Here is a 72,089-nt window from a genome sequence, read left to right on the forward strand (position 1 = left end):
TTCCTGTGTTTTATTTAATTACTGTTTTGTGATATTTGAATGCTTTACACTTTGTCTCCTAAGTTAAGCCTTGACGCTCGATGCCAAGCTACCAAGGGTAGAGCTGGGATTAATTTACTGAGACCTAACTGTACTTTTGTGGAGGTTTGTGGCTTGTTGCTAGGTGTAGGTACCTACCTGCCCTACCAATAACCCATTTTCCAACACAAAGCAAACTACTGAGGAAAGAGAGAGGCTGAAAGTATTGTGAAGAAATAATATCAGTGGATTCCCTTCTGGCATCAGCTTCTCCTCCAAATTTAGGAGATTTTAAGTTGCTGCCTGATAGAAATGGGGTCTTTGGTTGGCAATCAGGTTACCCCCAGTCCAAGTAAGGACCCTCACTCTAGTCAGGGTAAAAGAGAATCACCCTCAGCTAACCCCTGCTTACCCCCTTGGTAGCTTGGCACGAGCAGTAGGCTTAACTTCAGAGTGCTATATGTAAAGTATTTGTACCAACACACACAGTAACTTAATGAAAACACTACAAAATGACACAACACAGGTTTAGAAAAATAGAGAATATTTATCTAAACAAAACAAGACCAAAACGACAATAATCCACAATACACAAGTCAACTTATCAATTAAAAAGCAAAAAGAGTCTTCATAGTTTTAAACACATACTAACACTGTTAGCGTGAAAATGTACCTTGGGTGTGTCAAAAATAACCCTGCACGGGCAAGAGTGCATCAAAGAGGGCTTGCGATGCGTCGATCCCACTCACAAGTGAGACCTTGCGTCATTTCTCCTTTCGTCGTGTTGGGGCGTGTCATTTCTTCTCTCCGCAGGAGAGCGATGCGTCGATCCAGTCAGCACTCTTGGGTCCAGGAAGGCCTTGCATTGTTTTTACACACCCAGCGGTACTTGCGTCAGAAATCCAGCCGCACAATGATCTGAAAACCACGCAGCGTGGGTTGCGATCTCACCAGCCTCCGTCAGCGATGCTGCATGTCGTTTCTCCATCTCCGTGCAGCGATTCTTCGGTCGAGTTGCAGGCGACGTCGATTTTCAGCTGTGAAGCCGGCGGAGCGTCGATTTCCCAGCCGCAGATCGGAGTTGTGTCAATCTTTTCCCTGCATGGCGTTCTGTGCGTGGATTTCTTCCTCTTAGGCTGCCAGCTTCTCCTTTCAGGGTCCCAGGAACTGGATGGACATCACAAGACAGAGTAGTAGTCTCTCCAGAGACTCCAGGTGCTGGCAGAGAGCAGTATTTGCTGTCCCTGAGACTTCAAACAACAGGAGCTCTAAATCAAGCCCTTGGTGATCTTCACAAGATGTAAGGCACAAAAAGTCCAGTCTTTGCCCTCTAACTCTGGCAGAAGCAGCAACTGCAGGGTAGCTCCACAAAGCACAGTCACAGGCAGGGCAGCTCTTCTTCCTCAGATCTTCAGTTCTTCTCCAGGCAGAGGATCCTCTTGGTTTCCAGAAGTGCTCTAAAGTCTGTGGTTTTGGGGGCCCTTCTCATACCAAATTTCTCCTTTGAAGTAAGCCTACTTCAAAGCAAAGCTTCTCTTGAATGTGAAATTCTGCCTTGTCAGGCCTGGCCCCAGACACTCACCAGGGAGTTGGAGACTGCATTGTGTGAGGGCAGGGACAGCCCTTTCAGGTGTGAGTGACCACTTCTCCCCTCCCTCCTAGCACAGATGGCTCATCAGGATATGCAGGCTACACCCCAGCTCCCTTTGTGTCACTGTCTAGTGTGAGGTGCAACCAGCCCAACTGTCAAAACTGACCCAGACAGGGAATCCACAGACAGGCACAGTAACACAAATGGTATAAGCAAGAAAATGCTCGCCTTCTAAAAGTGGCATTTTCAAACACAATTTATTAAAATATGTATTTTTAAACTGTGAGCTCAGAGACCCCAAACTCCACATACCATCCGCTCCCAAAGAGAATCTACGCTTTAATCAGATTTAAAGGTAGCTCCCATGTTAACCTTTGAGAGGGACACACCTTGCAACAGTGAATTTTGTTTTAGCAATGTTTCACTGTCAGGACATATAAAACACATTACTATATGTCCTACCTTAACCATACACTCCACCCTGCCCTTGGGTCTATCTAGGGCCTACCTTAGGGGTGTCTTAGATGTAAGGGAAGGGTTAGGCCTGGCAAGTGGGTACACTTGCCAAGTCAAATTTACAGTTAAAAACTGCACACACAGACACTGCAGTGGCAGGTTTGAGACATGATTACAGAGCAACTTATGTGGGTGGCACAACCAGTGCTGCAGGTCCACTAGTAGCATTTGATTTACAGGCCCTGGGCACCACTAGTGCACTGTACTAGGGACTTACTAATAAATGAAATGTGCCAATCATGGATAAGCCAGTTACATACACATTTTGTAAAGGAGATTTGCACTTTAGCACTGGTTAGCAGTGGTAAAGTGCCCAGAGTAAAAAGAACAGGTAAATCAGAGTCCAGCACACATCAGCAACCTGGGAAACAGAGGCAAAAAGTTAAGGGAGACCACGCCAAGGATGAAAAATCTATCACTGCCCAACTGTGAATCAGCCCAACGCCTGCTCTCTGGCATACACAAAATAAGTCCATCCACACTTCCTTGGTCTTTCTGGAAGTGTGCGTTAGATTTGAAAGGAGTTCCAACACATGGACAATGAGCCACTGATAATCTGCGAGGTATCATTCACATGTACAGTTACTGGCGTCCACTGCAGCATGCAGTCACAGTCTGATGGGGGTCAATTTATTTAGGACAGCTCTTATCATACATAGTCCATCCTTCCTATCTCTAAATCTTCCAAAAGCACAGTGCCAAAAAGTATTCATAAGACCCATACCATGTATGGAGTTTGGTTAGTGATCTTTCATTAGAATTTCCAGAGAGTTGCATTGATTTTAAGATATCACGTAGAACAGTGGTTCTTAGCCTGTGGTGCAAGGATCCCTGGGGGTCCACAAGGCCTACTCAGATAATCCGTGACTGTTATAATATTAATTATTATTAAAGTTAATACTTTAAAATGAATAAAGTATGTAAAATACAAAGGAAATTTGAAAATGTGAAAACTTTTTCTATATTTGATTGGGAACTACAAAAAATAATTCAATACTTGAGAAGTAGTTTTGTGTATTCTTGTTTTTGTATTTTTGTGAATTGTTTTGAAATTCAAATCATATATATTAATTGGGCTGTAGTCCCCAGCTTGCAATAATGACTAAGTGGGGGTCCCCGGATTCCAGTAAAGATTCAATGGGGGTCCAAAGATGTAAAATGTTTAGTAACACTACTATCAATTAAAGTTGTCCTATCTGATAACTCATTACAGCAACATAATTGCTTAGTATTGCTCACTATAAAGTGCTACAATAAGCCATTGACATGTCACCCTTAAGCCTACTGACAACATAGAAATGCCGCACATAAGAAAAAACAAACTGTGTCACTGTGCACCCATCATCACCACTGATGAAGCAGAAAAAGAAAGACTAACAAATATTCATATATCATGTAACAAAATCGTATAAGGTAGTGTGATTTTAGTAAAGAAAAATAATGTATGTGGGAAAATGTGCCCACGAGGTAGTTCGAAATTATTATAAACAAGCTTAATTAATCATGAAGAATCAATAAATGTAGTAATACGTCATAATTGCGAATGTATTCTATGATTTTCTTGTTGAAACTGTTTTATGCTTAGCTTAAATTTAGCAGAGGCTTTGGCCTAGTTGCCTGGTCTCAAATCTAAATGCGTGGTTTTCACTTGTATTAACAAACTTTAAGGTTGTATTTTTCCAGTAGAAATGACTAATACACTTATCTCAAGGTTTCGTGCTAGGCTAGTTTCATCCCCTTTGAAGCAAGGTCAGTTTCTGCAGGTGCAGACAATAAAGACTCTGATATAGAATAATTGGCAAACTTTGTTGCAACTTGTGTTCCAAGGCTCCAAGGACACCTTATGCATAAATGAGTACTAAGAGAAAGACACTATTCATTGGTCAAAAGGAAGCCACCCTATGAACCCTCCAATGGAAGACCCTGAAGAATTTGGAACGTTTCTTAAACACACCGGACAAAGAGAAGTCAGCCATTTTTTTTCTTGATGCCATTTTGAAGCCTGATTCAAGACGCCACTTTAAATGACATTTTGATGCCTTTTCTCTGTCGCAGAGAAAGAGACTTTTAGAATTCTCACCCTAGAGACTTTAATTTTAATTTTGCCCCATCTTGTCCATGCAATAACTTTTGCCCCATTCTCCGTGCTGCCGCAAGGAAACTTGCTTTAACTTTGCCCCTTTGAAATCTGCCCCATGCTGATCGAACCGGTACCTGAAGGACGAAGACTTTTCCTTGAATGCTGATTGAATTTGGTAATTATAAAAGGATAATTGTATTATGAATTGTGTTTTCCTTCTTAGGTACCAACTGTTTATTTTCATAGGGCCCAAGCTAGAAGTTTTCTAAATTCATGTTGACTAAACTAGTTTTGCATGAAGCCCCACATGCCAATGCTAATTAGAGGTTAGTTGAGGTATTCATTTGATGCACCATGCTAAATTGAAATCTTGTTTTGCTGACCTATGTATGCAATTAGTCAAATTCAGTTACTTATATTAGTGATTTGCATTACTATAACCGAGTGCATTATAATCCAGATTTTGCGTAGATTGCGTTTCTTCCGTCGCTATGGACAGCTAGTAATGTTCGTATACGTATATCATTTAATTTTGAGACTCACCTATATTGCGCTAGCTTTGTTAATATAGGGAAATAAATTCATTAACTTTTAATAAACTGGTGTGGTTATTCATGACTGAAAGGTCATGGTGTGTCAAAATACTGATTGTTATTGATTCCTAATGTGTTGTTTGATTACTAATTGAGTATTGGTTATTGATTATAAATGGTTATTGATTATTGATTCAAGTGATCCGACTATTCTTGGATGAGGAGAACCCAACTCGGTTAAAAGGTTCACCGACCTCCGGCGTGTCCAAGTATAAGTAATTTATAAAGACTGGACGCGCTATCAGTAGATGGTAGCAAAGATTGATGGTTTCGCCCTTTGCGACCCCATCCGAACAATAGACGGATTCAGGTTAGAATTTTCTTTGATAAAACAAGTTGGAGAGATGAAGATGCCCTAAATCCCCAATGACTTTCCCGGAATCTCGAAGCTTGCGAATGGAGGAAATGGAGGTGTGAGAATGTTTTCGGCGTTTCTAGTGACGGTATGAGTGAAGTTAGGGTTTTGCGCTTGCACAGCTTATGCCGCAGATGAATTGTGAAGTTTGTGAGGATTTTAGGGGGTTACGAACCCCAATCAAAAATTTTAGAGGAGTGATACTCCAAAGTGTGAGATTAGGGAAGTCGTCGAACTTCATATGTGTGTGGCGCTTTGTGCAGGAAAAATTGTCCACGTGGTTGTTGATGTTGAGACGGGCCCTGCGAGGTCAAGAGACTCCGGAGTATGTTGAAAAGTGTACGAGACACTTGATTGATGTTGTACTCTGTTCGGTTTAATAGGTTGATCGGGCGTGGTCAACGAGTCAGTATGAATATTGAGGAATGAAAGAAAATTTTCGACTTTGAGATTTGACGAATTCTAAGGCGCGCTAGAATAATTCATTGATCAGTTGAGAGTAAAGTTTGCGGGTCAAATTTTGCTTGCCAAAGTGGGAAACCGAGAAAGATGGAATAACTGCAGAGGCTAGTGAAAATTCCCTAAGGTTTCTGAAGCGACTGTATTACCCTTCCTGTAGTAAACCAACAGATTTGTTTTCTTCCTTTTGTTAGTGCTCGCGATATTGCAGAAATTAGTTTTGGGTGAAGTCGAATGAAGGAGGACAAGCCGCAAGACTTTGTCAGCCGCAGTGTGTGAGTGTGACGTCACTAGGAGCCGCGCTGGGATAGGTTGGTTGGTGAGAAGGGTCGCACACGGATTGGGCACAGTCCGTGAAGCACAATTGGAGGGGAAAGGCAAGCGAAGAGTATTCCGGGAGATAAAGTCACTTATTGATTACATTTTAAGAAAATAAAAGACGGAAAGATGAAATTTTTCAAAGCACTTAAGAGTGCCTTGAGGGGAGATGTATATATTAAAGCTAATGTAGGAGAAGAAACACCGCCTGAGGGTACACCAGCTTATATTGTAATTGAAGAAAAGGGTGTCACACCATGTTTTTGGTTAAAGCAATGGAGTAAATTAATAGAAAAGCATGGAAGTGTAGCGTTCCCTATCCATGGGTCGTTTAATCTATGAGTTTTGGAGAATCTAAGATTCGCGCTATACGACATGAAAGTACCTCCAAGACTAGCACAGTTTGAAGCATTAGCAATTTGGGAGCAAATGGCTAGGAGACAGCTACAAAAGAAATTTGAGACAAGAGTGAGAAAAGTAGAAAAGACACTAGCGGATGCTAGATGGGATAGTACTCAAAAGGTTTGGAGATATTGCAGGGAATTAAATTGCTTCCAGCAATTACTGACGAAGCAGAGACGGAAGGAAGGAAAGCTACCTATAAAACAAACAGTAGTCAGTCCAGAGAAAGAGAAAACAATAGAAATTCAAAAAGGTCAGACGAATCAGATGATGAGGAGTTCATTCTGCATTTGCTAAATGACCGTCCGCCACCATATGTGGAAAGCGAATAGGGCCCAAGCACCAGTACTGCCCCTCCAGAACCAATACAGGGTACTGTAACACCGAATTTGAGAATATCGCAGAGGCAAAGTAGTCCCGACATGCCTTTTACACCAGAAATACCACAAGTTCAGAGAATATATCCTGACGTGCCTAAATTGAAACCTGTCAATGATTATCAGCCACAGGTTCAAAGGCGCTATTATGACGAGCATAATTTGGAAAAGACTTCTAGTTTAATGGCACAGGGAGGACAGAATTACCAAAGACCGACATTGATTCAAGCCGAATCAACACAAATTTTGATTCCTCAAAAGCAGATGCAAGAAGTGCAGAAATACATTCAAACAGCAGAAAACCAGTTAGATATGCCAGCAATGATGAACCATAATGTGGGAATTAACATGCCACAGAATTCGGGGAACAGACAGAATCCGGATGCAATATCTTTGCCTATCACTGTAGGTCCGCCAGTACCATTGTATGTACAGGCAAAGCAGAATGTATGCGATCAAGGGGTAAGGACACAAAATGAGACAGGAAGGAGATGCATAGAAAATACTCAAGAAATTACTCCGGTAGGTACACTGCTAAATAGAGCTGGGTCTTTGTTGGAATTTAGTCCAATTCCAGCTTGTGCTCCGTCAACTGTGGTAAGGTCAGGTCCACCACTAATAGTACCGCTAACCTCAAAAACAGAAGTGCTACAGAAACCATCAGTAGCAGTAGACGTAAGTGCCACATTAATGGGACTGAATGCACAACAGTTGACACAATGGTTGAACAGCCTGAACTCTCCACAGAGTACACCCAGCGGGAAAGGAGAAGAATATTTGAATAGAATAAGACTGGGCATGGAAGCAGATGAACTAGTAGAGGAAACAATGGGTTTGAACAGGTTAGAATCATACACAGAAGAAGAGCTGAGATACATGTGCCCTAGAATTACAAGAGGAGTAAGCAGCATACATAAGAAGTTACAAGAAATTGCAGACAGAAACTAAGTCGACATAGGTAAAACCAAACACTTGAGCTGAAGTTACAGGTTAGACTTTGATACAAAAGATTTTGAACACATGAGATCTGCTGGAATGAAAACACACCTTAAAGAGATACTGCAAAGCGCGTAGGTTTGGAGATGTTTAGACAAATGGGAGAGCAGGTGGGTTAAGAAAAAGGACAAGAAGAAAGAAAGTACCCCAGACCGGAATGAGAAAGTACAACAGAATGATGATCTGATAACCATGTTACCAATGAGAGAAACGGCAGGGGGAAATCTTGTCCATGTACCATGGCACAGGTGCGATATTCAATCCTTTACAGATGATTAACCTAAGTTAAGAGAGAAGCCGATCGAGTGGTTTCAACAAACAGATAGATTTGTGAAACTCGCAAAATGTCTTTGGAAAGACCTGAATACTTTATTCGAAATTGTGGTTCCGGCAGATTTGTGGGAAGATTGTAAAAGGACTGTAGGTTGGCCAACAAGTGAACCAGAAAGAGATAGGGACACAGGTGCACCATCGCCTATGGTAATGAATTTATACCATAAGGTGATTGAGCATTTGAAAACAAAGGTTGCGTCGAAAAATGTGAATTGGCAGAGAATTGACAGAACAGCACAAGAAGTTAAAGAGTTGATACATGCATACTATGAGAGATTGCTGAAAGCATTTAAAAATTACAGTGGTACGGAAACGATTGAGGCAAAGGACATGCTCCATTTTGTGCTCAGATTTGTGGAAGGATTGAGACCCGAAATCAGTCAGATGATTAAAATGCATTTGATTTGTTGGCAGTCAAAATCGATCGATGAAGTGTTGAACTATGCAAAATACTGCAGTGATGAGATTGAGACAAAACAGAAGAGGTTGAAGGAAAAAGTGATGGTGATGCAGATTAGAGCAACTCAGTCAGGTTTGCAAGGTTTGCAAGGCTTCCAACAACAGTTGCCGCAGCAGCAACAGCAGGGAAATGCTATGTTTCAGCCACAGATGAGAGGCAGAGGCTGAGGAGGTTTAGTGAATAATGGTCCTGATTTAAATATGGTTGTGATTCCAAATGGTATACAGGCAATGAAGAAGGTGATGCCATGTCACACGTGCGGAATCGTCGGGCATTGGAAACAGGAGTGCCCAATGATGGTGCAGGAAGGTGTAGGTCAGCAAAACAATGATGTCAATACATTTCAGAATATGAGAGGACCGAAATTGAGAGGTCCAAATCCAAATTTCCAAAATAATGTGAATCAGATGCAGGGTCTACAACCCATACAACCACAGCAGGTGCAAATGCCCCGTGCACAAATGGCACAGTTGCAGCCAATGCAACAGCAGTTTCCTATGGTACCTAATCAGCAAATGCAAATACCCTTAGCACCAATGAATCAGCAACAAGTAATGCTTCCTCAACAGGTCACGGGTCAAGGAATGAATCAAAAAGACACAGTATACCAATTCCCGTTACACAGTGAGAATGGAATAAATGATGCATGGGAGAGTGAAAGTTCAGATGAGGAGGGAAATTGTATGCTTGCAGCATCTTTGGAAGTTGATCAAAAGGGACCGTATGTGGAAGGAAGAGTTATGGGTCACAGCATTTCATTCTTGGTTGACACAGGAGCTACACGCTCTATAGTTAGAAGTATCGAAGTACCAAATTTGCCACTTTCAGGGAGAACAGTTCAAGTAGTGGGAGTAGCAAATAGGTATCTGACAAACCCAATCACAGATCCAGTGCAAGTCAGAATTGGTCACTTTCAAGGGTCACATAAATTTGTGGTGTGTGACTCAAGCCCGATATCCCTATCAGGGAGAGATTTATTGTGCAAATTGGGATGTTCGATTATGTGCTCAAATGATGGAATTAAAATTCAGACAAACAGTGATGAGGAAGAGGAGGTCAGTTTAGGAGGGGACGAAGTGGAAACTGTCGATGAAGAGTATCCCCTGATTACTCTTTATCCAATGCTCACTGAAGCAGATATTCCTGCTGAGTTACAGGAAACAGTTGGAAAGGAAGTATGGGATATGACAGGGAAGGAAGTAGGATTGGTCAAAGAAGCAGAACCAGTGAAAGTGAATGTAAAACCCAATGTAAATTTTCCTCAGACTCCGCAATACCATATGTCACAAGACACTCTCATGAAAGTCGCCCAATTCATTGACGAGTTTGTAAAACAGGGAGTACTGAGAGAAGTACTAAGTAGTCCATGTAATTCGCCAATCATGGGACTAATAAAACCAAGTGGAAAGGTCCGAATTGTTCAAGATTTGAGAAAAATAAATGATATAATAGTCAAATGTTGTCCCGTGGTACCAAATCCAGCTGTGATAATGTTTCAAATTCCCTGTGATGCAGAGTGGTTCTCAGTCATCGACTTGTCACAAGCATTCTTTTCTGTGCCTCTACATGAGGACAGACAATTTCTCTTTTGCTTCAAATTCTTGGACAGAGTCTACAGTTGGTGTCGAATTCCTCAAGGGTTTTCGGAGTCACCATCAATTTTCAATCAGATTTTAAAGAAAGATTTGGAATCATTGGAATTACCTTTTGATTCAACCTTAGTACAGTACATTGACGATTTGCTGATCGCATCCAAGACAGAAAATGACTGCACGGTTGACACTATTGCTCTATTGAACCATTCAGGAAGGAATGGTCACAAAGTGTCTCCTTCAAAATTACAATTCTGCCAGAAGAAAGAGAAATATTTGGGTCATCAGATAGAGACAGGGTCGAGAAGAATCATGAAAGAAAGAATAACTAGTGTCTTTCAAATGAGTCCACCCAAGACGAGAAAAGAGGTGAGAAGGTTTTTGGGAATGGTGAGCTATTGTCGCCAATGGATTCCCAATTTCTCAACTCTAGCAAAACCTTTACTGAAACTGACCCAGAAAGAAGCGCTGGATGAAATAGAGTTGAAAAGAGATGAAATGGATGTTTTTATTGAATTAAAGGAATGCATGTGCAGAGCTCCAGCTTTAGGTATGCCTGATTACACGAAGCCGTTCACATTGTTTTGTCATGAACGTGATGCATGTTCCTTGTCTGTCTTGACTCACGCCCATGGTGGCGTAAACAGGCCAGTAGCATATCTTTCAGCTACTTTGGATCCAGTCGCAGCAGCCTTACCAGGGTGCTTGCGTGCTGTAGCAGCAGTTGGTAGAAGCCTAAATCAGAGTGAAGGAATAGTGATGGGACATCCTTTAACAGTTATGGTCCCTCACTCAGTCGAAATACTTTTAACGCGTTCCCGAACACAGCACATGACCTGTGCTAGGCTTACAAGGTACGAGACAATAATTTTGGGATCACCAAATGTACAATTGAAAAGGTGCACCACGTTGAATCCAGCAACTTTGTTTCCCAGTGAAAATGTTGAAATTGAGAACGCCGAAGACATCGAGCACGACTGTCGTCAGGTGACTGAATTTTGTAATAAGCCAAGACCTGATATCAAAGACACCCGATTGGAAGAAAATGATCAAATTATTTTTGTTGATGGTTCATGTTTAAGAGATGCACTAGGAATATTGAAAGTAGGATATGCTGTATGTAAAATAACAGGTGTTCTGGAAGATTCTTGGCTTCAGGGAGTTTACTCTGCACAGGTAGCAGAACTAGTAGCCCTTACTAGAGCTTGCCAACTTTCCGCATTAATGAAAGTCACCATTTACACTGACAGTCAGTACGGATTTGGAATAGTGCATGATTTTGGACAATTGTGGTCACAGAGAGGCTTCATGACCTCTTCAGGATCACCAGTGAAAAATGGTGAAAGAATAAGAGAATTGTTACATGCCATCCAGTTACCAGGAGAAGTAGCAGTGGTAAAATGCAGTGCACACTCGAAATCACAAGACTTTGGCCCTCATCCTGATTTCGGCGGGCGGCAGGTGGCAGGCGGGAACCGCCACTTGGCCGCTCCGCGGTCAAAAGACCGCGGAGGCCATTCTGGCTTTCCCGCTGGGCCGGCGGGCGCCTGCCAAAGGAGCGCCCGCCGGCCCAGCGGGAAAGGCCCTGCAACAATGAAGCCGGCTCCGAATGGAGCCGGCGGAGTTGCAGGGGTGCGACGGGTGCAGTTGCACCCGTCGCGATTCTCACTGGCTGCAATGCAGACAGTGAAAATCTTTATGGGGCCCTGTTAGGGGGCCCCTGCACTGCCCATGCCAGTGGAAGTCGTGTCTGGAACCCCGTTGGAAAGGACCTTTTCAAGTGATTCTGACAACTACCACTGCTGTGAAGTGTGCGGGAGTTCCCAACTGGATTTACGCCAGTCACACGAAAAGAGTGACATGTCCCACAGAAGAGGAAATTGAAGCGCTGAAGTTACCAGCAACTGACAGGAAAGTACCAGGCACTGAGACAGAACAAAGAGAGCCTGAAAGCGAACAAGCAGAAATCGAGACAGAAGAGATATTTTCTGAGGAAGACGCAGTCGATCCTTTTGAGGACAACAGAGAAGAAGCCTCAGGAAGCGACAAAGATCCTGAAGGTGACAAAGATCCTGTCACAGGTGAAGAAGGAGGAGAGCCTAATAAGAGGAGGGCTTTCCCACAAGCAGACGATACAGGAAAAGAAAGAGAAAACCTGACTGACCTCCTAGGCGAAGGAGACAAGACAGTACAGAGTGAAATCGTTCAAATTCATCCAGAACCGGTTGCAGGTCCATGAGGTGAAAGCAGCACGAAATGAAGACAAAGCATATCGCCAGTGAAATGAAAGACTAAAGAAATATTAAAAGAGAATTAAGGGCTAAAATTGAAGGAGAAAAGAAAATAAGTGTCTTACGTAATAACAACACCAAGTGAAGAAAAAGACACAGCCAAAGAACAGGACGTAAGCGAAAGAGAATCAAAAGGAGATGCAAAATTGAAAAGGATAAGAATACCGAGCAGAAGATATTCCGGTCCAGATTGGGCATACACAGCCACTAATGATTGGTCAGACGAATTTCTATCTCTCAATCTTGAAAACGAAGAAGCAGAACGACACTTCGGTACTTAAAAAGTGAAATTCCATGAACATTTCCGAATAAGACATTGACAACCTGATTGACTTTTGAACCGGATAAGACATTGGTAACTTGATTGATTTTGAAGCCAATTTTGAGACAAAAGCTGCTAAAGCGATAAGAGACTAAGGGCCAGATGTATGATTCTGGCCCATTGCGATGCGGTAATTGCGATTTTTAAGAAATCGCTATTACCGAATCGCAAAGGGCTATGTATCACATTTGCGAATCGGTAATAGCGATTTCTTAAAAATCGCAAATGTAATTAACGAATCGCAAATTGCGATACTGGCCCCATTCGCATTTTGCATTTCAAAAATTGCGATTTCTGAACCAGAAATCGCAATTTTGGAAATGCAAAAGGCCAGGGTGCTGGGGGCCTAGGGCCCCCTCTCCTGCACCCCAATTTTTGTTTTTTAACATGTCAAGTACACACATGCCAAAAGGGCATGAGTGCTTTACATGTTACATTTAAAAATGCAGTTTTACTGCATTTTTACATTTTGCACCAGGTTACCACCTGGTTGCAGACCATGGTATTTTACATGTGCAAAACACCATTCTGCGAAAAATCGAAATTTGCGATTTTTTGCAGGATTGCCTTGCGACTTGGATTTTGCGAATCGCAATTTGCGATTCGCAAAATCCAGGTCGCAACGCAAAAAAATCGCAATTTTTGCGATTTCTATTTTGTGGTCTGCGAATGCCTTTGATGCATTGCAGACCACTATTTTGCACTTGCAAACGGCCGATTTTGCCGTTTGCGAGTGCAATTTTTTTTTATACATCTGGCCCTAAGCTGCTAAAGAAAACCGTGTGAACATTGAACCTGTTCAGCTTTATATATACATATCTGCAAATCTGATTTGATAAGGTGTCTTCAACTTTCTGATTCTATATAGATCATGCCAGGCAGCACTACAAAAGGACATAAAATGAAATGTTGTAAATACACGTGTATAGGTCTAATAACTGCATGTGTACTAATAATTATAGCAATAGCTTTTGGAATGCATGGAAAGAATGAAAGAGACGCGAATGATGCTTCTACTTCTAAAACTCCTACTGAATTAACTCCTTTGCAGAAACTCGAACAAGACGAGAAATATTTACATGACAAGAAAGAGCTCTCCTCTAACGTCTTCTATCGCTTGCTGAATGAGTATGTTGAGACAATGGATGCAAAAGATTGTTATATGTGCACACAAATACCTACCTCAGTAATAGAAGGAGTGACATATCATAGCATTCCTCTTACGTATGGAATTTCATGTAGTTTGTTACTAACCAGATTCTCTAACCAGGATATATTCAATACTTCTATTCCAATCAGGACATCGTATTTCCATATATCCCCATAATTGAATATTTGAGTAAAACAGCAAGAGATTATTATATAAAATTAGTTAGAGGTTTCTTTGAACCACTATTGCCTTTTCCTGTAGTCCACGCTCATAGAGACAACCTTACATGCTTTACTTTCACCTGTAGAGAAAAGCTTTTTAGAACACACTGAAGATAGGAGGAAAATGGTAAAGGAGAAATTAGAAAGGGATCCACACAAAAGGACATCTGTAGATAACTATGCTTTTGCTGCAATAAAGACACAAGGGAAATTAGCTTTAGATGCATTACATATAGGGAAACTTTGCATATATAGACCTAAATCATATTATGACACAATCTTTGTGGGAACGAGTGAATGTAAACATACGTTTTCGTTTCAGGCTAAGTGGACGTTCATGCTGAATGGACAAGACCCAGTTATTCCAGGGGTATATTATATTTGTGGACTTAACGCCTATTATCATCTTCCTAAAGGATGGTATAGAATGTGTTATTTGGGAATAGTATTTCCAAAGATTTATCAACTGGATGACTTAAAGAAGTTTCCAAAGCTGCCTGAATCACATCGCATTCAGAAAAGGGAGACAGCTTCTGGTGTGGTAGGAAATATATTTGGAGCAATGATTCCTTCAGTAGGAGTCATATTGAATTCAATCAAAATACGAAAGTTGTCTACTATTGTGGATAACATGCTGACAAAATTCTCAGGAGCCATAATCCTGATTGATGCTGAACTTGCTGCAGAAAGAGCTATGACTCTTCAAAATCGGCTTGCTTTAGACATTCTTTTAGCAAAGAATGGAGGCGTTTGCAAAATGCTTAGTGCACGTCACTGTTGTTCTTATATTCCGGACAACAGTGGGCAAATTAGTAAAATGCTTACAAATTTAACTAACGAGAGTGCAGATTTGAAAGAATTGAAAGAACCAGGAGTATGGGGAAAGGTTGGAAAAGGATTTGCTTCCGTGGGAAATTGGCTCAGAAACATTTGGAACTGAATATTACTGAAAATAGTAAAAGGAATATTGATAATATTAATTTGCTTATTAGGTATTTGGGGAACATGGAAAGCTATTAAAATATTGAAATCAAGAAGCAAAAAGGGAAGAGAAGAGAAAGAACAAAATAAAATAGTAGAAATATACAGAGAAAAATCAAAGGGAACAAAAAGGAAGAGGGAATTGACTGAAGTGCCAAATTACTAAAACAGAATTTTAATGAAATAAAATTTGTGATGGAAGATTTGATGTGATGACATAATTAGTCATCAGAGGAGGGATTGATGAAGCAGAAAAAGAAAGACTAACAAATATTCATATATCATTTAACAAAATCATATAAGGTAGTGTGATTTTAGTAAAGAAAAATAATGTACGTGGGAAAATGTGCCCACGAGGTAGTTCACCATTATTATAAACAAGCTTAATTAATCATGAAGAATGGATAAATGTAGTAATCCGTCATAATTGCAAATGTTTTCTATGATTTTCTTGTTGAAACTGTTTTATGCTTACCTTAAATTTAGCAGAGGCTTTGGCCTAGTTTGCCTGGTCTCAAATCTAACTGCGTGGTTTTCACTTGTATTAACAAAAACGCATTTTTTCACTTTAAGGTTGTATTTTTCCAGTAGAAATGACTAATACACTTATCTCAAGGTTTCGTGCTAGGCTAATTTCATCCCCTTTGAATCAAGGTCAGTTTCTGCAGGTGCAGACAATAAAGACTCTGATATAGAATAATTGGCAAACTTTGTTGCAACTTGTGTTCCAAGGCTCCAAGGACACCTTATGCATAAATGAGTACTAAGAGAAAGACACTATTCATTGGTCAAAAGGAAGCCACCCTATGAACCCTCCAATGGAAGACCCTGAAGAATTTTGAAAGTTTCTTACTTAAACCCACCGGACAAAGAGAAGTCAGACATTTCTTTTTTTCTTGATGCCATTTTGAAGCCTGATTCAAGACGCCATTTTAAATGACATTTTGATGCCTTTTCTCTGTCGCAGAGAAAGAGACTTTTAGAATTCTCACCCTAGAGACTTTAATTTTAATTTTGCCCTGTCTTGTCCATGCAATAACTTTTGCCCCATTCGCCTTGCTGCTGCAAGGAAACTTGCTTTAACTTTGCCCCTTTGAAATCTGCCCCATGCTGATCGGACCGGTACCGGAAGGACGAAGACTTTTCCTTGAATGCTGATTGAATTTGGTAATCATAAAAGGATTATTGTATTATGCATTGTGTTTTCCTTCTTAGGTACCAACTGCTTATTTTGATAGGGCCCAAGCTAGAAGTTTTCTAAATTCATGCTGACTAAATTCGTTTTGCATGAAGCCCCACATGCCAATGCTAATTAGAGGTTAGTTGAGGTATTCATTTGATGCACCATGCTAAATTGAAATCTTGTTATGCTGACAGATGTATGCAATTAGTCAAATTCAGTTACTTATATTAGTGATTTGCATTGCTATAACCGAGTGCATTATAATCCAGATTTTGCGTAGATTGCGTTTCTTCCGTCGCTATGGACAGCTAGTAATATTCGTATACGTATATCAATTGATTTTGAGACTCACCTATATTGTGCTAGCTTTGTTAATATAGGGAAATACATTAATTAACATTTAATAAACTGGTGTGGTTATTCATAACTGAAAGGTCATGGTGTGTCAAAATACTGATTGTTATTGATTGCTAATGTGTTGTTTGATTACTAATTGAGTATTGATTATTGATTATAAATGGTTATTGATTATTGATTCAAGTGATCCGACTATTCTTGGATGAGGAGAACCCAATTCGGTTAAAAGGTTCACCACTGTACAACTTTACCCACTCTCTCCCAGACTGAAGTTAGGGAAACGTCTTTACACAAGGGCCCTAACCTGATCATAATGACATAAATGCCGGACAAGTATGATGTGCTCTTAGTTAGCTCACACTCATAGCCATACCGGTGCTCTGTAAATGGTTTTGCCACTTTCTGCAAGCATTTCGCTTTGTTGGTGAAATCCACCACAGTCCACAAAGAAGGGACATTATGCTCGTCTGTGAGTCATGCGGAATAGAAAATGAGTTACGATAACCTGGTCTAACTCAGTCTTGGACAGAGAAGGGGTTGGAGCCCAAGTCTGCCATGTGACACGTGTGTCACATGCCATGAATGGGTTTCAACCCTTACTGCTTCCACAGGCAATCCCTCGCCCCCATATAGAAGCACACTCGGGTAACTGGTGCTCGATGTACATTCCACATTACAGTCATTTGCCTGACTACGTGCACACTTTGCATCAAGGAGGCTGATTTGCCAGATGAAAAAAATACTGAAGCATGCGAGTATTCTTCAGACAGCACGCCTCTTTTGCTGTAGGGTTTCCTGACGCAGAATACTGCTGCGGATTCTGTTGCTCATATAGGGTAGGATTGCGCAGGGAAAAGCAATGAACAAACATTTATTTTATTACAGCTTAGAGGATTTTCTCTTACTTCTCAAGTGAATTTAAAATTCTAATAATGTCTTCCGATCTGCATTTCAAAGTTGAGTCTGCCGCCTTCCAGGTTGTAACTGGGTCTCTTGGTGGTTAAGTGACCTGATCCCTTACCTTCAGATTGACATTTCTAAATATTGTATTGCGAATGTGCTCCCAGGGGTATCGCTGTCTTTACCAGTCGTGCTGAATTAAGAGCAGCAGAATTTTTTATACATCACTCAGCCTTCTCTTTTAAATCATTCCATACTACCGCTTGTTAGGGGTCAAACCATAAACACTTTCTTTCAATCTTTATTCTGAATCCACATTACGATGTCACAGATTAATAACAGTGTTCTTGCTCCACTGGCTTTCACTCCATTAATGCCCAGACATCATCCCTTCATGTCCACTTTGTGCAGCTCTTGGTAACAATTCAGCGACATGCTGTGGACAGCCTTCTATACTTTTACGAGTTTTAATGTTCTGATTCATGAGCATGCACAGCTCAAGCAATGTTCCAGCATTCGACCAATCTCTTAATGTTGGTTCCTGTCGTCAAACATGTTTTTCAATATGAGTTTTCTTATGACTATAAATGTGTCATTTAAGGGATGGGGAAATGGGACATCTACCAAAAGTTATCACATGTCCCTTCTCCCTTGCTCTTGTTGAAGGTCACAGAAATATGGTTTTCTCAGCAGCAAAGCTACAGTCAGCTTTGCAATCAGCAAGCCCTTGCACAGACCCTATGTCAATGAAAATTGCTTCAAAGACACTGCCCTAAATTAGACTAACTTCCAATTGTGATTCTCAGTTTTGTTTGTTCTGGCTAGGACCGCATGTCATCCATAGCATTCATAGACGGAAGAACTTCAGACATGCCCCTCTCTTGGTGAGAGATAAATCCCAGAGTTTGGACATTAGTTGAGTGCTTCCTGAAGAACTGTTTGTTTTCTTAGTTAATAAAAACCATTAAATGTTCCATCTCCATAAAACTGTGCAAAACGTGATTAATACAACAAATGACGAAGGACATGATCAGTGCAATGAACAGGTTAAACCCTGTTAGCTCCAATTGCAAACATAAAACCTGGTTAAAAATAATGTTAAAAAACTATAGCTACATGATAACCACCCTGCCTCCCGCATAGCTGTTCTCGAGCACATGAAAGGTAGTTAAATTCATTGTTATATATGGGTTAACTTCCCCGGTGTTGTTCATGTTTGCTAGAGTTCATGGGGGGGGGCACCTGGCCTTGGGTCGGGATTTTAAGCTCCAATACTTGCCTTTCATGACTTAGGGATAAGGTAGAATTCTGGCCAATAAGAGTGTAACCTTTCTCTTAACCTATAACTACGGACTAGTTATATATGGGATGGTTACCGCTTAACCATGGAATGCGCTCTAAGTAGATCTTCGCTTGCCGAAATCACTAATATTTTGGAGGGGCAGTTAGGGAAATATACATTTCCAGAAATTGGACCAGCCTAATATTTAATATTGCGTTTCTTGGGATAAGTGCCTCAATTAGGGTGTGTCTGCACGTTCTGATGGCTAATTCATTAAATTCTTTTTTAAATATTTGTCTTCTTTGAATAGACAAAGCTGGGCATTTACAGACCACATGCCCTAAAGTTTCCACCACAAAATGACATAAGCAGCATTCATGGTTATGTCTTTGAAACACCAACTTTCATTTTGGCATGAGGTCTAACGTTGGCATATCGCCCAGTGTTAGCCTTATAAAGCATTGTTTAATTTTTAATGAGTAGGGAGCAACCAATATTGGGGATTCTTTGAGTGTTTTATGTGAGTTATTAACCAATCAAACGTGAGACATTTTAGCCAGTTCCTCACTGTCTTCTAGCCAGCTGCGTAATTTGCTTGATTTATTCACTATTTTCTTAAATGCTGGACTAGAGAGCGTCTGGCCCCGTACATCAACTAGGCCCAAATGATTTATGCTTCTTTCCAAATACTTTAAAAATTATTATTGCCCCTTTCAAATTTCATTTCCTGCCCTACTAAATTAGCCAGCATCCATTTTGGGGTGTGATGCATTTTGTGACAGCATTTGATAAAAGTCACAGGTCGGGCTAATGTCTGCTTTACCAGTATAAATTCCAGTCTGACCTTGGCCGGTGATGCCGATCTGGGTAACTGGAATACACGCTTGTAGACCTTTACCAGTTTATCAAGGAGACCATTCCCCATCATTATTTCAGTTCCATATGCGAGCGTTGGAAGTAGTTTTGCTCTCATTATAGCTGTCAACGGTTTCAGAGTGTGTCCACGGATGGTATTTGCTAGGGTTCTAAATGCATAAATGAGTGCTTGTGCCTTGGTTTTTATTAAGCATAATTGTCTCTTGCGTCTATCATGACCCCTAAGTACCAGTAAGAGGCTGCTTCCTCTATAATCTTTCCATGCAGATACCATTTACATTGGTTAGAGGGTCTGTGTTGAGGACAATCATTTTTGTTTACTTTGGTTTATTTCCAATTAAATTGTTCTTGCGTACCCTCCTTGGTTGTTCAACAGCTTTTGCATATCAATTCTGGGGTTACTGAGCAGCATCTGGTCATCTGCATATAGCATGTTAGATAATTGATGACTGCCAAGGGTGGGTGAATGGGCAGACTTGTTATTTAGCATTGTAGAGACGTCTTTTATATAAAGATTAAAGAGAATTGGTGTCAACACACAGCCTTCATTTAAACCAACTGTTGTTTTTTACTGCCCTTGATAGATGTGAACCATCCCCAAGTTTAAACTTCACCCATGTATCAGCATAAAGCAGTCTAATATCGTTTAAAATAGTGAAAGGTAGCCCACATTGCTGTAGTTTTGCCCACAGTTTGCTGTGGGGCACACAATCAAATGCAGCTTTAAAGTCAACAAAAAACAAGTACGTAGGAGTCCCCATTGCCTTTGCTCTACTAATGATCAGTCCCGGTCCCATAAGATTCGATATGGTACCCTAGTTCTTAATAAATCCACTTTGATTTATGGGAAGTACATTGTTTTCTGTGACCCATGAATCTAAGTGCTGCAGCAAACATACAGAATGTACTTGAGGTCTACGTCTTAGAGGGCAATAAGTCTATAGTTGCTTGGAGAGGAGGCCTTCCCTCTTATATATGGGATGGATTATAGAACCCTTAAAACTTGGTTAAACATTGCAGCCAGGAAATCTGCCCATCTTTTTATTGCCTGTTTGAATAGTGCTTGTGGTAGACCGTCAGGCCCGGGCGCGCAGTAGTTTGCGATCGCCCGATGATCCTTGTTATCTCAGGTGCCGTGATTAACAAGGTGGTCAAGACGTCGGGTTCCAGGGTATCCTGCTCCGGGTGGGCGTGCTCAACTCCTCCGATTGGCATTTACCTAAAATGTGACTTTAGGTGGTTGACCCAGGCTTCCTCTGTTATGTTAGCATTGTGAGCTACTTTTGGACCCTTTTCAATGGAGTTGATCAGTTTCCAGAATCGTATTGAGTCTGATGATTTTGATGCGTAGTGCAATTTGGCCCATAGCATTTCCTGCTGATGTTTTTTAAAAGACCATATTTCCTTTTTTAGGAGCTTCCTTTTCTCTCAATGAGTGCTCAATAATGTTCTATCCTCAGGAAATTACGCAATTACCTCAATAGCATACCCACTGCTGCTTTCCTTATACGAACCAGCCTTGGCATATGCATGCCTTTGCAATATATCAATTGAGCTCCCTTTTTTGTTTTTTTCAAGAAACCTTGGATTGTGAGTTTCTTGACGAACAATATGGGCGACAATAGAGGATAGGCAGAGGCAGTATAATCCAATTTGAGACCTTCTGTGGTGCACTTGTGCTTGTATTTGTGCTTTTGTTCTACTCAATCTTGTACTGAAAATTATTGCGGGTTATTGATTACATTCGCTTATATTCTATTGATCCTGTTTGATTACACTCGTAGTGAAAAATGACACTAGATATTATTGCTATAAAATTCATCCAAGCAAGACGTAATCAGCACACAGATCCAACGCTGGTTATCTTTTCAGCCCCTGACCTTCCTAAGCAAATTCTGGAAAGGAAGGAGCTCCTGAGAGCCTGGGCCTTTGTGGTGGTCGCATATCAAGGGGATAGATATCTGTACCCATTATGGGAGGATCATCAGGCCAACAGGGCCACAGCTGCATGGTCAGTTCTGGGTGGAGTACACGGTGCATCCAATATAAGTGCAGACATTAAGGAAAAATCTAATGGAAGGTCTACAGCTCAGTCCCATATAAAAGTTCAACTATGGAAGGAGGAGGGGCGAAGTAAACTAGTAAGAAGACAGGATCCTGTGCCCAACTGGAGTTGGCTGCCTTCGGTACTATCCTCAGGAAGGGTTTGCAATAGTTGCACAGCAACCGAGCAGTCTTCACAAGGGACATTGAGCATTTGTTCATGGAAAATAGAAGAGGCCTGCAGGCAAAAGTGGAAGATTCAGCAATAATCCAATTTAGGTTCCTATGATATTATAATGATACAGGAATCCTGGGCTCAAGTGTCCATACCCCTAATTAGATACACAGAATGTATCCAACCAGCAGTGAAAACCAGCAGGTCTGGAAGGGCAAAGGGGGGCTTAGTGACATTTGTCAGCACCGGTATCCTCTCCAAGCCATCAAAACTTAATGGGGAAGATCTACCCTTCCAACTGGTTTGACTAGATGCTTGGGGAAAAAACATACATGAACCACTGATATTAATTAAGATATATATGAACTCACAAAAAGAAATCAGCCAACATTAAAACCTGATAAAACATCATGTGTACATAAAAAGTATAATATATCTGGCATACTGGTTAATTTCAGGTGACTTCAACCTCAACTTATTTCATAGTCCAAGTCAGGAACATATACAAACAGTAACAGTAATGCCAAGACAAACCATCCCAGTGAATATAAAGAAAGACAAGATCAGAGAGAAATTAATAAAGACCAGTGAGTCTGTTGGCCTATTCACGCTAAATGAAAGGAGTCCAGCTGATACTCCATCTGCATGGACAAGATTTCTGGAAAAAAGGTATCTTCTCTAGATTACACACTGGTTAGTCCATCACTGTACAAGCTTGTGGATGTCTTCAGAATTCTGGACCGTGTGAAAGGGATCATAAACCACAGGTAATTAACATACGATCCACGGTGCGTAAGCCGGAGAAATCGGTATGCCTCAAAGACTCCATCAAAAGTCAAGCAGAAGAGGCTCTGTCCAGACTAGAATCCATGGTTATGGACCCCACTAATCTGACAATGGTTTCGGAGGACTTCGTCAGGAAACTCACAATCCAAGGTTTCTTGAAAAAAACAAAAAAGGGAGCTCAGTTGATATATCGCAAAGGCATACATATGCCAAGGCCAGTTCGTATAAGGAAAGAAGCGGTGGGTGTGCTATTGAGGCAATTGAGTGAGGTTTCACTGCTGAGTGTCACTGAAGGAAACACCATGCTGCATCACTGATCACGGTGGCTGTGTTTAATCTGTTGGATAAGTTGTGAGACATGATGGAAATTTATTTGGGTCTGACTTGACAGTGCTTTATTCCCGCTGGGTATAGGGAACGCTGGAAGCAGCATTTCCCTAGTTGTAGTTTTTTTAATATTTTTTTTTAATAATAAAGTAGGGCTGCAAATTTTTCAAATCAAAACTTTAATGTTCCAGTATATGCCATAAAAATATAACATATCATATTCAAACAGTTTCATTCTTACAAACATTATGTAAAGCAGATAGTTTGAAAAGATAAAAAGTAAAATAGTTCTTTGAAATCGATACATTTGCTCAATCGGTAAAACAAATCCATAGTTTCTGCATTATGTCTAGAGGTTTCTCACAGTGGCAACCAAGTATCCCATGTATGAGGCACAACTTACAGTGTAAGCCCTTTTTGTGGTAAGCCAGACAGACCATATGTAAGCTGTTACAGAAATATAAATTAATAGTGCACCTGCTCTATAATACATTGTGAGTGCTTCAGAAGAGCTTCTTACCTCAAAAGATATATTTTGCGGTAAACGCGATTTTCTGTGGACAGCCATTGAAACGGCGCAGAAAAGAATACGAGGTGAGACAGCAGTCATAGGAACCATTCTTTAGGGTTGATCTATCCCGCTTTGGCCTTTAAACTCAAGTGGGAAGGGTATCTAGCCTGAATTTTAAATCTTAAGTGCAGTGTTGTTAGAGGAAGTGAGATTTTTGCAAATGCTTCTACTTAACTACAAGGCTAAGAACAATTTAAAATAAAAACTGAAAGTTGTTCATGTTGCTTATTTGTAATCCAGCACATTTATTTGCAAAACTGTGGCCGAGTACCTAACATTAAGCAAAAACTTATACAGAAAATAGAAGTTATTTTAATTGACATTTAAATTATGAATCCTACTGTGACGGCTTCATGTGTTTTCTAAAGAAGGAAATGCAATTTTACCGAACAGCTAAGTGAGCGTCATCATTGTGTGGTCAGTTATAGCCTAATACCTTCTGAATCATGAATATTTTCTTATGAAGTACATACATTTATGAATGCAATAACTAAGGGCCTCATGTAGGGTCTGACTGACCAGACTTCAGTTTTGGTGATTGAGTTTTTTATGGACAATTTTGCAGAACTGATGCTTTAAACAATGAGCATTCTTGGAAACCCAGCAGTGATTTAAAGGAAGCTGCCATCACATTTGCTCCCTTTTATAGCACAGAGATCCTAATTGGGCAGATGGGGATTTATCACGGTGGCGCAGTCTTTCATCTGAAGGAATTTTTAGAGAGCGTCTGTCTCTATTTGGTGCTGTGTGTTTATGGCCACACTCCCGAGTGCATACATGGTGCCATGGTACACTGACGCTGCTCCCCCCTCCACCGTCTCGCTCCTTTCGCCAGGCCACCATGGCTCACTCTATCACTGCCATCGCTTCAGTTTTGCCATGCCTGTTCTTCGAAGTCAGATCGCTGGCCCAACGATGTCCCTGTTCACGGCTCTGTTTCAGGCTCAAGTTTCAACCCATGATCTGCGGGCAGGACTGGGTGTGGCAGGCAAACTGGTTGTGGGCGCGAGCAGAAAAAAGGAAACAAGCATTTCAATGCAAAGGGTCTTGTGTTTGCTTGAGTTATTGTAAATTCCTAACTGGAATCTTCTTGCCACATACATTAAAAATGTAAGTAAACCAGTTGACATAAGCAAGTCAATTCAAAGCGCCTCAGCCGCCATGAGCGTGAGCACGAAGGAGAGACACAAAAGGAAAAAGAGGTTTGCTCGCAGTCATACATATTGATAAACGTGCATTATCCATGTAACAGGGTCGGTCCCCAAGGAGGTAACAAAACCGCTCCAAGGCCGGTAAAGCAATTACCAATGTCATCAAAGGATTTTTGAAAGGCAAGTCCACGAACAAGTGATGGGCATGTGGTGGGCGTGGTTAATAGCCCACATAGATACCAACACGGCGGAAAAGCAGCGCTAGTGTGCCGCTATGCTCAAGCCAATTATGTGTATACACACAGCAAACGTACACCCAGCACTACCCTTCCCTTTTCCTGAGCAGTTTAAAACAACAAAATCACACAGCTAAGTGCTCCCAATCTAAATGCTGCTTTCTTGCTGTGTGTATATCTCTGCAGCCAAGGGAACTAGAATTATGTAGGTGCATCAATGAATGTCTGTAATCGGAGAGCAAACTCTTTAGGAAGTCAAGCATACTCTTTATATTGCTAATCAATGTAATTGAGGTCATTGAGGTTTCGACACTCTTCCTTGTTTTGTTAAGTTAGTGGAAGGACATGACAATTCCTTAAAATTTCTTGCCATACCTTATGCTTAAGTTTTGTTGTTTTAAGAAAGTTCTTGACATTATTATATATATATTTGCCCATAATTAGCATGTAAAACATGTTTTTATTAAACACTATGGCCCTCATTATAACACTGGCGGTAAATGCCACCTACCGCAGCTCTGACGACTGCCAACATACCGTGACCGCTGCAGAATTCCGCTACGGGTATTATGACCCACACTGAGAAATCCTCCACTATACAGACACCCACACAAGTCCGCCACACCAAAGGTCAGTGATAAACTGGCTGTACCAAAACCCACACCGTTACGCCAACAGGAATACGCCCACAGTATCACGACCCACAAATAACCGCAGCAGTCTTTCAACTGCAGTAAATCATTGGCGGTACACACTGCCGCGCTCAAAATACACACACACCAACAAAACCACCCCACATTGGACAATTCAAAATACACACACCTGAGACACATACACAAACCACACCCACACACACAATCCAATATAAAACACACACCTACATTACCCACAATCCCTTACAGCGGAAAAAAAAAGATAGCAAGCAGAGAGACAAGCCAGGAGCACACACTCAATCAGAGGCACAGAATACCATCACCCATACCCCATTCACGCACATCACAGCATACACCACAACACATCACCCCACACATCACCTCACACATCCTCACACATATCACTCACACCACATCCATGGCACCCCAAACACATCCCAGGTTTTCTGAGGAGGAGCTAAGGGTCATGGTGGAGGAAATCATCTGGGTAGAACCACAGCTATTCGGATCATAGGTGCAGCAGATGTCCATTGCAAGGAAGAAGGAGCTATTGCGGAGGATCGTAGACAGGGTCAACACCGTGGGACAGCACCCAAGAACCAGGGATGACATCAGGAAAACGTGGAATAACCTACGGGGGAAGGTGCGTTCCGTGGTTGCAAGATACCAGGTAGCCATACAGGTACACGTACAGAGGACTGGCGGTGGACCCCCACCACCTCCCCCACAACTAACAACATGGGAGGAGCAAGTCTTGGCAATAATTCATCCTGAGGGCCTCGCAGGAGTAGCAGGAGGACTGGACTCTGGTAAGTCAAATCTTTACTACTTCATCCTGTTGAAGTAAGCCTCAGGAAGGCCTACTAGTGCAAGGGGTTCACCCTTCTCTGCACAAAGTCCTCAGACCATATAGGAAGAAGTTGGCACAGAAACTGAAATAAACAACAAAGTTTATTAAACCTCATGAGGTGGTACTACAGTTCAAACAGCACCCTTCGGTAATGTTTGAATTAGCACACTGAACTAAGAGAGCATGCTCCTTTTATACCCACACAGGGGCTAAAAGAAGGTGGTACAATTATAGAAGAAGACTTACATACATGTAAGGTCATATGGAAATGCACAGTCGACAGGTAGGAGGGGCTAACAGTTTCAAGGATTAGTTGACACATTACTGTCTGTTACTGATTACTAACAGCTGCAGATCTTACTGGGCATGTGCGAAAGTGGGAGATGCTAAATCTAACTTGTCACTAGACAGATTTTCAAGAGTAGTTAACAGAAAGGTAGGACAGAGCACATGGCGAGCACATGACAGAGAAAATGGCTGCCATGAATACAAAATGGATTCCGCCAAATGTTCACAATAGTTGCTAAATACAAGATGTCTTCTGCTAATGCTTAATCTAATCGCTATTAAGTTACAACACTCCCCCCACCCTACCTGCATGCCATCACAAACTCATACCCCTACGCTCACCCCCATCACTCCACCACCTCACATTTACCCCACCATCACAACCCACCCATCCCAATACCACGTCCTGCATGCTAAACCAATGCATGGACACCCCTTTTCAGAGCTGCATGGACACCCATCACCACAGCATGCCCAGTAGAGAGACTCACCCAGCCCACAAAAACTCCACTCACACAAGGCCAAGCCGACAGGGAAATCACAATCATAGAGGGAAACACACCCATGCACAATATGGCCCAGGCAGATACATTAACAATGCATTTGCATCCCAACAGGACCCATACTCAATGTCACCGGAGAGGAGGTGCCAGCTACATCCAGTCCCCCCTGAAGAGGCCCACAGTAATGACAGCAGCTCTGCACACCTGGATCAGGATGACCAACCTGGCCCATCAGGGACCTCTGGACAGTCGAGTACCTAGGCACAGTCCCAACCCATCACAGAGCCCCCCCCTCAGGAAACACCAGTACAGCACCCACCCAGCGGGCCCATGCCACTGTCCCCAGGACACGCCAATCAGCAGTGTGTCCACCACTACAGGGACCCCAAGCAACCCCACAAACACAGGACGATAAGGGACCTGGGGTCAGTGGCAGTGGGCACACGGTTCAGGGGACAGAGGCACAGGACAACAGGTAAGCTGGGAGGACTGCTGTGCGACAGGGGGAGGACAGGCCCAGGGAACCCACTCCCCACGAGTCACTCTCCAAAATCCTGGGAGCATGCCACCATTCTCAGGAGACCATGGGCCAGATACTGGCCAAGTTGCAGGAGACCCAGCAGCTGCAGGAGGGACAGTACCTGGGGATCAAGGAGGACCTAACAAAAATATACACTATCCTGGTCACCTTTGCAGGGGTGCTGGCTAACATGGGCAAGACCATGAGGGAGGCAGTGGCACAACAACGGGCGCCTGACACTAGCCAAACTGAGGAACAGCCTTCCACCTCCGCCGGCGCTAGTGGACAGGAGTGCCACTGGAACAACAGGCCACCAGCACCCCACCCCCTGCAGAAGGATAATCAGCCCGCAAATGGTCCCTGCGATCCAGGCAGAAGCCAGAGAACATTGCCATGACTCCCGCCAGGAAATAGGACTCTCCTGATAGTCACCCTTCTGTCACACTCGGTTACCATGTCTACCTTGAACTGTCATTGCTCCCCTTCCTATGCCCCCTTCGGCAATGCACCTGTGATACCAAGAGACTATACTCTACACTGGACTTTCCTCCACGGTCATGCCAGCCTCTTGCACATAACCCTATACTTATGAGCACCTAAATAAACACCCTTGAAACAAATACCAATCTGGAGTCAGTCTAATGATTCACAAATGTATTAGTATAACATTATCAAAGCATTGCAATGCAAATGTACAGTGAAATATACTTCAGGATGACCTTTGGTGGGCAGCAGTAAATTTAGCAGGAGCCAGAATGGGGCACAGATATCTGAAAATTGAAATTCCAAAGGGAACAGTCAGTGGCCATAGACATAGGGAAAGAGGCGCCTTGTACAATGTCCAATAGAAAAATGAATAGTAAAGTGAAGTTACAGTGTCTTACCTGTGTGTCACTGGAAGTACTGCTGTATTATATTTGTTCTGTTGTCCACATCTTCTTCCTCTCCTTCCTCTTCCTCACTGTCCACAGGCTCCACCGCTGCCACAATACCATCTCCAGGCACATCCTCCTGCAGAAAAGGCACCTGGCTTCTCAAGGCCAGGTTGTGCAATATGCAACTATGATCTGGCATACCTTCTTGGGTGAGTAGTACAGGAATGAACCTGTCAGATGGAGGCACCAGAACTTGGCCTTCAGGAGGCCAAAGGTCCTTTCAATGATCCTCCTTGTAGTACGCTCATGTGCATCGTTGTAACGTTCCTCTGCCCTTGTCCTGGTATTGGCAGGCATCTCCCAGGCACTCACACAAGCACCATACCCATGCAAACACACCGACATCCACTGCCTCCACTGTGTCCCCCTCCTCCTCATCGTCCACCTCCCTCCCAGTAGCGTCTCCACTCACACCAGCATGCACTACATCTTCATCCACTACATCCATCACCAGAAACCCATCACAACACACCCCTTACGAGCAGTCACCACCCCCACACCCATGCACACATCCCCTGTGTCCTCTACCAGTGTGTCTGTGACCCCTCCTCCCAAAGTACACAAACTCAAGCACCCACCCACCCAACAGCCATCCACCTCACAACAGCATCCAGCCCATGCACCTTCACCCAAACTCAGCAGACAGACACCTCCTACAACCACTCCCTCTTCCTCCACTCCCAAACCCTCTCCATCTTCCCACCCCAGTGTGTCTAAAAAGATTTTCCTGGAAAACATTGACCTGTTCCCTCCCCCTCCCCTCCCCATCCTTCCCCTCGGGCCAGGGTGTCCAGATCCCAGGCCAGCACCTCAGCCAAAAAGTCAGTGTCCCCTGTGGTACCTGCAACTCCCAGAGAATCAAAGGGGGCACCCCTCAGGCCAGGCAGTGTACCAATCTGCCTCCTGCCAAGGTGAAGAAGGGGCCAGCATGCAGCAAGGCCAAGGAGCATGACCCACCCAGCAAGGCCTCCTCCAACACTCCAGCTGCCAGAGCCAAGGTCCCAGCAGCGTTTGCCAAGAAGAGGAAAGGGCAGAAAAGCCAAGGCAAGGCACTTCAGGCCTCGGAGGCTCCAGGTGAGGGCCTGGTGCCCATCATCAGAACCAACAGCCCGCCACCTGAACCGCAGCCAGCACCGCCACAAGCACTGCCACAATCCCAGCCACCTGCACCGCCTCCTGCCCCCCGCTGCCACCACTACTGTCAGCAGCAGCATCCCCAGTGGGCAGCCATCCAAGGCTGCAGGAGACGGGCTGGTGCCTCCATCCACCACTGGCAGCACCAGCATCTGCACCACAGTCAGCATCGCCAGCATCGCTGCCGTAAGCACCGCCGCAAGCACCGCCACCTGCATCACTGACAGTGGGACCACTACCAGCAGAAGCAGCCCCAGTGTGCATCCATCCGAGGCTGCAGGAAACGGCCTGGAGCCTCCCACCATCACTAGAAGCACCCCCACTAGCCCCGGCACTACCACCAGTTTCTAGCCTTAGTTGCCACAGGATGGAGTCTGGCCCTGCCTCCATGGAGTATCATGCTACCTCGTCCATGCAAATCTCGTGCCACAGACACCCAGGTGAGGGAATGTGAACTGGCACACTCCAAGTGCTGTATCACTGGGCACAAAACCCCTCCAGAACCAGTGGAGAACTGCATCCACTCACCCTATCCTTGGCAGGATGATGCGCACTGAGCACAAGGCCCCCTCCAGAACCAGTGGAGAACTGCATCCACTCACCCTGTCCTTGGCAGGATGAAGCACACTGGGCACAAGACCCCCTCCAGACCCAGTGGAGAACTGCATCCACTCACCCTATCCTTAGCAGGATGAAGCACACTGGGCACAAGGCCCTCTCCAGAACCTGTGGAGAAGCCATCCACTTGAGAGACTTGAGAGACTGTGGCTTTGCACTCCCCAGGACCAAGCAGTGGGCAACCCACCCACTTGAGAGACTTGAGAGACTGTGGCTTTGCACTCCCCAGGACCAAGCAGTGGGCAACCCACCCACTTAAGAGACTGTGGCCTTGCACTCCCCAGGACGAAGCAGTGGGTAACCCACCCACTTGAGAGACTTGAGAGACTGTGGCTTTGCACTCCCCAGGACCAAGCAGTGGGCAGAGCACCCACTTGAGAGACTTGAGAGACTATGGCCTTGCACTCCCCAGGCCATCGCTGTGGGCATGGAGCCATCTCAAGGAGCAGTGGCGTTCTTCCATCTTCCGAATGAGGTGCCCCCCCTTCCCCGTCCCCCTGAGGTGTCTGTGTGTTTTCGACCTGATGCCCCTGCAGTGTTCTCTCCGTCTTGAGGCAGGAGTCAAGTGAGGGCTTGGCCCATGCTTTTTGGCCCAGTGGGCCACGGACATTTGCAAAGGACAATGTACGGCCTTCTGTACATATTGTAAGTATTTGTATATACTGTTTTTCTAGTCGTTACGTATATCAGCCTATGTCAAAAATATCACTTATTTCACTCAATTCCTTTTGTCCTTGCGTTCTTCAAGGGGGTAACAGGGTGTATATGTAATGTTGTTGCATGTGTTTGTGTGTATGGTGTTGTGGGTGAGGGTGGGGGTGTTGCGTGTTGCGTGTTGCGTGTGTGTGTCACTCTCTTTTTCCTCCCCCCTCCTCTGTGTGCTAGGTGCAGTACTCACCGTGGTCGTCGCTGCAGCCATTGATATTCCTCATGTATGAGGAGCTAGACCAGCATCGGCAGGACCTGCAGCTCGGGCTCCATGGCATCCTTGTTCTTCGCTGAGTGTCAAGCAGTGACTAGTTTCCTTTCCAAAGACTGTTTCTGCCGTGTTTTTGATGGCATTTGTACCGCCCCAGAAAAGCTGGTGGATTGGCAGGTTGTAATGGGGTGGGCGGTACATTGTCTTCCGTCTGTCTGTTGGCGGTGACCAATGCGGTGTTTGTTGCTACTGCCGTGGCGGTCGGAGTGTTGAAGTGGCTGTCTGTGATGGCGGTTTCTGCCGTAGTCATGATCCTATTTTTTGTACCGTCGGCCTGTTGGCGTTATTACCGCTGCTTTAAGACCGACCGCCAGGGTTGTAATGAGGGCTTATGTTTTCATTTATATCTTGAAATAAGTCAGCATTTTCTTTTGAAGGCAAAAGTAAGTGACGAGCTAGTCTTTCAGTGGCTAAATTGCAGTGTGTAACAAAGAAACCTGTACTCAAATGCCAGATTTCCCACTTAACCAAATGGTGTGACGCAAATCACTTCACTTCTCTGTGCCTTATTGTAACTGTAAATGAAAGAAATGAGTTCAGGAGGTGCACTAAATTAGAATCTTACTTGTATGGCCTGTATGGAATGATAGACAATAATGCTGTATTTCATACAACAGTATTAGACATTTATATGGTGCACTGACAAACTTATATCTTTTGGCTCATACACACCAGGGTTGTTAGGGCACTGAAAGTGGTGAAAAATACATGTTTATAAACGATTACTTTCATCAGATGTCAATGTAGTGATATGACCTAAGGTAGTCAAGTGAAACATGCGTTCAAGAAATAACCTATCATTAATCTGGAAGGGGCTTTATCATTTTTGCATACAGTTTTGCTGTATTATTTAAATGCTAAATATTTTGATGGCTCGGTTCATACTTTGGCTTTTAATGCCAGGCAATATCTCAAGCTCGGATTTTCCTTTTTATTTTTTTGCTGGCTTGCATACCTCAACACATGAGTGACACTTCTTTTTGGGTTCACTGGCTTGTTAGTATGTGTCTCGAGATCCGTATCACAAATCCAAGCTACTTAGACAATGTCATGTGACCTTGCTCTTAGAAAGCAAGTACATCCTCACTTCATCAATGAAACACAATAGCCAGTGCGAGACGCACTAATTCTGCAGAGCCCTGAGCCTCCAGGTCATGCCTCAATCAATGCTATCCCTTCTACAATTCCCTGCAGACCTGTTTGTGTGAAAGGTAGTGATCATCTGTCAGGGACACACAAGACGAAACGAGTTAAAGCTATTAGCATTGTAAACTCCTAACCGGACTTTTCTTGCCACATAAACTGAAAATGAAAAGTAAAACAGTTTCACATAACAAGCCTACGGCCACCATGAGCACGAAGCAGGCACACTAAAGGAAACAGAAGTTCACTTGCAGTCAAATGTATTGGCAAAAGTGCAATTATCATGTAGCCGGCAAAAGTGCAATTATCCATGTAACTGGCAAAAGTGCAACTATCCACGTAACAGGGTTTATGTCATGCAAAGTGCTCAACTGTGGCCCACCAAGATCATGCTGCCTATGAAATAATGAGAAAAAGTACTCTAGAAACCACACGGAAAGCATGGAGCCTTATATATTTTCAGTAGTTGGCCGGAGGGCTCGAGGATGGCTTACACCCGAAAAGGCATGACGTATGGATGCCTTTCACCAATGAAACCAAGTGAATTTTAAAAGGTGAACCAGCCAAAATGATGGGCATGACATTGGCGTGATTAAAAGCCAACAGAGAGATTACAACAGGGACGGAGAGTTTTCCGCGCTCAAACCTAAAAAGGGAGAAAGTAAAGTAAAGCAGTAGGAAGAGCTCCCACCCAATGGGTGTGGCAGGAGGGGAGAGGAGAAGAAGAGGAGTGGGAAGGCGTGAGAGAGGGGAACAAAGTGGCACTGAGTGCCAGGGAATTGTTTGGCTAGGGAGGACTGTCAGTTAGTCCTGCCACACGTGGTTGAGTCCCTTGACTATGGAAGCGTCCCGGGTAGGTACCGGTGAGGCTTGCGGCCAAGGGAGAGCTCCTGTCCTTAAAAATCCCTCACTCCATCTTGTTTTTTCTTTGCTCTGTACTGCTCTATCCCCCCTTGGCCATTGCCCATTGTTTCAAGGCCAACACAGACTGGCAACAAGACGAAATCAAGGGGCACTTAAGGACCTAAAGGCGTAAGGGCACCAAAGGGGGATCGAGTGAGGAATGCCCTACCAGCAAGTAATTTTATATCCCAGCATACAAGTGGTTGACAGAGGTCAGAGTAACCACCTCCATCCCCTGTCCCTCAGCCTCAGGCTGCAGCGTTTACATTGTAAAAGAGGATTATAAACCTATGTATAAGCTTGATCTAATCCACACTGAAACCATAAACACCTGCAACTCTGAGGCAAATTAAACTTTGCTTTAAGCAGAAGGGTATTTAGCAAAAGGCTTCCAGCATGACAAGTTGTCCTGAAGTAGAAACATTTTGTTGCCTCTACCAGTGTGCAAAACAAGAACTAGAGCAGCTGAGGTAAAAATTAGGCCATGGAGGGTGAAGGGACCTGTATATGAAACACAAACACTCCCTTACCTCTTCACCTTTTTACTCTATGTGGACTGCATGCCATGAATCAAAAGCTCCCCCAACCCTGAGCACCAGAACAACATTTTTAGAAACCTTAGAGAACAAGACTAATCAGAGCACAATACACTCCTGTCATGCTGCAGTCATGAGCACTGGCTGCCATACAGTTGGTTGAGAACCTATGACAGGAGGAAGGAAGCACCTGCCCAGGCAGGCATTGGAGGTGAGGGTGAGTCATGCAAACCACAACTTGTTTTTGAAGACATTTGTATACCCACATTTTTTAAGTGCTTTACATATGTTCTGCACAGATGTTTGTGTTTTTTTATGAATAAAAGGTGCTGCCTGTGTAGCAGCAAACGGAATTCAGTTGCTACTTCACAGAGTGGTCTGATCTCCCAGCTGTTCTTTGTGAGTGAAATTTTCTTGCTTTACAAACATGTTTTTTCCTTTCTTTAAATTTCAGATTCCTCCAACACGGTGGAAGGAATGGATTTTAGAGATCTCCAGATAGCATCCTCCCTGCATATTTCCAGCTGCCAACAGAAATCAACCCTTCCATCTGTTTCTGTACGCACCAAGTGATCCCAAAATCGTATCTACTGCTTGAGATGTAGAGCGCAGAGACCATGGGAAATCATTAACAGGGGCAGCCTACTGAAGCTATGAAACTCATTGCAAGGCTTAGAACACAGAAAGAGTAGGGATCTTGAATCAGTAGCTTTTATAGCTCCTGTGATTGGTGAACTGAACGAGAGCACAAAAGTGCACTTCAGCAGTCAAGAGATCATGCATATACTAGTGTCTAAAGCAAAAGCGATTGATTAATGGGGGGATCAAGACACAGAAATATCCTACTTTTTTAATTCCCTGAATGAGCAACCAGGCAAATTCCACTACAGGATACTAAACTCCCAAACAAAGTGTGTCCATCAGCCAGAAGATCTTCGCCATCAGTCCTGACGTGGTTGAAAGCAGGGAGATGTTTCCTAAAGTAGCAATATTAACCCCGCTGGTCGTAAACTTCGATCCGTAGAGTTAATTTCATGGAATATAGCGGGGATAATAAAGGGATACATCACCCAACCTTGGAACAGTTCTTACCTAATTTCGATATCATCTGCCTCCAAGAAACCTTGTATGAAAATGAGAATCTGTTTCCAGGATACATGGAATTCTCAAGCACAGTGGAAAAGGCAAAACGAAAGGTCATCCGAGAGGGGGACCATCAACATATATAACAACCAGCAAAGTCCTCACTGTGAGTCAATTATATCTGAAGAGTTCTCACATATTAGCAATCATTATCAAATATTAGGACTGAGGATCCGAAGCAACCTTAACCATAATAATAAACATTTACATAAATCCAAGTGCTGCATTAAAAAATAACCTAATTATTTCCACGGAAAACAAACTATTAAATCTTCCGGCGACATTTGGCAACTAGGCCTGGGCAAGGTTCACGGAATTCTACATAGTTGAAAACAAATCCATGGAATTTCGCAGAGGTGGAGTCCTATGATCTGCAGACTCCTGAATGTGCCCGATCTCTGAAGCACTAAGCAGGGTCGGCCCTGCTTAGTGCTTCTGAGATCAAGCACATTCAGGAGAGGACTTTGGCAGTGAAAGCTGCCCTTTCAGGCCTCTTGTGCACCGGGCTGTCCCGTGTGCAGTACACATTGGGCAGGCCGGTGCACAAGAGGCCTGAAACAGCAGCTTTCACTGCCTATGGCCCTGGCCTGAATTGAGGCCAGGGTCATAGGAAGCGAAAGCTGGCATTTCAGTCCTTGTTTGTGTACAGGTGTGCACAAACAACGATAAAAAGAAGAGACAAGGACTTACCTGGGACTTCCCGGGTGTCCTCCTCTCCTCACCCTCCAACAGCAACGGGTCTCAGAGGCTGCCTCCCTCTGGCATTTGCTCCGGTGTGCGCTGCAGCCCGGTTATGGGCTGAAACCTGCACCGGGTAACCTCCACTTTGCTGACAGGGCTAGCGGAGTTTTTTGATTAACTCCGCAATTCAAGCGGAGTGCGGAGTTCAAAAACTCTGGTAGCTCCACCAGAAGAACTGAGCTCTCCGCACACCCCTGATGACATCATTCCATGGATCGTTACTGGTGACTTCAATATAAACATGGTGAATCATGGCAAAAGAATCATACGAGAAAGTGTCCATGATCTGAGGCTGGGAATTCTACCTCTGGCGTCGCATTTCATGAGAACCAACAAAGGTGATCATCTGTTCCTACTTGCCTTGGAGGCCCTAGGGCTAAGGGAGCTTAATGGCAGATTTGCAGCTGACTCACCAAAGGCCACGACACACACATCAAGAAACTCAGAATTAACCTTGGACTACACTTTCATCTCAACCTTGATATTCCAGGACATTCAGAGTTTTCATATAGAGGTCAGATGTGAGTGATCATCATCCCTTGATCACAGAAATACCCAGTATAAATTGCCATGCGTATCGCTTGAAGAATGTCAGAACACAGGATCTGGGGGGCCACTGCCTATACATAAGATGGTCAAAACTATCAATAGATTACTGCAAGTCATGGAAAGCCAACTTTCCAACAGAGCAAATTAGAAATCTGGACGCCTTTTCAAACAGGGAGGATAGGCTGGTTTTATTGACAAAATAACTTGGTCCCAAAAATGGCAGTCTTTTGTGCGGAGGGACTGGGAAAAGCAATGGTACTCTCAGGCCCTAAGGCAACAGAGACAGAAACTCAACAAAGAAGCACGAAACCTCATTTTCCATAATACAGAATGTGCTCAGTTCAAACTATTCATGGGAATGCAAAAGGAGTATAGAAAGGCGATATAGGAGAAAAACAGGCCCGGAATAACCATGAGTGGGTAAAAGTGGTAGAAGCTTGTAAGGCAAAAAACAGCAAGCCTCTATGGACCATTATTAATTAACTTGAGCAAGGCCCTGATCGATACCTAGGTAACACAGTGACAGAGGAACAGTGGGTGGAGCATATCTCTAAAATGTACCAGAATCAAAATGCAGTGGTGCCGTCTCTCAGCTCAACCAGTGGAGTACCACACTTAACTTATGTGACACAAAAAAATCGAAGCCAGATTATGATCCTGTAGAAACAGTGGTGCTCCAATCCAAACTTCCTCTCTGCTGCAGTATTAAAATATGACAATGCTTTTTGGAGCAGTGAACTGACTAAAATATTCAACTTTTGTCTAAAGGAGAACAAGGTCCCAGATTTATGGAAAGGGGCAGGGAGTCACCCCAACTATAAGAAGGCTCATATTGGAACCTCAACCGTTACTGCATGATCGCCTTACTTGATATTGATGCAAAGATATTTGCAGGCCTATTATTAGAGGACCTGGAATCCTGGGCTTCAAAATCAAATATAACTCCACCCGATCAAACAGGCTTCTTCCCAACAGCGAACACCATTGACAACTCAGCAGCTCTAGCCATGTTGGCAGAAAAATACATCTGGAAAAATCTATGCTTGTACGCCTGCTTTGTAGATTTAACCAAAACATTTGACTCGGTCAATAGACCTCACCTGTGGAGAAAGTTAGCTGAATGGAAAATCCTGCCAAACTTACTAAAATGAATCCCATTGCTATATTCTGAGAACTGGGTCAGGGTCACACTTGGCTGTAATGAGAGGGTTACATCAAAAATCGTAATGGATAGAGGCATCAAACAAGTTAGTGTGCTGGCCTAGACTTATATCTTGCTGACTTGTGCTATCAGCTGGATTCTACCAGCTCCCATCCTCCAAAACTAGGTCAAAAAATAATTATCTGCAGATGATTTTGTCTTATTAAACCTTTCTGGTATAGCCCTGCAAAGTCTGCTAACTTCCCTACATCATTATTGTCAATTCTGAGAAACCTAATGTGGTAATATTCAGTAAATGAGTAGTTAAAAAAAAGTTATGGCAATGCTGGTAAAGTCCAGTGGTCAGATGAGGAAATTATAAATATTTTGGCATTTTGGCTTCAAGGGTGATGGTCTCACAGAATGTACTTAAACACTCTGAAATCAAGAATGGCATCACAAAACTCAGCACTGAGTCCTGGCAACCAAACTTCAAAATCCAACTTGTCACCTGCTGCTCACAGAAATCAAGGCAAAATATCTGCCTACGTTAACATATAGGGGGCCATTACAACATTGGCGGTAAAGTCCACTTACTGCCGTGCAGAAGACTGCCAACACACTGCCGCGGCTGCAGAATTCCGCCACGATCATTATGACCCAAAGCCCGGAATTCGCCAAAATCTAGACACCCACACAAGTATGCCACACCAAAGGTCAGTGATAAACTGGCAATAACAAAACCTCCACCGTCACGCCAACAGGAATACGCCCACACTATCACGACCCACGAATCCAGGCGGCGGTCTTTCAACCGCGGTATTCCATTGGCGGTACACACAGCCGCGCTCAAAATACAGCCACATTTACAAAACACAGCCACATTGGACAATTCGAAATACATACATCTGATACACATACACACACCACTCCCACACATCCAATAAAATATAAAACACACACCCACATAACTCACAAACCCCTACAACAACAATTGAGAAAGAAGCACAGAGAGGCACCACCATCTACAAACGAGCATCCACAGGCACTCAACACCATCACTCACATAAAATCCACACACCTCACTCAACACACCTCTAAATATAACCCCACACATCACAACACACACCACCCCACACATCACCCACACCACCCCATGGCACCGCAAAGACACCCCAGGTTCTCTGAGGAGGAGCTCAGGGTCATGGTGGAGGAAATCATCCGGGTAGAGCCACAGCTATTCGGAACACAGGAAGATGGAGCTATGGCGAAGAATCGTGGACAGGGTCAACGCAGTGGGACAGCACCCAAGAACTAGGGATGACATCAGGAAGAGGTGGAACGACCTACGGGGGAAGGTGCGTTCCGTGGTCTCAAGATACCACATCGCGGTACAGAGGACTGGCGGCGGACCCCCACCGTCTCCCTCACAACTAACAAGATGGGAGGAGCAGGTCTTGGCTATTCTGCATCCTGAGGGCCTCGCAGGAGTAGCTGGAGGAATGGACTCTGGTAAATCAATTCTTTCATTACTTCACCCCCCACCCACCTGCATGCTATCACATACCCCTACCCTCGCCCTCACCCCAATCACTCCGACTCCTCACACGTGTCCCAATATCACAAACCACACATTCCAAATCCAAGCCCTGCATGCAACACCAAAGCATGGACACCCATCTCTAAAGCATGGCCACAGCACATACCCATACACCCCCCTAAACCATCATCACACAAGGTCCTACACAGGAATGCAAACACTGGGGTAGACGGTCGCCCACCCATTGCACACCATGGCACACACAGATGCAATAATCATGCTTTACACCCCTGCAGGACCCCTACCCAACGTCACCGGACAGGAGGGTCCAGATATGTCCACTCCACCCACAGAAGAGGCCCACAGTGATGACAGCAGCTCTGTCCAACTGGATCTAGATGACCAGCCCGTCCCATCTGGGACCTCGGGACAGTCAGTTCCACTCACACTGGCACAAGCCACTACAGAGCTTCCTCCCTCTGGAAACACCAGCACAGCACCCACCCAGCAGGCCCATACATCTGTCCCCAGGACACATCAAGCAGTAGTGTGTCCACCAGTACAGGGAGCCCAGGCTAACCCACCGCCCCAACAACACCAGGGACCTGGGGGCAGTGGCAGTGGGCACACGGTTCAGGGGAAGAGGCACAGGAACACAGGGGAACTGGGAGGGCTGCTGTGTGACAGGGGGAGGACAGGCCCAGGGAACCCACTCTCCACAAGGCCCTCTCCAACATCATGGGAGCCTACCACCATTCCCAGGAGATGATGGCAACGGTACTGGCCAAGTTTCAGGAGACCCAGCGGCTGCAGGAGGAACAGTATTTGGGGTTCAGGGAGGAACTCAAATCCATAAAATCCATCCTGGGCACCATTGTAGGGGTGCTGAAGGAACTCTTGAACACCAGGAGGGACACTGTGGCACAACAAGGGGACCCTGACACTAGCCTGGACGATGAACTGCCCACCTACTCCGCCGGCACTTGTGGACAGGAGGCATCGCCACAAGACCACCACACAAGCACCCCACCCCCTGCAGAGGAAGAACCACCCCGCAAACGGTCCCTGAGATCCAGGACAAAGACAGAGAATGATGCCAAGATCCCCGCAAAGAAGTGAGACCACCCTCATTGTCATCCTTTTGTCCCACCTTGTCACCCTGTCCATCCGTAAACTGCCCCAGCTCCATTTCCTATGCCCCTTTGGACAATGCACCTGTGAGACTAATAGACTGGACTCTGCCATGGACACTCCTCCACCATCACCCCTCATCATTTTACAACCCCCTCCAATATTCAGCACTTAAATAAACACCCTTAAAGCACAAAACAATCAGGAGTCTGCCTGTGATTTCGAAATAGTGTATTAGCAATTACAGTGCCAAAATGCTCTTTCAAATGTAATGTCAACATACCTATGTCACACAGCTCTAGTCCATGAGGAAACAAAGCAGATGCCACACCCATGTACCTCAGCCTATCCCAAGCACACCATCAGACCAGCATGTACACACGTCAACACACAAGGGAAGCTCAGGCAAACATAAGCAGCACACATCCCATAGGCACTCACGCAAGCATCACACACATGCAGACACACCAACATCCACTGCCTCCACTGTGTCCCCCTCCTCCTCGTCTCCCTCCTCCCTCCCTGTCTCGTCTCCACTCACACCTGCATGCACTACATCCTCAGCCACTACCTCCATCACCAGCACACCCACTACCATACCCCGCTCACGTGCAGTCACCACCCCCACTACCATTCACACGTCCCCTGTGTCCTCTCCCAGTGTGTCTGTGAGGCCACCTCCCAAGGTACACAAACGCAGCCACACACCCACCCAACAGCCATCCACCTCACAACAGCCTGCAGCCCATGCACCTTCACCCAAATTCAGCAAACTTACACCTCCTACAACCACTACCTCTTCCTCCACTCCCAAACCCCCTCCATCTACCCGTCCCAGTGTTCCTAAGAAACATTTCCTGGCCAACCTTGACCTCTTTCCCTCACCTCGCCCACCCCTTCAGTCTCCTAGGCCCCGACTCTCCAGGTCCCAACCAAGCACCTCAGCCACAACATCGGCCGGGACCAGTGGTGCAAGTAGTCACCGGATTCTGGAGTGAACCAGGCAGCAGGGCAGCCAGTGTGGCAAGGAGCCAGAGCACAGACAGTCCCTCACCTGTCAAGCATAAAAAGTTGGCCAGTGCCCGGCAGGAGAGGGGAAGAAATCAGTCACCAAAGCCCCTCTCAGGGGTACCGTTGGAAGTGTGGAGACAGCTGCGACACCATCCAAGGTGGGGAAGGGGCACAGTAAAACCGGCAAGTCTGGGAAGATCAGCACGGCGGACAATACCGCCAGCAGCCCCGCTGCCCAGGAGAAGATCGCCAGCAGCAGCCCCGCTGCCCAGGACAAGACCGCCAGCAGCAGCCCCCCTGCCCAGGACAAGACCACCAGCAGCAGCCACGCTGTCCAGGACAAGACCGCCAGCAGCAGCCCCGCTGCCCAGGACAAGACCGCCAGCACCACCGCAGGACAGTGAGCGCCAATGATTACAACGCTACTGAGGCTGCCACGGCAGGATGAAGCACTCTGGGCACCAAGCCCCCTCCAGAACCAGCGGAGATTCACATCCACTACCTCTGTCCTTGGCAGGATGAAGCACTCTGGGCACCAAGCCCCCTCCAGAACCAGTGGAGATTCACATCCACTACCTCTGTCCTTGATAGGATGAAGCACTCTGGGCACCAAGCCCCCTCAAGAATCAGTGGAGACTGTTATCCACTTGAGAGAATGTGGCTTTGCACTCCCCATAATTGAACAGTGGGCAACCCACCCACTGTAGTGACTTGAGAGACTGTGGCTTTGCAATACCCAGGATTGAACAGTGGGCAACCCACCCACTGTAGAGACTTGAGAGACTGTTGCTTTGCACTCCCCAGGATTGAGCAGTGAGCAACCCACCCACTGTAGAGACTTGAGAGACTGTGGCGTTGCACTCCCCAGGATTGAACAGTGTGCAAACCACCCACTGTAGAGACTTGAGAGACTGTGGCTTTGTACTCCCCAGGATTGAACAGTGGGCATGGAGCCCCCTCGTGGATCTGGCAACGTGCACTCATCCGGCTGAGGTGCCCCCCCCTTCCCTTCCCCCTGAGGTGCCTGTTTTATTTCTATCTGATGCCCCAGCAGTGTTCTCTCCGTCATGTTCGGGTATTGAGTGTGGGCCTTGCCCATTCCTTTTGGGCCCAGTAGTCCACGGACTATGATGGTGGAATCCCTTGGACTTGTTTTCTTGGTGTATATAATTGTTTATAGTGTAAATGTATATATATGTAAATTATTCAACTCATTTCCTTTTGTCCTTGCATTCTTCCAGGGGGGATTGGGAGGTGTAACTGTAATGTATCCTGCTGTATTAGTGTGTGTGTTGTTGTGGGTGAGGGTGGGGGTGTTGCGTGTTGCGTGTGTGTATCACTCTCTTTTCCCTCCCCCCTCCCCTGTGTCATAGGTGCAGTACTCACCGTGGTCTTCGCCCCCGGCGTTCTTGCTCCTGGTAGAGGCGCAGGAAGATAAAGGCTGGCAGTATCTGGAGCTCTGGTTCCATGGCGTCCTGATTCCTCCTGGGGTGTGTAGAGGTGAGCGTTTTCCCTTCCAAGTCCTGTTTCCGCTGTGTTTTTGTTCGTGGGGAATCTGCCCCGGAAAAGGTGGCGGATTGGACTGTTGTAATAGTGTGGGCGGTACATTGTCTTCCGCCTGTCTGTTGGTGGTTACCGCCAAAATATTTGTTTATACTGCCGTGGCGGTCGGAGTGTTAAAGTGGCTGTCTATGTTGGCGGTTTCCGCCACGGTCGTAATTCCATTTTTTTTACCACCGGCCTGTTAGCGGTTTTACCGCCGCTTTAACGCCGACCACAAGGGTTGTGATGACCACCATAGTCTGCAAAATGTCCCCTGAAAGCTTGCAAGCTTCCTGAATATTGCGCAGAGTAAAATCTTCCGCCTTTATTTTCTCTGCCACAGAGTACATCCCTGGCACAAATTAGACGGAATTTGGCCTCCAGGACCAAGAACTGGTGCAATAGGGATTCGTCCTCAAATTGGTATCATTGCTGTGGAAGGCTCACCCAAACTCATTAAGAGCCTTAATCTGGCAAGAAATTGTTTCCAGTACCCCTCAAACCAAAACTCTTGTGTGGGAAAAATAGCGGCAACTTGCAGACTCGTACAGGCAATTAAAATTACCTCTTCTGGCCTTCAAGGGAGCTCTGAACAAACAAGTGAGGCATCTCTCCTGGATAAACGATAAAACCAAGTTCACACGGCGCAACCATGCATGAATGATCATTAATACATACAAGGGTCTAACAGCTCAGACATACATGGATGTCTTTCTAAGAAACTATCTAAAAATAAAAGTGCTCCACACAAGATTCAGGCTTCTTCCTTCACTTGAAGCTGCGCCAAAATTGCTCCAATCTTCAGAGTACAAGGGGTGCAGGTTGTGTCCATATCCCGAAAGGACTTTCAACACCTATTACGTATATCTCCAGCTCTACTACATTGGCGTAAAGTTTACCCCCAAATGTTTTTTAATGTCCATGACATTATGTCTTGCCGGCAAGCAATTTTGTTCTGCTTGGAGGGGTTGACTCCCCAAGGTATGGCCTGCCTCACAAAATTCCTTTTATGAGCATTTGTTGTCCAAACATGCATCAATTCAGAAGTGTGCAAGAACACAATCCCTTGCATCCCCTTTCTTCCATGGGTCTCAGAACTTGTTTCTCTCAAACTGCTCTGCATGTAGTAATTACCCATGCACTACAAGGCACTACAAGTCCTACCATAGTAATTATGCATCCACCGATTCAAAGGTATGACCTGGGAATTGCAAATTTTACACCTTGTTGGGCTCTCATAGTCAATGTTTTTTGGTCTCATTCCACCCCCGAGTGGGGCGGTTAGTCGTGTTAAATTAAAAATATTGTGGCTTTGTTACGGTATGACGTTTTACACATTTCCTTAATTGTAAATTTTAACTTTTTAATGTTCTCTCCTTGAACTGAGCTGCCTAATCCTACACCCAAAGCACTGCCTATCTTCTTCAATATGTCTTGTCATTTCATTTATTTTGCAATGCTTTTTATTAATCACACAAATAAAATTATTACTTATGGTGGGATCTATCAATAAGGAGGACAGTCCTCTGCCAGGAGAGGGCTTCCACCTCCCCATGCCCTTTGCTCACTTGGTAAACACGGGGAATGTCCACCAGGGCCCAGTTCACCCTGTAAATCTGTTTTGGTTACATAAATAACCAATCTGGTAATGGTATGCATAACGTACATGGTGAATGTGACTTAAAGACAGTTGATTACATATATTTAACTGTATTGATACACAGTAAAGGTTAAGCATCTGTATATTTGAAAATTCTGCCCAAAATATTCTGCACATAGCTGCAGTTTTTTTTAAATATAATTTTGCAACCCAAAATTGCTTATCAGAACAAAATTACTGATGCACAATAAATGAGGGCCTTACACATTCCCACACTTACTGCACTTCCTCTAATGATTACATATTTTACTAACAGTTTTATATTTTAATCATAACAAGTAAATAAAGGAATATAAGAAAAATAATGCAGTAGAGTTACAGTCACAGTGCTGATGCTCAAATCAACTTTAAAAATGCACCTTGTTACATCTGTCAGCCTGAGGGGAAAGATCTGTAAAGCCACATATTATCTTTACCCCAAAAATATAGTGCCCTCTCAAAAGAAAAGCAAAAGCTCAATCAAGTGTCACATCATGAATGGGCTGTAACCAAGGGTATGTCACTGGCATTACTTGGCCATTAATGCTCAAAAACCTTTATATATTGGAGAAGCTCACATGGCCAGTGGCCAACAATGTTGTGTTTTTAAACATCATTGCAAAGAAGAGGGGGTATGTGGCCTCCTTCCCAATCTTGTGAGGCACTGGGCCCCATTCCCTGGGGCTGGCACAAACACTGTGTCCTGGTGAGTCTAGCAATTTTATTTAAAAAAAATACATATATAGGGGAAGTGTAGGGATACACCCCCGAAACCATGTGCAGGATGACCAGAGGGACTCCTTGAGAAGAAAATTGCTGTCCAACATTTTTTTAATATTTAGAAAGGAGGGAGAGGGTGTGAGAAGGACATTCCTTTCCATGTCAATTTGGGCCTGGGGACCACATCACCCTGGGCTAACTTATTAAAAAAATGGGGAGGGGGAACAAAGCCCCTCTCCCTGAGCCTGTTGTAACCCCATGGACCCCATCCACTGTGGCCAAACTCTTAATGTTTAGGTGAGTCGGTGCTCAGCATCCCTGAGCCTTACAGGGACCCAGAGAGCCCTTCCATCAGGGCTGGCTTTTTACCTGTGTTCAGGGGAGGCCACCCCTTGGACATAGATGTTTTCCCTACCCGCAGGATCATGGTCAGGGAAAGAAGTATGCTCCCACTCAGCAGGATCTCTAAAGGTCTTACTGGGTGGAAGCACAGTTCTGCTTCCCTGCCCACACTCTTGCGTACAGGTAAACTGTAATTGCCCTCACTTGGTAGGAGCATGCAGAAATAACTGCTTCCACTATGCTGGGGCTGCAGGGGTCCTGGGGTTCACCCTGCAGCCCCCAACGATAGGTTTTTTGGGTGGTCTGGGATGGCAATGAGGCACCCTCTGCTAAATATTTTGGCCCCTGTGGATGGGGTCCCTGGGGCCTCTGAAGGCTCAGGATGGGAGCCATACACCTCTCCCATATATGTAATTTATGGCATAGGGTCCCTGGGGCCCATGGGGCCCATTTTGGCTCAGGAGGGGAACCACTCACCCCTCCCCTAATATAAATCATGTATGCCCTGAGCTCATGGAGCCCCTGGCACCCATTTATGCTTGGGGGGGGTATGTGAAACTGTCCTCTAATATAAATGTTTTTGGCCCCAGTGGATAGGGTCCCCGGCCTCAATAGTGACTTTGAGGGAGGGACTGTGTGCCTCCCTCCTCTTTGTTTTAAAAAAAGCTAAAGGCCCAGGGGGATGGGGGTCTGCTGGGTCAATAGTGGCTTGGGGAAGGAGGCCACATGATCCCCTTCCCCAGAAGGGAGGAGGCTGCCTGCAAGGGATTGGATGTAGGTCCTACGGACAACCCCACACAGCATGCCAAAGATCATGTGCAGCTGGGGTTGGCTGCCCATGGTGGACTCTTTGCAAGGCCTGACCTAGCTTTTGGTTGTGCACAGCACTGGCGTTGCTTGTTTGCAAGGGGTTGGAAACAGGGCCTTGGCATAAGCCAGGCCTTGTGGCCAACTGCCCACCATTCAAGGCCATGGGGGGGTTGGCTTTACATATGGTATATTATTTTGTGTTAAAAAGAAAACCCAAGAAATTCTCTGAAAAATCTAACGGTTAAAGTGATGTAATAGTTAGGGAAAATCTTTAGTGACAATGTAATGTTTTAAACTCACAAATTCCACTGAAATGCAGCAGTTATAGTTATCGCTAGTAACTTTAACTTGTGCCCTGAGGTAGCTAAAACTGAATAACTTGTGCCGTTGCCATGAGATGCTTGTTTCCCTACATATTTCATCAGTCATGACATGTTCTTTGTCATAACTGATATCATCACTGCAACATTTAAATCGCACCATTGATGATAACACTGTTCAAGGCGGGAGTGTGAGTTATATGTTACCTTAGGGCAAGAGTTACAGTATAACTATAACTATACCGACCATCAGCTCAGACCTTGCACTTTGTGAACTTGAGACGAGAAGAACAGCCCAGTTTGTGTGGAGGGTAGAGCGCTGAACGAACGGTGGTTGGAGGACATCGCCAGCCCAGGAGTCTCCCCAAGGTAAGGGCTGGGTTCTGCAATCTGCAATTGTTTTAAAACAATTAACCATGCAGCCCTTAATAAGCAACAATTGAGCGGACCAGTGAACTCCATCTAAAATGTATTACTTTGCATGTTCACATTTGGCAAAATTGTGAGTGAAGAGTCAACTAAGTGTTCGATGGAGGAGTGAGCAGCAAAATCAGTACAGAGTGCAGAAAAACTGTTTTCTACAAAGGCTATCATGAGTTCTTTAAATTAAATTACAAATACAAGTGAGAATAAACAAACACTGAAACATATGTTTTAACAATTGGAGAAACTAAATCATAGAGATTTCTAAAACCTGGAAAATCATAACATTAAAGAAATATATCCAAGTGAGGAGAGTCCCCAGAGGACTACATATTTATACCATGCTAAATCACCCAAACACAAGACCAGAGATGCTTGTAGAATGGAAAGAAAATGGCATTCAATGCTTGAGTAATATGATGTTAATTCTTATCAAATACGCCAAAATGAATGCTGATGATTTATTAAAATCATTACAAGAGCTGGAAAACAAAATACAAATAGTGGAACAAAAAGATGAAAGTGACAAACTCAGAAAAATATAGAGAGCTCCCTGGAAAAACATGATTAAAAAATATAGGCACGAAAATAAGGCAATTTATCAGAGATGAAAGAGCTATGTAAATGGAAGTATGTATACATTTTCCAAACACTTGACAATATGTTGAAACAATATCTATCAGGTCAACCTGTGAGAATTCCACCATCAAATGTGGAAATAAGTGAATCAGACACTGACATCAGTGAAGGTGAAAGTACCTCAGAGGAAAGAACAATCACTTTTTTTTTTAGGCGATGTAGTTGAAGTATATCGATCCAAGAACATCCTAAGAAAGGGGACACAGATGTAATAGAGACAGAGGCCAACCAATAAACAGACAAAGAAACATCAAAAAACTCGAAGTGGAGACAAGAAAAATCACATACCCTCTACACAGCCGGGAGAGAACATAAGTATTGCCATCCAATCAGATTAAAACCTTGTGGTGAACTACATTAAATTATGAATTATGGATGAGATAAATATATTAAATAAGGGTTTGTCATTTTGCCTAAAGCAACATTACGATTTGATAGAGGCTAAAACCGAAGCATACAAATGTGTACAAAACATTTAATTGGCTAAGCATTACTCAAAACAGAAATACAAGGAGAAAGATCACGTGAAAAAGTCCCTGCTGGACACGAAGCTCATTATAGAACAAACATCCGATCTATAAACACTGTCTGACATTATGCATGATCTGCGAGGTACAGATCTCACTGAGACAGAAGTTGAGGAACATCTTATCATAGATACCAATGAACTTAGATATTGCAACTTCGATCCAAAATCCACCCTTTTCCCCACATTAACACTTGGTAATAAGACTGCCACTATTTATGAATTGATGACTACAAACTTAGAGAAGTTGAAAATGGGAGAGAAAGGAAGAGAAAAGAAAATCTAATGGTGAAAGAACAACATGCCCTTAAACATCTTACCAATAAGAACTCTTTAACGATAAAGGAGGGGGATATAGCCATTATGGATGAACAAGACTGCATCCACATCCACTCACCGATCCATTGAAACCTCATGCACCCACTCACAGACCACACACAGAAACTGACCCATACCCACCCTAAACGTTTTCTAAAAAAGAGAGTTCCTGAGTAACTTTTTGTACATGGGAAGTTTCAGGGTGATCCATCAAGCAGGGACCGATAATAAGGGGTGTCACAAAAAGTGCATTTCCCATTACAAGTCCTACAGGGATTTTAGACAAGACTACAGCCTGAACCGCTGGACGGAATTAGACCAAAATTGTCAGGAAGTTAGCTCTTGGTCCAGAAAGAGTCCTTTTGTGCTTATTTGGTGCAAATCCATCCAGTAGTTTATGAGACATTAAAAGAAAAATAAATACAGATATGTCATGCAGAGCTCTGATTGGCTGCCATCACTGCAACCAGGAAGTGTTGGCAGAGATCTTGGTACTTGGCTTCTGACAAGTCCCAGAAAAAAAGATCAAAAAAAGGAAAAGGGGCCAGGATAGGGACACCTTGACCTCTTACCTTTGAAGGATCCCCCAGGTCAAAAAAGCACTTTTAGAAAGAAGAAGTTGCTGTGCATTAGCAACAGGGTCACGATTTCATGGCACACATTTTTTTTAAAAAAGTGCAGGCTCCTGTGCTTGTTTTGGAAAAAGACCCAAGGTGGGCTAGGTCCTGGGGACATGTGAGAAAAAAGGAGCAAGGCACATGGGGTCACCCTTCTAGGTCTTTTTTACACCCTGGGGACCAACAAATCCCAGGGGCTTATATTCAATTATGTGTGGAGGCTGCACAGTCCCCCTTCAGTCCCGGGGATTGTCACCTCCCTGGGGCTAAAAAAAGATAATGAAAGGGATCTGTTGTAGGGCCCCAGGGACTACTACCTCCCAAGGGCAATTGTATTAAAATAAGGGGGGGGCACGTAGCTCCCTGCAGCTGCAGAGGTGACAAGCTGACAGCAGGGAAGAAGGGAAAGCCTCAAGAGACCAGTGAGGGTGACTGGGCACTGATAGTTCACAGCCAGGCACTGTGGCTGTATTTATTTAAAAAAGAAATGAGCTTCCCTGGTGCTGGGGAGGACATTGTTGTACAGCACTGCCCATGGTGCTATAACCAGGCGAATTGCATGCACAGTGGTGGTAGTCGCACATTACCACAGCTGGACTCGACTACGCTAAAAGCACTGGCACTGCTGAAACTGAGCAGAAACCATGTGAAAGCACAGTTAGTATAGAGGTCATGGCAGGCTCTATTCAGAATGACGCAACTTTTATAGCCATAGCAAGTTAGCAACTACTAGTATGTCTTGGTTCTAAGTCAGCCACACTCATTTCTTGAAGAGCAGCGAGTGAACCAGCACCACAGAAATTGGTGGGCCCCATGGCTGCATTGATTTGTGCTATAGATCGACTGACTTCCGCTGCAATTCTGGCTCAATCCTGAGCTCTCTCAGTTGCACACAGTCGTAGCCCCAGGGACTGGGGTTGAGTCCGCAGGTAGTGGCATAAAGCAGGCATGTGCAAGCAGTGACAAGCTCTGCCTCTGCCATTTTAATTGCCAGTGTGTGCCAGCAGCAGGTTCACAGTGGGGAGCTGCTGGTGGCTGGTGGGGTCTGTCATAGCAATTGCCGGGATCATGATACCTCCACCTGCAGTGTGAGCGCCAAGCTGCAAAACTGTATGAGAACCCAACTGCGGCTGTGACCTGCCCGCTCGCACTGCAGGAGGCAGCAGGAGTGGATGGACACGCCTTTTAGTCAGTATCTGAAAAACAGCTCTCTTTGTTACCATTGGGAACTGAAAGTCCTGACCTCAGTGATTGGCATTGCTAATGCCACACCAGTGTCAGGGGAATAGTGTTACATTGTAGCACTTTTTAGGTTGAGCTCCAGCAGCTGAGCCAGAGCCCTCAAGCCTGCTGGGAGTAGCCTGCACCATGCTGCCACTGCAGCTCTATTGTGCATTAGCAACACTGGTGCATGACAGCTGATGTGCTATAATGCTTGATGTTGCACTTCAGTGCAGTAATGGGGACCACCACACTGAAATGCGTTAGTCTAACACCTGATATCTGGTACTTAGCAGGGCTGGACCCTGGGGGATGGGGTCTCTGGGGCAAAAATTACCCCCCTCCCTCACACTGGCCATTCTCTCAATGGTAGCACTTACTAACTAACCAGTTAAAAAAGTTCTACAGCTGGATAGACATTTTGTGGAAAACTGTTGAGACAGGTGAGCTTTGTTCTAGCCATGATGCTCATTTCACAGAAATCAAACAGGAAGCACTTACAAATATGAATGGAGAAGGTGTCCCATTTGAAGCTCCACTTCTGGAAAGGACAACTGGCCTTAACTCCTGGCTTGGTGAAGGCAAAGCAAGTGTGTTTACTAATTCCAAATTGAAAAACAATCTGAAATCCTTTGTGGATGTGAATGCATCTTTCATCTATTGGAGCACAATCAGACACTCTCACACCCACTCAGAACCTCCCACACCCAGACAGACACTCTTACAGACACTCTCACACCCAGAGACACCCTCTCACACCAGTTCTCTCACCCAGAGAGACAGGTCCTGTGGCCAACTCCCACTGTGCATGTTCAAAGGCTGTGCACAGCATGGAGTTGGGTGGGTAGGGGGGTTGGCCGCAGGGCCGTGCATGGTGTAGTGTTGATTATAGGGTGTTGCCCAGAGGCCCTGGGGCCAACCTCCAAAATGCATTGCTAAGACCGTGTGCTGCAATGATTGGATTAACATGTAGTTTTGAAAATTACTTTATGTTAAAAAAAAAAACATAGAAATTCACCGAAAAAAACAAAGGTTACAGGGATGTTATAGTTAGGTTCTGAATTTACTTGCACAAATCCAGAGAAATTTAGGAATTATAATTAGAGTTGTTTCAAGTAACTGTAACCCGTGGTCTAAGGTAACTATAACCCAGGCCCTCACCTGCAGGAGCAATTTTAAATCTCCTGTCATCTATGAGTAGACTTCCAGATGGGAGCAAACATATGTTTCCCGGCCCGTTGTAGTGGGGGAAAGGAAACCATTGTGTCTTGGGGGAATGCTTCCTGGGACTGAGTCACTGAGCCTGCCCAAGGACATGTGGTTCCAGGGGCCATTAAAGGCCCATGGATGTGGGCAGAGCTGCCCCCTTCCTCTTAAATAGAATCATCACCCAAGGGGATGGGGTGCACTGGGTCTTTTTAAGACTTATAGGAAGTGTTGACATGCTCCCTGCCCCTTTTGTCTACATTTTAGACCCCAGAGGATGGGATCCCCAGCGCCTAATTAGGCTCAGGGTGGGGGGGGGGGCAAAACCGCTTCCTTCATTTAATTACTATTAGACCTGGCAACCTTGGCATGGTCTCCCCTGTCTATTCTGCCTCTGGTTCCTATGTTTTGACTGTGTGCTGGACTTAATTCTTTTTTGCTGGTTTTGGTACTCTGGGCACTTTACTACTGCTGACCAGTGCTAAAGTGTAAATTGCATGTGTAATTGGCTTTTGAATGATTGGCATATTTGAGTTACTACTAAGTCCCTATTAGAGTGCACTAGAGGTGCCTTGGGCCTGTAAATCAAATGCTACTCATGGACCTGCAGCACTGGTTGTGCCACTCTCATGAGTAGCCCTGTAAACAAGGCTCAGGCCTGCCCCTGCAGTGCCTGTGTGTGCAGTTTTAAACTGCCAATTAGACCTGACAATTGTACCTACTTGCCAGGCTCAAACCTACACTTTTTATACATGCAAGGCATCCATAAGGTAGGCCCTAGGTAGCCCCATATTCAGGGTGCAGTGTATGTTAAAGGTGGGACACGTACTGATGTGTTCTGCATGTCCTAACAGTAAAATACTGCCAGATTTGGTTTTCATTGTTGCAAGGCCTATCTCTCTCATAGGTTAACATTGGGGCTGCCTTCAAATATCTTTTTTTTTTTTTAATATGTTTTTATTGCTTTATCAGCCAAAAGGCAACATTCAAGTAAAGTACAGGTGGTTACATTGTGTTTCAGCGTACATTATACATAGTAATTATTTTGTTTGCACGTTCTACAAGTCCTATGCAAGTACCCTGTCTCCCAACAGGGGTGCGCCCGAGTGTGCTTTTACGGGCCGCAGTTGGTTCGCCATGTGCAAGGTTATTAAAGAAACCAAGAGATATAGGGAGAAGAACTAAAGATAAGAGCTAGAGCGGTTCAGGCGAGCGCAGGCAGAGGGTGGGGGGGCGGAGAGGGGGCAGGGAGAGCCAGGCGCCAGGTGGAGCGCGGCCACCATCTCCAGCCTTGCGGCCAGCCCACATTCAAATCCTAGTTTCGCAACCGCTCCGCGCTCAACGGGATTACTTGAAAATAGCATGGGGCCAGCCCATATTCGAGATGAGGGCGACAGCGCAGGGACAGCGGATCGAAACCTTCAAATATCTTTTATGTCAGTTTCCCTTTGGGAGCAGATAGAAAATTGAGTTTGGGGTCTCTGAACTCACAATTTAAAAATACATCTTTTTGAACAGTTGTTTTTTAGATTGTCAGTTTGAAAATGCCACCTTTAGAAAGTGGGCATTTTCTTGCTTAAACCGTTCTGTGTGTCTGCCTGCTTGTGTATTCCCTGTCTGGGTCAGACTGACAAATATCGGTTTGTGACCCTCCACTAGACAATGACACAAAGGTTGCTGGGGTCTAGCCTGCAAATCCTGATGGGTCATCTGGGCTAGAATGGAGGGAGGAGTTGTCACTTACACCTGAATGGGCTATGTCTGCCCTCACACAATTCAGTCTTGGATGTGTGTCTGGGGCTGGGTCTGGGTAAGGCAGGATCATGTGAACAACAGAGACTTTCCTTTGAAGTTTACCAACTTCAAAGGCAGAAAGGGGTATAAATAGTGGACCCCAAACCACAGATTTTCAGATTACTTCTTGAAACAAGAGAGACCTCTGCCAAGGAGAAGAGCTGAAGAGATGGAGGAGGAGTACTGCCCCTTTACCTGTGACTTTGCTCTGCTGGATTGGCCTGCAGTTGCTGCTTCTGCCTGAAAGAGGACAACGACTGGACATTGTGGTATATGTCTGCTTGTGAAGTGTCTCCAAGGACTTGGACTGAGCTTGCATCCAGTTTTGGAGTTTCAGGGCCATTAAGGACTTCCTCTACTGCTGTGACTCCTGCCATGCCAAGTGGTGCCCTATCCAGTCCCTAGGTCCTTGAAAGGTGAAGCTGGTAGAACAAGGACTATCATCCACACACAGGAAGCCGTGTTGGGAAAAGTTTGATGCACAACCTGCAACGTGGCTGTAAAAACACCACCCACCTTGTGGCTGAAATCAACACATCACCTGCATTGTTGCTGGGAAATCAATGCATCACCTGCATCGCGGCTGGAGAAATGACTCAACACCCACTTGCGGATGCTGAAAATGATGCAACCCCCTGCAGCGTGGTTTTGCATCTTTGTGTGAAAGGATTTTACACACATCATCGCTGACCATCAAAATCAACTTGAACCTGTGTGAACCTGAGGTACCCCATCCAGAAATCAACGCATCGCTCCCATGCAGGAGAGAAAAACGGTGCATCGCAGACCTTTTCGACGCATGCTCTCCAGTGCAGCTTTATTTTTGACGCAAACCAGGTACTTTGAGTAAGAACAATGTTTCCATCGCTTTCTATGGAGGAAGAATCTATTAATTTGAAGATTAACAAGGCCCATATTTATGAAACGTTTGCACCACCTTTGTGACTTTTTTTTTAAAGCAAAAGCGGAGCTAACTTAACTCAATGTTTATATTTTAATCCTATGCCCATCTAGCATCCAAATATCTGAGTTAGCGTCATTTTTGTGAGTGCCAACCCACCTTGCATCATATTGCTACAATGATATGCAAGGTAGGCGTTCCCTTCCCAAAAATTATGCTATCCCTCCAGCACCATATTTACCTCTAGAAGAAAAAACAATGTACACTAAGGAAGCAGACCCAAAAAATGACACTAAGGCTGATTAGCGTCAAATTTTAACACCTGGTCAGTTAAAGTGATGTTGGGTACAGTTCCATAGGGAAACACAATGCAAACACCTTGGAGTCCACCATGGTGTCACTATTTTGGGCACATAGAGGCCCATCCCACTCTCCTGTATCACCACCACCCACACCACAGGGACACTACAAATAAAAGGAGCCCAATCTCTGTAAGTATACATAATTGTCTGCTGTGTGCCACTGTGGGCCTCTTACTTACTTGGGGCCCGCTGGCTGGCACTGGTTATGTTGGGGCTGTCCTTGTGACACTAGTCCCTTGTGTGGGACATTGTGGCTGTGGTACTGTCTCCTGTCTATTCTTAGACAGCCATCATTATATGGCTACTTGTTTGACCAGAAAATGATGCTAGGCTGACTAGCAGCAGATTTTTTGCTGCTAATCAGTCTAGCATCATTTTCGGGTCACTAGTGCCATTTTTTGTAATGCCATCCATCACCGACTAGCGTAATTTTCTATGACACTAACCATATCTTTGCGCCATTGTGCATCATTTTTCAAATATGGTGCATGGATGTCACTAGGGGATGACAGTAGCTTGCGTTAAAAATGGTGGCCAACAACTGCACTAGCGCAGCTGTTTGTCATTTTACATAAAAATGGGCCTAACTCGTTTGGGTCATTCAATCTATGACCCCAGTAGAGCTTAACATGTATTTTAAGGTCTCCTAGCTGAAGCTCTGTACACTTCAGCTGGAGTGCAGGTCCCTATTGTACTTTAAAAAAATATGTATTTATTCATTGAGCAATGATTTGTAGAAAAATTAACCAAGACAGTTTGTCAATAACGTAGCAGCTTTTTCTGATTACATGAATACCGTTACAAAAATTCATTTTGTGAGCAGACCAACAATCTGATACCAAATAAGCAGATAGAGTGTAGACAAATTGAGAGAACCTCTGAGAAAAATATAAAAAACAAATAACTTTATAAGACATATTCCTCTCCAAGACCAAATTGATAAACACAGTTGCAGCAGTTAAGACAGGATTAAAGAGCATAAGGGATCAAAAGGACATTGTGAAGAACATGAATATCATTTCCATTGTATTCAACTTATATTCAACGCAGCAAAGGTGGTTTGAGCAGGCAAATCTTTTGCCATATTTGGATAATTTAGGTCAACAGCATTAAAGACAGTAAAGTGCAATAATATAACATTTCAATCAATTTGGCCTATACATATATTTAAAAAAAATATCAGGCGTACATTGCCTCCCCAGGGCCAAACCAATTGACACAGAGTAGCATCAGTCAAAAACAGGAATCAAGTGCACAAGAAATCAAAAATGCATCTTGCAAGAACCATAAATTGTGTTGTCTATCATATTCAGAGCTGGAAATAACAGCTTTAGGCTGGCAAAACTTCATCCAAATCTAAAGTGGGGTCAGCAAAAAGGGGGGTACTGTTAGGCTGCAGGTCTATACCCAGTCTTAGACACTTAAGATAAACAACATTTAAAACAATAAAGTGCAGCAGTACATAATTTAAATTTCAGCCTGCCATTAATTGCCCTTGCTGTTCACATTCATAGCTAAGAGACCCCAAACAGCTGTATACTGCATTAAGGCACCAATATGCTAGGCATATGCTTCGTCCAAAGGTTGAGGTTCTTCTAAGCATATCTAATCAGCTTTCACTGTAGGAACCTTTGAGGACCGCCAATATTGGAGGACCAAAGATTGAGCAACCGATAAGGCAGCACACAGAAAGTATTGTACATGCATCTTATGCTTCTGAGTAGTAGGTTAAACCCCAAAAAACACCAGTAAAACCCCCTGCCAGAATTGTAATCGGTAAGCATTTGCTAAGAGTTAAACATACATCCTACCAGAAGCAAGTCAGCTTGGGACCCAAATAGGAGGTATGCAACAAATCCACTCCATCCACAAATGGACCATGGTAGTCCATCCACCTCGCAAGGAAGCTGATTCTTTTAAAGACTGAGGTATTTATACCCAACCATTGAAATATGCTAAAATTCATCATGAGACATCTCACATCCAGTTACCTCTTTGAGTTTGTCTAAATAATCTCTAACCGGGGTGGGTCAGAGATTTCCCTTAGTGCCCTGTACTATTACCAATCCCCAGCAACTCAGTACAAACAAGCAACTGTACAATGGCCTGAGTGGATTCACTCATCTCCTGACAGTCACACACAAGAAACCATGAAATCTGCAAAAATCCATGCCAGGAACAAAGGCAGTCTGGCACCAAGCATTGTTGCATTTCCTCCCGGGTTTACAGCCGATTTCCAATAAAAATGTCCCCTAACATTACACACCCACGAGCATTCCAAAATCTCAGCGAAGGCTTAGGAATATCTATACCTAAGGATGTACAGTCTTAAAACTGCATGAGTTTATAACAAGATGGTACTTGTCTTTCTCTGAAGAAGCATTTCAAAACAGCTTCTGTATCCACTAATACATTGTTTCTTGTGTGCTTCGGTAACTACTGTATCTTTAGAAACATAGGAAGATCGATTCCAGCTTCTTGGACCATCCTCAAAAGTAGAACATTTTCAAGACCACAGGAATGTCCAACTACTATGCCTGGTAAGAGGAAAATAAGTCTGGCAGACTGGCAGACCCAGCCCTCCTCGATTCTTATCTATCTGAAGGAAGGGACATTTGACATATCCTACCACTCCACACCAATTTTCGAAGAAGATTATCTAGTTCCCTAAGAAAAAACCTTTATTAATTTTTATGGGAAGATTGAAAAAGAGAAAAAGAAAACAAAAAGGTAAGATGGACATCTTGACTAGAGACACTCACCCACTTAATGTTAATGGAAGAATCATCCATCTTGCTAACAGGGTTTTGGCTTTATTTAGCATAGCTTTATATTTAGGCAAAAACAGGACCTAATACTGATTTGTTACAAAGACCCCTAAATAGCGAACCGGACATTGTCTATTATATTGGTCCTATAAATTCAAAGGCAGCACTGTGACATTGAATAAGAGAGATTCTATTTTTCAGGGGTTGATCTTGTATCTTCCTACCTCTGTATACATTCCTGAGTTAGGTTAATTTAATTCTCAATATTGGCCCGATTTACTTGTAAACAGAGGAAAATGTTGTCAACAAAGTGCTTGATTTTAGGCGTCCCTTTAATTGGGGGTTTGATGCAGGCAGCACTGTGGATTCTTTCCTCCAATGGCTCAATAAAAAAGCAAATAGAATTGTGAGAGGTGCGGGAAGTCCAGTAGCCCCCCAACACCTTAAAAATATAGAGTAAGTCTCATGGGTCATTAAACCTATGACCCTAGTAGAGCTTACCACATATTTTAATGTCTCCTAGTTGGAGCTCTACGCTCTTCAGCTGGAGTGCCGGTCCCTATCGTAGTTGTTTTAATGACTGCATTTTGTAGGCTGAAAAATGTTCAAAGAAAGGCTCAAAGACATGTTTATTTTTGCAACCAAACTTTATTATATTTGGTATTAAAATCACTTGTAATAAACATTGTGCTGTATGAATGAATGAACTATACATAGTTTTGGTGATTTTTTACAAAGATTATATTTCTGCTTTATTTATGTTGATATTCTGACTCTTGATAAAGTCTGTAGGCCCACTTTTTTATACTTTGTTCTTGTGATCCTAAGACAAAGTCAGTATGTCTGCTTTTCTTTAAATAACACCCTTTAAATTGCAACATCACATAGTCAGCAAGCGAGGGTTGGGTTTAGGGCCCAACTTCATGGCACGCATGGCCAAAGGCCCTGTGCCCAATCGTATGCTGCACACAGCATTTGAATGTGTGCTGTGGAAGGAAGGGCACTCACAGTATGATCAACATCTTACTTTATGTTAATAAAAATCGAAAAATCTGACATAAAAATCGAAAGTGATGTCATAGTTAGGAAGTGTAATACTATGTCACTTTACATTTTAAAAAACAAAGAAATTCACTGGAAAAAAACAAAGGTTATCGGGAAGTGATAGTTAAATGAAAATGTTAGTGAAAACATACACTTTTAAATGAACAAAACCACTGAAATTCACCAATTATAGTTATCTCAAGTAACTATATATTTTGCCTGAAATAAACTATCTTTTTCCCTCACCATGCACTGCTAATTGCCTCACATATTACATTACTCTGACATTTTCTATGACATCTATGATAACATCACTGCAGCATCTGAAATGACATAATTCACGACAACACTGTGTCGACAACAGGAGTGCGACCTAAAGTATATCTAGGAGCTTAAGCGAAAAGGTAAGCCAGACATGTCACATGGCTTGTTTCTCTTCCCAAGCAAGCATGTTCTGTGACAGTGAAAGGATGTTTATATCAAAGAACAGATAATATAAAATACTCTAAAAATGTATCTCTACAGAAAATAGAAAAATATAAGGAAGAAATGGCCATTTTTTCTATATATCAGAATAGTGATTCAGTAGTCACTAGACATTCGTTAATACTAGCTACAGTTAACCCCTTTTCACCCAAGCTTAAATGCTAAACCTGTTTGCTTACCTTATGTAATTTTGTGCGTCATTCATTTTATGGTTAAAAAGGGTACTATCTGTGCCACATCCCACAGCACCAATGTCCTCCTTCTTCCTGAAGGTTCCTATACGACTCTTTAAACCATCACTTACACTTAAATATCCTTACCCATTCCCAACCAAACCTAAACCTACCTCACAGGAAGCATTACTTCTAATCTAACAATATTTATCACACCTACTCTTACGCCATCCCCAACTGTAAACCTACCCTACCAATGCCCTAAAGTCGATCTACCTAGTCACCCACTAACTCCTTCATTCACACCTTCCTCAACTGGCATTGGCATAATTGGCAGTTCTATTTCACTGATTACCGGCTTCTTTGAACCTTGTCTTCAAAGCCTATCCTGTCTTCTTTTTCAGTTCTCTCAAGATCAATTGCCTAGGAGTTCACTAGAGCTCTTACCTTTATCTGCTTCTCGTTAACTCATACCTTTAACTACTTGCTGGAGAGCTTTATTCTTTGGCAGCTCCACTGTTGGTTTACAGATGCATAGCACATTGGTACGGTTCATTGATTAATGTTTGCATTAAAATAAATGGTCATTTAGCATCACAAGCTATAGCTCCTGTGTAAGCCTCAATACTGCAGCCATTAACAATTCCAGTACCTCTACTGTAGCCTTAGGAGCTTAGACGCTTTCCATGCCTGTATCCCAAGTGAACTCCTTAGCCATTCAATCCAGTGCAAATGCCAGTTATTACTTATCTGTATTACTGTGCCAGTAGTAAAGTATTTTCTTAGTAACCACATTGTGATCACTAAAATAACACCTAAACAAGATCCATTAGTGTCCTACATATTAATATTAATACCACCCGATTTGAGTCCCCATGGCTTGAAGATTCACATGGACTAAGGAAGTGGAGACCTATGGGTCAGAAGCAAGAAAACCCTTTGCAGTGGCAAATCCAGAGATTCACAAAATTACAGGGGTTGCAACTGAAAAATGGTAGCACTAAAACACTTTTGCACTTTGGAAAAGCCTTGCTGAATCGCAAAAGCTGTTCTGCGATTCATTCTAAATCGAAATTAGGAGGATGCATGAAAATGACATCCCCAACTGATTGTGATTTGCATTGAGACATAGCAATTATTTGCGACCACAACTGTAGTAGCAAACCATTTGAAATTTACGAACACCTGATTGAAGGTGGCAATCAATTTGCAAATGGGTATTTATCCATGTTAAACAGCTTTCTTTGTTGTTCGTTGGTCACTGCTGGCTCCAGTCCATATCTTCCCAAATGACAAACATTTCTTTAAAGCAGCACCAATTTCTTGGAACCAGGCTGCTTGAGTAACGATTTCTCATTTGAAAATGCAAATGTAGGGATGGTTCTATTCTGTTCCATGTAGGCCACCATTTTGTGCTCATAATAAATCAAAAGAGGTTGCAAATAGCGACCTCGCTAATTATTATTTATAAACAAGTAGTTATTTGATTTACTGTGAGTGGACTTTTTGCAATGTGTCCTATTAGTTCATAGGTTGCTTGGCAAGATTACAGACAGTGGTGCTGTTAGCACCCACTATAAACGACCTGCATCTTAGTATATGGGGCTCATGTTTGTCCATAAGCAGCCAGCGTATAGAGTGGAGTGCACAAAAAATAAAAAATCATTAACTAACAAAGGTTTACTGGAGCCAATCCAGCTTGATAGGGACATGCTTCAGATCAATAAACTAAAGTGGAAGACAGATTGCAAGTGTTTACTGGTTACAGCCACTTCTGGAGACTAGTGCTTTGATCTATAGCTCAGGTGATGGCTTTCTGAAAACGCACTTAGTGGTAGGAACAGAGTGCACATGCTCCAGTACTATTGAGGAAATGACCAGGGTGACTCTACAAATGAAGCCACAACCGAAGCAGTATCTTGCTAATGGGGATTAGCTGAGAACTTCAAAGATGGGATGTTCATCCACTATATGGCCAAGACCAGGAGATGAGTAGACTTGTGGTTGATCCAGAGAAACCCATATGACTCTCATAAACCTACAAATATAAAAGCATAAAGAAAAGCGTGCATCACAGTAGACCTATCATTGCTCTTTGTAGTCCTTTAAAGAAGGGTTGAGGTGCAGCTTAGACAGCTTAGACACTACAAACTCTTTAATTACCCACTGCACATAAAGTTTTACCACACTTGTTCTCAAAAATGCAAAGCCAGGCAAAGATGTTTTGTGAAAGTCTAGTTACAGCTTAACCATCTAAAGTTAATTCAGCATCCATTTTGGAAATTCAAAAGGATCCTGAAGACACACGTGGTTTGCGTAACTGTATCACAAGTGAACACATGTACAGAAAGGCATCAGCCAACATTGGAGGCAATGAGTTTGTATCTCTGAACATGCAAGACTTACAGCTTACCTTTAGGAAAAGCACCTGGGTGCACCAATTCACAATAGCGGCTGTATGACAGAACCATGCATGGCAGAACTATGCATGGCTTAACAACACGGTCTGAACCATGCCCGTGTCTTTACCACGCATGCCTTTACCACGCATGCCTTTACAACACATTTCATTGCAAAGGCATGCTTAGTAAAGGTACACATGGTAAACACGTGTGGTTTAGTCATACAATCTTAACATTAAAAACTACCCTGCTCATCCCCACCTGCCCTAAGGCCTATAACTACACCACCCCAAAAAAACCTCCACCCCAAAATCTGACCCCAAGCCCCTCTCACCCTAAGCCCTAAAACCCTGCCCCTGCGAAAAAACAAAATTACCCCAACCCCTCCCTAAAACCATGACCCCTGTTATAAATAAAAACTGCCCCAACCCCACTACACCCTCCCTGAGCCCTAAAACATTCCCCCAACCCTAAAAACTCCTCCTAGCCAAATCCTGCCCAGAGACCGTCCCTGCCCCTAGCCCTAAAACCTTCCCCCAGCCCCAAAAATAAATTTCCTCTACACCCCCTAGTCTCCCTGAGACATAAAACTGCCCCCAAAACTGCCGCCTATAACCCCACCCTGTCCATAAAACTACTTCTGAGCCCTCCCCCTGTGCCCTAAAACAGACCCCATGTCACAAAAAAACAACCCTGACCCCCCTAAATTGCCTCTACCCCCACTTTATCCTTAAAAATATCAGCTCAACTTACCCAGCCACCGCATCCAGAGCTTCCTTCCTCTCCCCACTGTTCACGCTGTGTGATTGAACCACACATATGCATGGTGCCTTAACCATGGATTTGCATAGTTAAGGCACATGCATGGTTCAGGCAAGCGTGGTAACGCATGCATACTTATTGCACAGGTGACTACGCCCAAGTAGAAAAGTCAATTTCCCCACAGTAGATGATTCCCCAACTCACAATGGGTTCGTCACCTTTGTGAGAATTCCACTTGCACAGAACAGTCCTTGGACTTGTCATTTATGGAAATTCATAGATATATGATAAAGTGGGGATAAATTAAGACCTCTTTCTAAATGTACTTGTTTTTCATTGCCCACCTGTAATGGAAACATTCTCCCACCATTTTAACTGGAGCAGCTAAGATTACTAAAAGAGAAACAAAGTATTTTAAACCAATGACAACTATGAACAGGGACCCAAGAAAGGAATTGCATTTTGACAACCAAGACTTTGATGTACAAATACATGTTATAGTTGCAAATCATTGCATTGATTAAATCACAGGGTTCACAACTACCAAATGGCATTTTTTCACGTACAAAGGGCATTTTGCAGTCAGAAAAGCATTTCTGACTCACAAAACAAGTTTACTGGCTCATAACGAATGGACATTCGGAAGTGACATGTAAGGAGCGTTCTCTAATGGTGATTCGGTATTTTATGTATCAATGGTCGCATATACGATTGGCACTACAATACGTTGAACTGATTACCCACTACTCAAAGGAAGTACTAAAGTATTCACAATGGAAAAGCTGTCTAGGTTGGGAAGCTTCCACCTTAGGAGTTGTGCCAGGCAGACCACTGCCTGCTCCTCCCTCCTTTGTGCTATGGAAAAATGTATTTTTTAAAACTGAACAGGTCCCTTTAAGAAGAACGGCCTATGGGAAAACAATCCTGCTTGGCAATGCAACACATGGATAGTGATCTTCTGTTCCTTGTAGGTCACCATCTCAATGTTTATTACTTACTAGTGATGGGGTTGGAGGGCAAATAGAGAACTCCCTAATTAATATTCATTTGGCAGGATGTCCTGCGAGCCCCTGAAACTGGAGATTTTGCAGCATGACCCATTAGTACATAGATTGCCTTGCAAAACGTGAGCTAGGCTGTGAGTAGTGGATCCATAATTTGTGACCACAATCTGGAAACATGACCTTTTAGTACATTGGTCTCTTTGCAAAACTTGAGATTGGATTGTAAGTAGTCAATACGTAATCTGTGACCACAAAGTGAAAACGTTATTTTTGTGCATCAGACCCCAAGTGTGCTATTCCTGAAATTCACAACCACAATAGTGCCAGGTGATTAGGTATTTTTGTAATTAGTATACAACTGAAACTAATTAAATTTTGTGTTAAGCTAAGCATATTAATTGGCACAATAGAGCTCATCTGACATTTGCTTGTACAAGTGAGGTCAACCATGTTATTTCATCAAGAAACTTCATGATATCTGAAACCCAGACTGAACTGATTGACTGAAATTAATAATGCCTCCACTCTCCCTGGTGACTTGGTCAGACAGAAATATCATCAAGAAAATGATTTTCCAGCCCAGGGGAAGCCTGTACCATGGCAAGTGTTCAGTGAATGTGGACACAGGAAAGATTGCACTTTCCTCCTGCCCTGTAAATCTATCAACTGTATTTGAGCATTAGATGATTCCCACTTAAAGTATAATAGAAAAGGGCTCTTTCTAAGTAAATCTGTTCTTTGACCAGCTGCCACTTGAACAACTAGTTTCGATTTTCTCTTATTTTGGTGTTAGCGGGTTTCGATGGCAGACACACTTCAGCCTTTCCGGTAATTAGACAATTACAATTTCAAAGATTCCACATGTACACTGATAGCCAAAGCAAGAAATACCACTTTAAAGGGTTGTTTAAGAGCTGTATATTTTAAGGAAGGTGCATTAAGCATTTAGGTTAATTACAAATTAAGCACATGTTATGGCTCAATTGTTTTGCAATGGTCTTAAACACAATCAAACAGAGCCAAGGGGAGTTGGCTAATGGGAACACCCTCCTGAATCTCTTCACATGCCCACTCATTTTCTCTGGAACGGGCACAGCTACAAGGAACAGGAAATTGACCTCTGTTATGTCCCCAGTTGACTGAGTCAGAAAAGCCAGCTAGAGAAATTGATGTCCGCCTTGGTAATTCATCTAAGCTAGTGGTTTCCAACCTTTTGACTTTTGTGGACTCCCACTTTATCATTACTGGAGCCCGGGGACCCCCAGTGAATCATTATTGGAATCCAGGGATCCCTACTGAGTCATTACTGAAAGCTGGGGACCTAATCTGTTAATATTATTTTCTATGCAGTCACGGACCCTGTGAAGAGGCTTTACAGAGCCCCGGGGGTCCCCGTACCAGGGGTTGGGACCACTTATCTAAGCCATGACCACCTGGTTGACATTCCAAACAAGGACAATCTGACCCTTGAGATGGGGAGCAAAGGACAGAGAGCCTGAGCATTAACTCTTAGGCCCTTTCACTGTGATGAGTTCCCTGGCTTTTACAATGGATATAGACCTTTTACTCAGGCATTCCCCCAAATTACTCACAACTCTAATGGCAGAAAGGATCCAGAGAGATGCCTTCATACAAGTGCAAAGGTAACAAGCCCAACTCGAGGTTCTTATAAATCTGTACCATTGCCAGAATCTCGGTTTCATAATCACCCATACTGGGGCATCAAAGTCTCAAATGAAGACAGGCCAAGAGCTAAAATGGAGCTGCAGAAAGATCACCTGACTAAAGGAAGCGATTTACCCTTGTGCCAGAAGCCAGTCTTTCATCAGAGCGTTGAAGCCTGTAGGAAATGTCCATCTTTTTGTATGATGCCCCACTATTCTTTGCTCTATCTCCTTAACACATTTCAAAATTGGCTTAAACATTCAAGTCCACCTGTCGACTGCAGGACCTTTTGTATCATCCACTACAAGGGCAGGGAACAAATGCCTTCTGGTTTCCATTGTGCCTCAAAGCAGCAGTTTGAACCCTGCGGCACAAACCCGTCAACCTTACCCTTTTGACAGGTAGGATAACCTGATTTTAATGATTAAATATTATCAAATAAGTCACCACTTAACACACCGTACTGGCTATAAGGTTGGGTGGATGATGTGTAAGAATGTAACGTGTGACAATATACATGACATATTTCCAGAGTCCCAGGGCCCAAAATGACATTGTCACCGGTCAGGCTGTAATTGGCATATAGGAAAAGTCAAAGTAGAGGCTATGTGTTTGAATCTATATCTTTTTACCTGTACCACCTACAGACTCTAATGAAAGACATACTTTTATATTCAATAACAATTCCATTTCGGGGTGGAGCTTGCCCGGCTGCAAGATGGCCGCGCACTAGAGGAGCTCCGCCAGCCGCCCTACAATCCGTCTTAAAATCCGACGTTTACATGCCGAATTGACCCCACAGTGTTTGGGATACCGCTGAGAGCCGTGCCTCGGGGGCTGGGACCCCAATAATCCGCTGTAAGGTTGCGCAACCAAGAGGCGGGACCCAAGGCTGGGCCACAGAGGCCGGGTCGCTGAGGAGATGTAGAGGACGGCTCGCGCTGGGAAAATCCTGCCTCGGACAGGGCGGGGCCTTAGAGAGAGGACCAGGCGCGATCCGGTTGGAACAGAGGAGCGACAGCAAAAAGAAGTGACGGAAGTCCATGGAGGAATTGCCCCCTGCAGGGGGTAGCGAACGCTCGGGTCAGCAGCGCTGAGACTACCGAACCAGAGATAGAAATGGTGAATGGTGGAGGTGGCCTAACCGTGGCGCTGCATGGCGCGTGATGAGCTGGCTGGAATGACTTGGCCCCAGAGGTGCAGGAGTGATACAGTGTTGGGTGCCACCCCTGGGGACGGTGTTGGGCGCCGGCGGTCATGCCTGGTGCGACAGGTGCCTGGAGGCAAGTGAGGCTGCCCCTTGTTGATTGTCTGGGGACGGAGCGGGCAGAACATTATGGATGCGGCGCTGTGGTGAGCGATAAGTTCCTGGTGGCCTAGGAACCTGGATGGAGTGAGCATGCGACTTAACCAGCAAGTGCCACTGGAATGCTTTGTGTGACTACTGGAGGTGCCTAGTTGGACAACCATAGACAGTCATGTTAAAGCAAGGAGGCAGAGCCGGAGCGGGCTGATTGCACGAAGGCTGGGCGGAAATGGATGCCCTATTTCCATGGGGTGTAGCATACACTCTGGGAGCTATCTGGCCATAAATGGGCAAGGGGTGCCTGGCTTGAGGTGACGCCTCTTGGCAATGCATGTGGACGAGATCACGCACCATGGGCAAAACAGACAAAATCCAAGCTAAACTACAATTTGAGCAACGCAGGTCGCAGGTACCCACCGGGGACCGGGGAGCGGCGGGTGCGCTGGGAGGAGGAGACATGCCACAAGGAGAGGTGCCTGAACTCAGGCAAATACTAATGGCAAGGCAACAAAGACTGACCCAGATAGACAGCAAAATATACTCTCTCCTACAGAATGGACAGAATGACGGAACGCCTGGACAAACATGTGGACAGGCTGTATCAGTCAGAGAGGCGCATCTCGGAGATGGCGTTTGGTCAGGCAACGATGTCCTCCGGACACAACAAGATGGGAAAAGAGCTGGCAGCTCTACAGGCTAAGGTTGAAGACTTAGAGGCCTACTCCCACCGCAACAATCTACACATAGTGGGAATTGCAGAATCCACAGCCATAGTCAACATGGAGAGTTATGTGGAGCGCCTGCTAGTTCAGCTGCTGGGGCGTGAGACGCTTTCTAGCCAATTTGTGGTGGAAAGGGTGCATCGGGTCTTGCTGGCTCGGCCACCACTGGGTGCTCTGCCATGCCCCATAATAGCTAAACTATTGAATTACGGGGATCGGGATGCTGCCCTGCGAGGAGCTCATGAACTTAAGACTCTGCAACACGAGGGAGCGGTGATCTCACTATATCCGGACTTTACACAACTGGTGTAGAAGGCCAGGAGACAATTCATCGCTGGGAAACAACAACTGCTTGAAATGCGCTTGGAGTACTGCATGCTATACCCAGCAAGGCTCCAGTTGTGGTGGATGGCAAACTGCTCCTCTTCACAGACCACAAAAACCTAGCCCAATTCCTGAAGCGTAGAACGGTAGAAGGGAAAGGGCAGGACACAATGGACATCAACTCGAGAGATAGTGGCGATTGACTTGTGTGAACTGGATGCTGTCTGGAGAAGAGGTTCTAGCATGCTGGGGGCGATGACATGAAGCTGGTTACAAGACATCCTCCACACATACGCATGGGGGATGGCACTCAGTGATGGAGGACTATTGAGTGGTGATGAATATGTTGCATGCAGATGACAAGTTTGGGCACTGGCTTTACATTTCATGCTATGTAAACGTTAACATTTGATGGGTGGCTGGTACTACAGTGTTGAAAAAGGCAGTTGGGCAACATCCACCCTAGAGTGCGCACCACTTGTTTGTTCACAAACAGGTCTAATTGTCCTCTGGAAGGGAGGGGGTGGGTGTAAGTAACTGACAGACTGGTTGGGGCAATGCCTGCTGTGGGTGGGGGAGGAACATTGGTAGTTACATGTTCTAAACGTTTATATTGCAGTATAGTGATCGCAGACACACAGGCACAGTATGGCAGACACAGACATATACGCACTTCATAGTTAATAATGGCAGGTAGCAATTCAGCACCAGACTCAAGCAGGGGCCTGAATGTATTGCGGATGATAACATGGAATGTTAGAGGCTTAAACGATGCTAGGAAAACACGCAAGGTGGTAGCCTATTTACAGCGACATGGGGTGGACCTGGCGCTCCTACAGGAGACACATTTGTTCCTGGGCTGCCCTCAGCTTACCCCCAGGAGAATGCAGGGGAACATATTGGCATTGGGGTACACCTCTCACTCTCGAGGGGTGCTGATTTGGGCATCTAGGTCCTCAGGGCTCCACCTCCAGGAGGTCCAAATGGACCCCAATGGCAGATATATTGTCGCACGGTGTAGCAATGGTGCGGTCATGTTTCTCTTAGTTGGGAATCTACGGGCCTAACTTCGATAACCCTCAATTTTATTATGATCTAGCAACTAAAGCTGGCAATTGGGGAGTGTTCCCACAGGTTTGGGGAGGAGATTTTAACTACACATTGGACCTTTTGCTCAACAGATTGGGAGGTACATATAGAAGACTGGCATCAGCAGCTAGGGAACTGAATGCGATAGCAGAGGAACTGGGATTGGTAGACATATGGAGATGCAGACACCTGCCATTACTCAGCAGCACACAACCTATATACACCAAACGACCTCTGGTTGGTCTCTAACAGCCTGTTAGGCAACCTACGGATAGAAGCCCCCTGGCCCCGAATATATTCAGACCATTCCCTGATCTTGCTTGTGATGACTCTGGGCCCCAAACAGACCCCCCCATTCACATTGCGATTCCCTCCGTACTTGCTCCTGGACTCGGTGTTTCGAGAAGAGCTGGCTACAGCCATAAAATATTGTTTCCGACTTAACATAGGGTCAGTGGACAGCATATGCACCGTATGAGAGGCATTCAAAGTGTATATACGAGGTTTAACTATAGCAAAACATGCGGGGGTCTTGCGATCAGTCCTTGGAAGATTAGACACATTGGAACAAGAGCTCGCCCAATTAGAGCGAACACACTTACGCAAGGCCGATGGCCAGGTCTTGGGAGACATGTGCATTAAGCTGGAGGAATTTCAGGACACGGCGCTCACTGAGATCCAACACATGGGGAAATATGCAACAGCCCGTGTTTATGGGGAGGAGGCGAGACCGGGGATAGTGCTGGCAAATATGATATGCCCAAGTAGAGAGAGGGACACGATCACAGCGGTACAGGCTGAAGATGGCAGGGAACTCACAGACCCAGAACAAATAGTGACCAGGTTTCGTGAATATTATGAGGCCCTGTATACCTTCAAAATTGCCCCTGACTCAGAAACACTGACGGACTATCTGTTACACATAAAATTACCATGGCTGGAGGCAGACGATAGAAAGACCCTCATGACGCCTCTGACCTTGGAGGAGATGGGAGGGCTGTGGGAGGCATGGCGAAGGGGAAGTCTCTGGGACTGGATGGGCTGACAGTAAAGTTTTATAAGTCTTTCAAAGATATTCTGTTCCCCCACCTGAGTAAAGTTTATGCGCAGATGATGAAAGACGGTATAATGCCCCCCTCAAAGCAAGAGGCAATGTTAATCACGCTGCTGAAGCCGGGTAAATCCCTTGGGCAGTGATCGTCCTGTCGCCCGTTGTCTTTGATAAATGTTGATACCAAAATTTATGTGAAGGTCCTCGTGGACAGGCTGGCTAAATTTTTACCGAAACTGGTTAAATCAGAGCAGTCGGGCTTCGTTCCAGCCTGCAGTCTTACCGCTAACCTCTGCACGTTGTTCGGGGCTATGCAGAATGTTAAACTGGAGGTAAAAGCGGTGGTGTTTTTTTGGGACGTGGAGAAGGCGTTTGGCTCAGTTGAGTGGCACTTCATGAAGGCAGGATTAAGGTGAATGAGGGTAGGGGATGTATATTTGAGACTGGTGATGACGCTATATAGGGAGCCACTGACCAGGCTGCGGATCAATGGTACGGTTTCAGACACTTTCCGGGTAACGAGGGGCACTAGACAGGGGTGCCCGCTGTCATCCCTGCTGAATGCTATAGTTGCAGAACCCTTGGCATGCTCACTGAGGGAATATCACAGTCATCAAGGCCTACATTTTCAGAACTATAGCCTGGTGATCTCCGCCTATGCGGATGACACTTTGTTATATATCCGGGATCCCCAGTGCAATGTGGTACCGATCTTAAGGGAGATAATAAAATACAGTGCCCTTTCAGGCTTACGGATCGACTGGGGTAAGTCAATCATGTTCCCCTTGACACCAGTCACAATGCCAGCGGCGACAGAGTTCCCACTTCAGTGGGAAACGGGGCTGGTTAGATATCTAGGCATTCGCGTTCACACAGCTCCTAAGATAGTACAGGCAGATAATTATGAGGTCGCGTTCAGACAGTGATGAGAGATGTTGAAAGATGGATCAGGTTGCCACTGTCTCTGGTGGGGAGAATAGCCCTCATGAAGATGGTAGTGCTCCCGAGATTCCTGTTTCTTTTCCAAAATATACCCATGTTGCTGTCTAAAACGTTTTTGTAACCCTAAGGGCGCTGTGTATTCAGTTGGCCTGGGCTGGGAAGTAGCCGAGAGTTAAGTGGAGGACTCTGACCTTGCTGTACGAGATGGGTGGGCTTAACGCACCGGATTTGGAGTGATATTGTAGAGTTGCGCATGCTATGTTTGCCCTCACATGGATAAATGGTTCCCAGGATCTGCCCTTCTTAATAATACAGGAGCTGGCAGCCCCAGACCCACTACTGAGTAAAATGTTCTGCCCCCGCTTAGAAGACTTGGGGTATTTGCATCATTAAATGCCACCACATGGGCCTGGCATGACTTAATACACCGGCAGGGGCTTCCTCTCCTGTACTCTCCGCAGGTGCCACTGAGGTGGTGTACGTGGTATACACTGTGGAGGGATGGAGGGTTCATGGAGGCCATGCTTAGGTTGAAACTTACGACTGTGGGAGACTTTTTTCGTGAAGGGAGCATGGAGGTGTGGGAGGAGGTCTCAGAGTGAGCACATGGGGCAACTCCTCTTCTGAAATAACAGAATTACTGAGCTCGACACACACTGTCAACGCTACTGGGGAAGGACTTGAGAGAACCCCCGGAAGTGCAGCCCCTGTCTGCAGTACTCACAGAAGTGCGGTCGAGGCGCTTGATATCCCAGCTCTATGCATACATACAAAAATAATGCACACACAAACTTACAAAAGCTAGGCTTGAGTGGCAAAGGGATCTTGGGATGCAGCTAACGGACGAACAGTGGCAGAATTGCTGCTCGAGGACTCGAGAGATGTCCCTAAATGGTAGGCACTGTCTAATACATTTTAAATATATCAATAGAGTATATTACACCCCCATGAGACTACACAGATATGGGCTGCGCTGAGATGCCAAATGTCCTAGATGTGGGGAGGACCAAGCGGACTTCCTCCATATATCATGGTCATGCCCAGGTGTTTAGCGCTTTTGGGAACACATACTCACTGAGCTGGGAAACATAGGGGTACACAGGCTGGAGCATGAGCCACTCTTGGCGTTGCTCGGCTGGGACAGAGGAGTACCAAAATCAAGCTGCCGAGTGACGGCAACTGGGCTGCTGCTAGCTAAACGACGCATAGCAATGCGCTGGGATCGGGGTCTGGAACCGACGGTAGACGAATAGCATAGAAACATGTGTATTGTAATACGCAAAGGGACGCATACCAAAAGTTGGTGCCCCCAACTAGTAGACCTGCACCGTACTGGGAAACATACAAACAGTACCTGATTGGCAAAGAAACGGGAAAGCCAGAGGACGAGGAACTGAGTGAGGGAAGAACTGATATTCCCTGAGTGCATGCTGTTGTTTTTGATGCTTAACAGAGGCTTGCCCAAGGACACCACATGTGCGTGGATGAGTAGGGAGGAAGGAAGGGAACATCGGGGGCCCATGTCACCAGACACAGACAAATTGTTGGATTAACTGCTTCACAAAATGTAATTTCAAGAATGAAATGTAAAATGGGATGCACCATATAAAGATGCAATATGTGTTGATGTAACTGCTTACTGTGAGCATTTGTATGAAAAGCATAAATAAAATTAAAAAAATAAAAACAATTCCATTTAATGAAGTCAGAT

The sequence above is a fragment of the Pleurodeles waltl genome, chromosome 11, assembly GCF_031143425.1.
Source record: "Pleurodeles waltl isolate 20211129_DDA chromosome 11, aPleWal1.hap1.20221129, whole genome shotgun sequence".
Classification (NCBI taxonomy): Eukaryota; Metazoa; Chordata; class Amphibia; order Caudata; family Salamandridae; genus Pleurodeles; species Pleurodeles waltl.